The sequence below is a fragment of the Arctopsyche grandis genome, chromosome 4 (assembly GCF_051622035.1).
Source record: "Arctopsyche grandis isolate Sample6627 chromosome 4, ASM5162203v2, whole genome shotgun sequence".
Classification (NCBI taxonomy): Eukaryota; Metazoa; Arthropoda; class Insecta; order Trichoptera; family Hydropsychidae; genus Arctopsyche; species Arctopsyche grandis.
Genome location: NC_135358.1, coordinates 21,719,301 through 21,791,389, shown reverse-complemented (window position 1 = coordinate 21,791,389; position 72,089 = coordinate 21,719,301). Strand labels below are relative to the sequence as shown.

General features: G+C 32.4%; 1 protein-coding gene across 1 annotated transcript; it reads left to right on the top strand.

The window, feature by feature from the left end:
* The first annotated feature begins 28,635 nt into the window (after positions 1–28,635).
* On the top strand, positions 28,636–30,635 carry LOC143910872 (protein charybde-like). Its single transcript, XM_077429480.1, has 3 exons — positions 28,636–29,298; positions 29,483–29,834; positions 29,922–30,635. The coding sequence occupies exons 1-3, from the start codon at positions 29,253–29,255 to the stop codon at positions 30,007–30,009; spliced, it is 486 nt and encodes a 161-aa protein (XP_077285606.1). The 5' UTR covers positions 28,636–29,252; the 3' UTR covers positions 30,010–30,635.
* Positions 30,636–72,089: the final 41,454 nt, after the last annotated feature.

The following is a 72,089-nucleotide window of genomic DNA, read 5'->3' as shown; positions in this document are numbered from 1 at the left end:
TAGGTATAAATTTGAATTGCATTTTCATATATTCATACTACTGAGTGCACTTATGTATACGCTTGCTCGCATTTAAACCCTCCCATTACAAACCTACTGCGAATATACATACATACATATGTATGTACGTACATTTGGAATTCGCAAATGTTAAAACCACTGGATTCGCTTTTGTAATATATAAATATATGCATGTGTATACATACACAAATTCACTGATACGTGCAGTCCTGCACTGCACAAAACCGAGAACAAAGGACACTTTATTTTTACGATCCAGGACCGGACAAAGGCGACGCGTGAGGGCGCTTATTAATAACGCAATAATAATAATATCGAAGAAAGTGGCTCAGGAGAGTCGTTGCTTGCATTTTCGTTGACGAGAAAGTAGAACTTGTGATAGATTCGATGCGGGGGGTCGTCTGAGGGTTCAATCGATATATGTAATTTAATATCACACAGCAAAACTGACCAGGGTGTATGTATGTATGTATTTTTATTGCACCGTTTCTTTCAACCCCTAACAGATCCGCCCCGCATTTGGCGAAAGTAGAATGGAAAGAAAAGGGATTTCTCTATCACGTAGTACGTGTCCCGTAAACTAACTCGGTCCATACACAATTGCCATTTATTTAAATCTCTCCCTTTGCCTCCCCTTTTTTTCCTCCACGATTCCAGCATCTTCTTCCACTACCCTTCTTTGTGTTCGGTCATTCGACAAAAAAATAAATAAAAATGGCAAAGGATACCAAACCAAGTCATTTGACTAACACTCCCATTTTTCTTATTCATTTTACCAACTTTTTTGCTTATTATTCTATTTAATGTCCATTCCTACATTTGTGAAAATATTTGTTTTTTTACAAGGCTATTAGTTTACTTTTTACAGAATTAGGGCGAAATCAGGCCAATCGATCACTGTCAAGCAAGGATACAATTTTACCGAAAATGGTCCAAAGGGTCGTTTTGGTATAGATCACTGTCAAGTAAGGATAAATACTACCATAAAATTTCAATGACATAGGTCGAATGTGTCATTTTGAAAGGACTATACCATGCACGCGTGCCATGAACGTCACATTTTTTTCTATATGTTTAAAACTATCTAAAAAAAAACCACGTGCCACATTTACCGCTGTCTGATTTCGCCCTTAATTGCATTCGTATTTCTTGTCGAATAAAAATATATTTAATCCACTTATATGTACTTATAATTTGAGAATTGTCATTAAATTAATGAAATTTGAAACATTACATTAAATATATAATGGATAAATAAATAAATAAAATATGTAGAAACTTTTGGTGTTCTGAAAAAATATTGTAATAATAATAATAACTTTTTATTCCAGATATAAATAATATATACATAATAAAAATGATTGATAAAATAAATAAATATGCATAATATGTATAATGATATAATAATAATATATGTAAATATAATAATAATATTAAATAATAAAAATAATTAATAAATCAATTGAAAGTCAATTTATGGCGGCCGGTGAAGTAGTTCCATCCACCGAATATACAGTGATGAGCGGAAATGAGAAAACGCACCAGCAAGAACATTAATTGACGATAAAAATACACGAAAACGTAGGGAGGCCGCTCTCATCCTGAGAATGGCCTCAAAGTGAGACACGTGTTCATTCCTGTACATTCTACAAACATCTGTGACGCGCTACAACCCCTTGGTAGCCCGAAGAGAGCACGGTAGCAGTTGCTGTATTGTACCTTTATCCTCTGCATTGTCCCCTGCTAGTATTTCGTACATAGTTTTAATCCTGTATGTTTCTGTTTTTAACAAATAAATAAATAAATTACTGTTAATACATGAAAATAGTTTATCATAGTCAAAATTATATCAATTTCTAGAATACATACATACATACATATACAGTATAGTTTTTGTTGTTAAAAATTCCATTAATCCAAAATTCGATATATCACTCGGACGTTGCCACGTTACGAGTAATATTAATATTGAAACTAAAAAAAAATGATTCTTTAAAGTTAATTTTGAAAATTAATAGTTTAATTTAAGTTTTATTGAAAATAATAATTTTAATTAACATAAAATATTATACGATTAATTATCAACATCCGACTAACTTTTGTGTGACCAAATTAGTGAAATCGGTCCGAGTGCACTCGTATCGAATTAATCCGGTTTTTTATGGTGACGAATTTGGACGGTTTTGGGGACATGTCCAAATAATCGGCAAGATATTTGATACTATTGAACAAATAAAATTATTGAATCTTCTTCTTCCGCGTTTGCTCAATGCTGAGCGTCGTGGTCATTGATGTTTATCTGCATTTGATGGACGATTCTCCTCCACTTCTTCCAGTTCTGTGCGAAGTTGAAGGCATGATCCCGTCAGTTCTTTGATTTGATATGAGTTATGACTCATAACTTATGAGTCATGACTAGAGGTAGGATAGTCACAGTGCTATCCATTGTTCGGCAAACCTTTAACAATGCATTTACAACCTTTGAACAATACACGGCCCCCTCAGGCTCCGGTGACTAGTCATGACTAGTCACCGGAGCCTGAGGGGGCCGTGTATTGTTCAAACGTTGTAAATGCATTGTTAAATGTTTGCCGAACAATGGATAGCACTGTGACTATCCTACCTCTAGTCATGACCATTTCTTGGGAGACCGTCCTCTCGCTCGCCTTCCCTCCAGCGTTCTGGTGACTACCAGCCTCTTCAGACTCTCAAAATTATTCCAGAAAATATGGCCAAAGTAGGAAAAAACCATTGTCCTATATGTTGTGAACTATGGTTCGTCTTGCGGTTCATGGGCTGCGCAGCATCCGTCTCCAACACCATATTATTGAATTAATGAATTATATTTCTTTTATATTGTATGTACATAATCAGGGCCGGCTCAAAGGTGCAGCAGACTAGGTACGTGCCTAAGGCGCCATAAACAAGGGGTGCTGCGAGGCGCCCCATTTTTCTTTTTTTAATTATTAAATTGAAAAAATAAAAAATGAATTTCGCTTTCTTTGAACTTATAAAACATTCTACATATGTATATTTAACTTTTTCTTTTTCTACTCGAAGTAACAATACTGATTGTAAAATATTATAATTTACGAAGAAAGTTGACTGTCAAATATCAACGACTCACGAATAAAATTTGTACAGAAAACAGCAAACTGTCGTCGATACAAATGGTAATTTGGAAACATATGTATGTATGCATATATGTATACATATACATAGATCAGGGATGAATTTGCTTCAAGGAATTAAATATATATCTTAACCAATCATATTCGAAAGAAGAAATGTCACTCTATAAAATTCTTAAATTCATTGTTGAAGATAAATTAATATCTTCATTATCGAATTTATTCATAGTTATCCGTATTTTATTATAATATATTTTCTTCATATTTATACACAAAACGTGCCTGTTTTGAATAAAGAAATTTAAATTAAATATTTTGCTGAAACCAATCTGCTTAGGGGTGCCATATACCTTCGGGCCGGGCCTGTATATAATAGAAATATATTTTAATCAATTGCAAAAAAATATATGTCAGGCTAAATGAATTATTAATTGTAATCGTGTTTTGGAGATGATTTTAATTTTCAAGGCCTCATTATGACAAAAACTAAATTATAAAATTTGAACTGTTCAAAGTTAGCACATTTTATTAAAGAGCAAACAGCACATTATTTACCTCACGCGATAAGCGATCAGATATCAAACATATTTATCTAAAGTTGGATATATGTACATACACACATTCGACTTTTCATACGTACCTACAATTTTGAGGAAATTACTTCATGCAATATTAAATCCTTTTCTAATGAAAGTGGTATTATTCCACTATCATTCAAACGGATTGTATGGGTAAATGTAAACCGGCAGTGCTTTTATGCATTTAATAGTCGAATTATTCGGATACACCCCATCCCTCTCTCTCTCTCTCTCTCTCTCTCTCTCTCTACCCCCTACCAACTAGTTCCGGTTGCATCGTCTTTGTTTGTAGGGTTATGGAGCATTACGTAATATGCACGTGTGTGTGTGTGTACAGTGTGTAAGTGCATTCGAAGTCCTTATCGCCTGAACCACAACAAGGGCGGGAACAGCCCTCTACTAGGGTTGATCTAGGTGTGTATGTGTTTGTAGGGGTGGGCTGTTGCTAGGCGGCTCTGAAGCCGCTCGCCTCGCCACAGCCAGAGTGTTCCAATTACATTCGTTCTTTGTGTGTGAATAAATAAATTTTCGGTTTACATTTTGATTTATGTCCAAGATAAATAGTTATAAAGAATGCTATTAGTATTAGGGAAATAATTGGTGTGTGCTGGGTATTATATTTACCGCTGTATTAACAAATAGCTCGCACGAAGAAGGGCGAATGTATGTAATATACAGATGCAGTATTAAGAATTATATTAACTATTTCTAATAAATCTTTGTTATACATATGTATACATTAAATGCTTAATTTATATTTGAAATTTTTGCATATTGATTATAGCTTAAGATGACCGAAAAAAGACATACAATACAAATACACACTTTTAAAGGCACGCAAGAAGAGTGCACATGTGTAGGATAATTATTGCACGAAGTGACGTTAGCACACAAAGACGTGAGTACATTCAGAAGGCTGCAAACTGAGATGTTATCAATTTATAATTGACTTTTTATATATCTTGGATTTTAATTGTTCGTACGTAATTTGGTTTTAAATTGTGCTAAAATTTTATATGAGTATGGTTTTTATCAAATGAAACCAGCTGTGTTTTGATACATAAAACGTGGATCCAACGTTATATCTGGTAATAGTTGGCTCATGCTACAAATTTAGACTGTTAGAATGGATAAAAGTATTTTATATAAATATGCTACAGTCCAAGTGTTCAATCCGCTTCGTTCGTGAACACCCTAGTTTGTTCATACACGAACTATAGTTTTAATTTAAGTACCAATAGTCAACGGCAATCTTCAAATAGACTTACCAGGCGTCGCATAAAACTTAAAGAACTTATAAAACTGTCAAAACTTTGAGCTGTTAAAATCTTTGAGATGTCAAAATGCTAAGTATTTAAAAGGAATCCCATGGAATAACGTTGCTATATGTGATAATATTAAAAACATTTCAACCCAGGGTAGGGATAGAGAATGAAGAATATATCAAACGATTGAGATTACTGAAATTTATGCCTAATAGTTCATAATGGTCCAAATTTAAATAAATAAATAAAAGCTATTTGTTTATTTCTAGTCACCGGTCCTTAAATATACTTGAAGTTTCGTATATGAAAAGTTATGTCACAAATGAAAACATCGAAGAATGGCGACAAAACTACAAGCCTTGCAAACAAAGGTAGGTTGAAAATTTTATATATTTCACAGATAAAAAGATTCCTTTTAAAAACATTTTAAAAATCGTTGAATTTTCCTTATATTCCCCTGGATCTAATGCTCCAACTTAACAATTATTTATATTAGGGAAAATATGTGGACCAATGAAAAAACCCAATTAAAAATAGACATTAGAAGCATGCAGTTATATCGAATGCAACTTTGAAATGACTTGTTTATGTACAATTTTTGATTTTATTAAAGCACAAACTACGATATTAAAAAAGATCTATAAAACTATCAAAATCAATGTCTTTTAAATTTCAATAATCTGTAGTAAATATATTGTTTAAAATTCTAAATTTTTTATGCTAATATTTTAAAATTAATGTTATAATTAAAGCATTTTTTACTAGCCACTTCTTACTTCAATTTCGATTTTTTCGTCTGACGAAATTTGGGTTATTATTTAAGTTATAAAACGATTCTTTGTATGTTCTTAATTTTCTCCAAAAAAATATGGTCACCGTAACTATATTGATGTTAAAAAAATTAAGATTTTTACCGAATAGAACGTGAAAACATTGAAAACATCCAGAAATGCAATAAATTAAAAAAAATACGTAAACATGCAATGCGCAAAAAACAATTATTGCCATATTGATTTTATTCAAATTCGTTGATTATAATCATATTAATCAATCGTGACCGAAACAGGATGTTGAAAATATATGTAAAATATTAATTCAATTCTGTTTATGAATTCGAATTTAGAACACATTGAATCTGGCCTGATGGAAGCGAGCGCACACCATCACAGTCACGTACACCCGATGCACTGTGGGATTGCATTTGTGTTGGTGCACTTCATTCACTGTTGCCAAGCGGGCTCCCGGTGGATTTGCATGGCAACACGGTGTGGGGGTGGGGTGTTTGCACCGTGGAAATTTTGAAGGGCAGGGGGTTGCGGGAGTTTTCCCTCCCGCTCACCCACCCACAATCCGGTTCACTCTTTTGTCCCATAAAAGCGTTCACAGGTCACTATAAATTAAATAGCGTTTATGCGCTCCGTCGGCGTGCACATTAGCATGCACATTGTGCGCTATCACGCCACTTTTGTGCAATTGCACATGCATGCGGATATTATATTAAGCACTGGGTCAATTCTGGAAGATCCATTGATCCGATTTGTTCAGGTTTATAATCGTCTTTTTGTATCGTAGTGTGGGAGGTCGAAGCTGACGTACGAGTACATACATATGTATGTAAGTACGTGCATACATATGTATGTACCTATACACATGTGGTATAATATAATGGCTTCACTTGGATGATGCAATATAATAATGAATTGCAGTTTTTAAATTGCAACAATAGGTTGTAATTTAGCACATTTATGTAGGTAAGTATGCTAGCATAATATCCATATTTTTAATTCAATTGAGACTTGACCTTGTTTGTTGAGTTCTGGTTTTGACATTTGAAATTTTTAATTCTTGCTTCTAGCTCTAGCGCGTTATAGATATGATTTTGGAAAAGTACAGGTGCTTTTTATTATTAAATTCAGAAGGAAAAGTTGCAATCTCAACAAGTAAAGAAACATTACGGTCTCCGTTGCGAGCCCGAATGTGAAACGCCCGAAAACGCAAATATCGGAAGGCAAATATCGAAAATCGAAAGATCTTAAGTCGAAAGATCAAAAAAAAGGGTGCATGGTAAACGGTACATACTCACTTAATTTGCGCGAGCAGGATACAACAGGAACAAGAGGAACAGGCTTTTCCTCCCGTATTAATGTGCGCGCGCAGAATACGGGAGAAAAAGCCTGTTCCTCTTGTTCCTGTTGTATCCTGCTCGCGCAAATTAAGTGGGTATTACGTTTACCATGCACCCTTTTTTATTTTTCGAATTAAGATCTTTCGATTTTCGATCTTTGCCTTCCGATATTTGCGATTTCGGGCGTTTCACATTCGGGCCCGTGAGTTAGACCCGAATAAATGTTACTTTGTTTCAAAGTTTTTGACCTTTATCTTTTATTTTAAATGCAAAATTGATTTCGTTCATGATTTCAATCATTGTGAAGTCCTTCTTATTTGTTAAGTACAATCAAATGTCATTATATCGAACTTAAGAATCTATTGAGTCATTTCTAGAAGTATAGCTCGGTTGTTGCGTTAATGCTTACCATTGAGAGGTTCCCGGGCTCAAGCCCTAGGTCGCCCTCGGTTGAGAAGAATTCATTTGTAAGTATTTCTGTAGTGCTGCTGGTCAGACTTGGATATTTGTGACTCCAAGTCGATCGTTTCCTATCAGAGTTTGCTAATTTATCTGATTTCATTGCTGAAACGGTTCCTCGTCAAATTGGTAAAACCATCCTACCTACTATTTGTCAGCACTATTTGAATATGATTTCAAATTTATATTTTTTACATTTTTACACGTACAAGTTGTAAAAAGGTATCAGAGGCAGCCTGTAATGGCATAATGAGAAAATACAAATATTTAAAAAGAAAATTTCGTAAATTCAGTTTTTGTTAAAACATAACTTGACTGAATGTATTAAATGTCATTAAACAAATGAACTGACTAAGAGTTCTGCTGGTACTATTATTGTATTTCCACATTCGACGTTTCAATTCCTAGAAGATTATACTTAGTGGATCCACCAAGTTCACTGAAACGAGCTACTATAAAAAGACATCACCTCCTTGCTCATCAATCCCAGAACAACCCAGATTGCGCACGCTTTATTACTAATTTTCAACCCAACAAAAAACCCAATGTTGCGACAAAGCGTCCCTTTGATCCATCGTCGCGTATGACCGCTAGGACATTTCATCACACCCTTTAGCCAGAATATTCTGTAAATTGAAGTACCTACAACGGCTTATACATGTGTGTGTCAGTCACACTATGGCCACAACGGAGGGGCATTTGACGTTAGGGTCGGGTCGTAAAGGGCCAGGCCGAATATTGCGCAAGCTCGAGCTTTTTTCGGGTCGAACGAGAGGGGAGGAAAGCTCTCTTTGTTCTCTTGGAGTCCACACGTGAGCTGGTGTACCTATGTGTGTGCTTCGATTGATCCGCGAGAGGCAATCAAACACAGTTGGCTCTTTTTTATGTGTAGTACCCGTGTAGGTACCTGGACCGAATGCGACGCGGTCCATCCATCCGGTTCTCTTTGTTCGTTTCTACTCTATATGCATTTTCGCTCTTTCGCTTCCATTGTTCTGTGTTTGAGGCTTTCGAAACTGTCGCTAATCGATGCACTCGATAATATTCTGGGTCGGATCCGAAATGGTGAAATGGTCTATCAACAAGAACGGGTTTTGATTCTGGTACATACTTGGGCTTTTGGGGGGACTTCATGGGGTGGTATCATAATATGTATGTATATGCGACGTCGTAGTTGGTCTCTTTGAATAGGAATCTAAAGGTATTGGGCTCCCATTAAAGATTTATTAAATTTTAATGAAGGATATGATTTAAATGTTGGAATCTTCCTTTATTCTTTTGTTATAATTTTACGTATTGGGTCAATTTCCGTAGGAAGTAGTTGAGAATTGATCTAAAAATTTATTAAATTTTTCTTTAATATTTAATATTTTCATTGTACCTACTTGTAATGTATTAATGTAATATGAGTAATTTTGGACTGTTTATGTGTATGTACGTAGATCTTATTGAGTAACTAAAAATAAATATCATTATGAAGTTAAACAGAAGCCTCGAGATTTCTCATGGTGCTGGAAATAGTGTGAAGGGTCAACTTTCGAAATGTGTGTAAACATGTATGTATATGAAAATCCAAGGTTTTTACCCTCTTCATTGGGTTAGCTCAGCTACTTTTGTCGAATGATTGAAAGAAATATCATACATATTTATGTATGTATGTAGATAAGGCGATTAAGAAGTGATTTTTTTTAAATATTATTGTTGTCTTCTAAAGTACTACTTAGTTTAGGTGATAAGGTATATAATTTTCCTCTTTTACATACACATACATATGTATGTATAAAAAATAATTACATTAGTGCAATATATGGTTAATACTCGTGAAAAATTAATAGAGGCAATGCATAAAATATTCAGAGTATACATAATATATAATACATCATTCAAGGTATAAAAGCATCCTTACAGTAACTTGTATGTATTGTATTTATTAGGGTGCACGCACGATTTGACCGTACGATAACCGGAAATCACCGGTTTGGAAAGAAAGTGCACAACCGGATCAGTGCAGTTTTTCATCTCCCTTATCTCTCTTCCCCGACGGGGTCGGCGAATGCAATCTTTCTTCTCCGCTGCACACACAATAATAATAATCGTTGTCTATTTCCGGCGATATACCCATTTATAACGAATGCATTTTGCTTGTTTACTTCGCCTTCTGTACTGACTTCTATCTCGAAATGAATTTCGAACTACTGCCGTCTGTTTTGTTTTGAAAAATCCTTTGGTGATTAATTTTAATTTTTAACAGCACTCAATCTTATACTGGTAAATGTCCGTAAACTTGAAGTGAATATAATTAGACGAAATTTTTGGCACAAATCTCTTTCAGATTTATAGTTTTTTTTTTTGTTGAAAACGATGACGACAATAGTGAATTACGTAAATGCAGTCATTGATACAATTTTTGCATTGTAAAGTGCATTGCCCATTATCAAGAATGTGTGATTCGCATTGAGGCACGTATTTATTTGCCTTTTGCGTACACGTCAGACTGGTTTACGTACGTTAATCCTCGGACAATTTTATATTAATTGACGCAATTAATTAGTGTGAAATGTCTGCGACAGTATCGGTATATGGTATTCTTGTATCGTTTGATTGATAGCTTTCAATCGTTGGACTAAACCCTGTGAATGCCTATTTCGCCTCTCGGTATTCACGAACTCATACAAAATATCTATGTATAATATTGCACATGATAGAAATATTCAATGTTTATACAGCAGATTGAAAATCTAGTTCTACAGCAATTGCTCGATTGCAAAACAAAGCGTATCAAAGGTGTTATGAAGTAATATATAATAAAAAAATTAAATTGTCAACATGTACTAATAAAACATATAATATAACACAAAGTACTCACAGTTCACCTTCTGCCGATAACAGACAAACAGGCGGTCGTTGTCGTTATCAGTAGGTATACTGCACTTATTTTTCTAGACATATGTACGCCACGAGTAATATTGGTATAGCAATTGTATTTGCGCTATATGTACATGATTCACTATCAATGAGTTCTTTGAAAAACGTTCGCCATTCCAATGACACCTCGAACGATTGTGTTGACACTGAAAAATCCACACGCAAACTGTTCATCTATCGTCCAGATAAGATGGTACATATTTGCACAGTATTTTTTAAAGTAAATTATCTTTAAAATGTGGGACATATGTATATGTATATCTTAAATATGTATATATGTATATCTTAATATACATATGTATATCTTAAAGTGTCGGGTCATTTCTTACTCTCGTTCTCGTTCTCCTATTAAATATCCGTATAAATTTCATGATTCTCTTCTTCAGAGAGAATTATTTATATCTGATCTGGGAATAGTCTTCGAAAATAGTTGGAGTTTCAACATTCACATTGAGAATATCTGTGATAGGGCAACAAAAATCCTTGGATTCGTAATCCGTAATTCGTCCGAACTAGGGCTCACTGCCATTCGTCTCTTACATATATTGTACATTAGTTCGCAGTGTGCTCGAGTTTGGCTCCATTATATGGTCTCCCTATCAACTTCGTTACTCTCTAATGTTGGAACGAGTCCAAAGGAAATTCCTTAGATTTTTATATCTGAAGACATTTGGATTTTATCCATATCTGTTCCCTAGTGCCTTTGTCTTGGGATCTTTGGGTTTCAACTCCCTGGCAAAGAGAAGAGATTTATTTCTTGGGAAACATTTCGTAAAATTACTTAGAGGAGAGATTCACAATCCCACTATCCTGGAGAAACTAAAATTCTGGGCCCCGGAAAATCGTAGAGTTTTAAGAAAACATGATATATTTTTACCAATTAGGGCTAAATCAAACGTGCTCATGAACTCCCCCCTCTCGAGAGCTGTTCGACTCCTTAACTTACTGGCACATTACTTGGACCTATTCGATGCCAGTTATGTTGAGTTGGTGGAACACATCCTAAATAGCACGATATAAATTTTTCAATCTTATTTCTTTGTTTTTATTTTGTGTACATATTTTTTACTTGATTTTTATTATTTTTTTATGATGTTTTTTTTTTATTTATGATTTTTATTATTTTCTTATGTTTTTTTTTTATTTATGATTTTTATTATTTTTTTTATGATGTTTTTTTTGTAATTTTTATGATTTTTATTATTTGTATTAAAATCACATTGACGCTTTGGGGCAACCTGTCAAGTCTCTGTGGTATTGATTTTTTAAAATAAAATAAAATAAAAATAAAATAAAATATGTATTTTGAGTTCATATGTATATAGGGGACGCGACAATTGGTGCAAGTCCAAAAGGTTCAACGACAAAATGTACCCGAAAATTAGTGCACTGACAAAATGTACCCGCGACAAAATGTTCACGTGGCAAAATGTCCACGGAAATAATGTTCAAGCGACAAAATGTTCAAAAATCCTAAATTTTCCTATTTTAAAGGAAAAAGTAACTTTTTATTGTATTATGTTTATCGATGTATATGGTACTTTTTATCGTATAGATCGCGGGCGTTATTAAATTAGTATAAATGACAGGTGTTATTTATACTAATTTAATAACGCCCAACGCTTAAAAAGTTTTTTTTTTTCAAATTTAAATAAGTAAATATTGGATACGACTAAAAACCCCTAACATTTAAACTAATTCAATGACATCTTAAAATGATATTCAATGAGTCACAATGACATTCGCTTAAAATGTAATTGTTCAATTTAAATAAGAATATGTTGGTGCGGTTGAGAACACCTGTAATTTATACTTATTTAATAACATCCGCGATCTATACGATAAAAAGTACCATATACATCGATAAATGTAATACAATAAAAAGTTACTTTTTCCATTAAAATAGGAAAATTTAGGATTTTTGAACATTTTGTCGCTTGAACATTATTTCCGTGGACATTTTGTCGCGGGTACATTTTGTCAGTGCACTAATTTTCGGGTACATTTTGTCGTTGAACCTTTTGGACTTGCACCAATTGTCGTGTAACCATGTATATAATATATTCCCGTCGAAAACTTCTCAACGTGAACTTATGAATTTGATGATTTTTAAACGAGTCTTAGCACAAAGAAGTTGAAAAACGTCTTAATTGCCACAAACGCCACTTCCTCGTAAGATAAAATGCCCGCTTTAATAGTTCAACGTCTGCGTCAACTCTTAAATAAATTACAGTTAAACTTGACGACGCTTTGTTTCCTCTTTTGCAGATGAAACTGTTTGTTCTTGACTAGTTGGAAAAGGTTTTTATTGTTTCATTTAATTTGCAACAACGGGTCCTTTGCCTCGGGCTACAATGCTACGGTTTTAAAAGTTTTATATAAAAAATAGACCCTTGGATATTAATATTTAATTTGTTGTCCTCCCCGAACTATATTGCCAGATCAATATACCTATGTATACTTATACGATTATGAATAGATTTTTAGTTTTTTAGCGTCAGTCAGTAAAATTTTCCAAGACAATACTGACGTTCGGTTGTCCGCTATTAAATATTTATGTTTCCATCTATCTAATTGATAAATCATATTTAATGCTTATATGTATAGTCAAATTTAAATGAGTCAAAAATATACTATGTGCAAAAATGGTTAGTAATTAGGTATTAATTAAGCGGGTCTATGAACTGCAAATCGAAGTATGTAGAAGTAAAATTTATCAACGTTTTGGATCAAGAATTGAGTCTTGTCAAATAGCTGTTGTTTTGAATCGATTAAACTGACGTGTGTTTCCACGTTAGTGTCAATACACGTTGACGTATTGCCCAACTCCAATAAACACGCCAGAGCAGATCGGCCAGCGGTAAATATAATATTACATACTTATACGCATGTTGTGCTGTGCTGCCAATTTTATTGATTTTATGACTCCGTTTACGAGAAAACACTGTCTTATCTAGAGATTTATGAGACATTCGTCACGTAGAATGTACTGTCTCAATATTGTGATGTTTCTCACATTGATCGCAAAACAACATTGGCCAGTTTTGGCATCGGTGTTGTATTGTAATCGTACGATCGATTGCTATGGTGGTTTAAGTCTTGATTCGATATTGATTTCGAGTTTTTCCAGGGTGGTTTTTCCGGGTACGCAACGTCTGTCACGTATGCTTTTCTCTTGTGTGTGTTTATTCGCGTGTGTTGACGAACGAGAATAGTCGTTTACTCCGAAAAGCTGAACTTGAAGTTTCCTCTAGGAAAAATATGCTATTTCCGCGTTACCTTGGGCACGCACTTTAAGTCAATATGTTTACAGCTTGGTTACCCTATAATATAGCCGAATCTATTGCGTATGAAATCATAAAGAAATTTTGAGCTACATATTCATGCCAAATAACGTCAAATATTTCGTACGGATACTAAGCGCAAACGTACGTGTGAAAAATGTTAAAGCTTCCCAGAATATTTAATATGTATATAGCAAAACTGTAAAGATTCACTTTTTTATATATGTATTCATACCAAAAATGAATCATTTATTAGTATGTATACATGTTTTAAGAACCTTTGGGAAATGAATCCGTATGTAGTTTCCATTATATTATTCATAATTTATATATTTTGAAAAAAAACTAAGATGCGCCCTGCCCTGACTTGGCCAACCTGGCCAATGAGCGCATTCACTCAATTTTTTACTATCTACTAATAATACGCGCGTACCCCTTTAAATTATATTACATTTTATTTATATCTAATAAATAATCCATATAATTATTGATTATTTACTACCTATGTACATATAAACAATATATTACAACAATATAAATAATTATGGTTTAATTTTAAGTAGATGGCGCTAAATGCTCGTGGCACTATTTTCCAAGAGGAAATATTGGTAACAAACTTCATACATACATTGTGATCGGTTTTTTCTTGATTCGTTATTATATTCGTACATTGTGTTGGCACCCTAACACGGCGAAGCCCTAGAAGGCAAAGGCTCAGGGGGGCACCGAGGGCGAAACCCTAGAAGGCAAAGGCTCAGGGGGGCATCGAGGGCGAAGCCCTAGAAGGCAAAGGCTCAGGGGGGCACCGGGGGCGAAGCCCTAGATTTTTAATTTTTTTTTTTTGATTTTTTTTTAAATTAAATTTTATATTTTTTTTAGTAAAATGTTTACTATTTATTAGATTATCTAAGTTTAAGCGGTTTATATTATAAATACTGAGCAAAGCCGGGTAATACAGCTAGTATAATAATAAAAACAAAAAAATAATAAATATAAATAAAACAATGAATGACAATGAATCAACCACATATTTGTTTATTCATCTTAGCCCTAAAATTATTAATATACATAGTTAGAGAATAAATCAGGGTAATTATCTGTACCATCGTAATGACGGCTTATCCGCGAAATTGTACCATTAAATGAATTATTGTAAAAATTTGGTGGATAAAAAAGATTTGGACATGTGAACCGAGTATTGATATTAAAATTAATGTCTAAAATTATATAATAAATTTATTTTTATTTATCCACGTATTATTTCCTTTCCGAAACTAGTGCGACACTAAGATTGTTTGAGTGAGTCTTTATGTGCATACATACATACGAGTATGTAGCATTAATGGCAGATCTAAATTTTTTTATTATATTTCAATCAATTAATTCTTAAATACTAGACAACAATCGTTATGTGAAATGGCATATAAATAACAATTGATATACGACAATAATACCATCAAATCGATCACAATATTATTGTATTATACATATGTACATATGTATATGTGATGGTATTATTGTCAACTTGATCAATTTGTTTACATTATAGAATATTAAAAAAAACAAGATTGCTGTTTATCCAATGCGACAAGGTGCTAAGCTTTCTTGCCGTATTTTTCATGGAAAATTTTTCCACGAAAAATTGGTAAACAAGTCATATCGCGATTTGCTGATTGCGAGGTAATATTTTTCACTTATCAAAAGCGTCAAGGTGAGCAGACGGTGGGTTTATAATCTAAAAATCTTGTCAAACAAGTTTTTTCAATTGCTCCGATAAGATAGGCTAGCTCGCCCAAAGACGGCAGACAGTATGGTTTTCTGGAAAATTCTCGAGCGAAAAATTTAAAAATGCTAAAGAGTGCAATAACTCGACCTAACTTGCATCTCAGTTGACGAACGTGTATTTTCGCCACTTTGTCTCACGGGTATTTTTAAATCTTGGCTATAGGAGCATACGTGCAACGTGGCACATCTCTCTGCCACCGCTAGAGGAAGCTGAACGAATAGCAATAGCAAATCATTGGCACTCGTCGTAATATATTTTATATTACTAATAACAAACACTTCATGGCACAGCTGTGGAGTAAACACGCCATATTGCATCAGCTTTTTGCCACGTCTTCGTACAAGTACATGTTAACTATTTTACCTATACGTGCATGCCAAATTTGTTTAGTTTACATGTGAAATTATTAGTGCGAGCATCAACTTGGTACATAGGGAATGAGGATTTAGAGATAATAAGCTCGGCGCCGTGCTCAATTAATCTTCAAACAAGTCTAGACTAATATAATAAAAGAGTATAAGTTACATCACTTTAAATAAAATTTACTTTTATTTTTTAAGTTTTCATTGATTTTTGCTATAAACGATTTTGATTGTTGGCTCAAGTTTTATTATTTAATAATTTAATGGTTTGATTTCTGTTCTTTTATCAGAAATCATTTGTCTTTTTACAACCCTCTTCTTACTTTAGAAACGATTTGGTCGTGTGACGAAGTTTGAGTTCTTATCGTTTTCAAACTTTGCCATTTTGATGTTTTACTTTTACATAGAAGTGATTTTTGTATGAATCCTTGGGATTTAATATGCGTTACTAATAAGATGATTATTGTGTATTAAATGTTGATTACTTAGTTTTGTATTTTTGAATGCACAAAAAACCATAAAAAAATACCAATATCGATAAAAAGTCAGAAGGTCACTGAAAAAAAAAAAACAAAATGCATTTAAATCGAATCGGATTAATTTTTCGATAGTGTTTCTTTGAAAACAACAACGATAAAAATTCAATTTATTTTAAATATAAATTCAGAAGAGATTTTTAAGGCCGGATCGCATTATGTTGCTCGTAAATAGTTTATTTCTAAAAAATACAACCTTTTTGTCATATTGTTATATCATATAATATAATGTTTTACGATGTTGGTCAAGTGAGTTTTGCGGACGGCATAAAATCGGCGAAAACCGCTTTTGAATCCAGTTTTTTTCGCGTTATCAAACCCCAAGGAATAAACCGTCATGCCTGAATTGTAGTGTCGTAAAAGTGACCATAAAATCGAATTTTCTAATCTAGTTTCAACTGAGTGCTTTTAATGCTCACTGTTTATATGCCCTCACCAGGTATTGCTTTATTGTAATTCGGCGTGCATACAACATACGTTTTTATTACACGCATTTATATGGACAAACAAACGCTTCTAGAATATTTGACAGACCATACGTTAAAGTACATGTACATTTTTTTGAACAATCGTGCTGTGTAGAAGTATTTTCAGCGGATGAAATCATACTACATACATACATACATATGTATGCACATTAATAATTGTGTGCCTATCTGAAAGTGTACCGTTGTGAAAATAATATTTATTCTCCTTATCGTCGCTTTAATTCAACTTAAAAGATTAATCCATTTCTGATGTTTTATTACATGTAAGTGAAATTTATGGTTTTGTTTTCGAATTTCTCTCAGTGGTCGTTTGTCATTTTTTTATCACCACTTATACACACTGGCGGCATTAAAACGCTTTAAATCATCTCTAGCGATAGTTCATAATCACATTTTCTATATATAACTTGCTTTTTTACTAAAAAAAAATCAATACCCACTATTACATCATACAAATTTTCACACCGTGCATTGAAATTGCATATGACTTGAGAAATCGATTTCATGCTTCTTTCCAAGCGTGCTGAAGAATATTATTGTAGTGCTTCTAGTGTAATTAAAGCCACTTTATAGTAAAGGTAAGAATATGTACTAACAATTTCATTGGACAGAAACTTTATGATTAATATAGTTGGAAGTAATTACATAATTAATTTATGCCAATGTATGGATTTCTTCGTTCATAAATTTAATCAATTCAACCGAGTCAAGGCCTTGTTTAATAGTCATATTTTTGTCAAACGATTTCATCATCTTTTTACTCCACTATCGTCTTGTATTGCATTGTACCTATATATCATTGTTGAACTTTGTTTACATCATTTACTTGTCAATTAGTTGTATCTTTGCACGTTGTCATTTCAAAAGGTACTGCACAATACAATACACTTGTTCATCTCCAAGGATGTTTCGTCATCTTTTTCTGAGAATGGGGTGGAGTTTCGTCATGCTTTTGTACGCATTGGAAAGGGCAGGTAGCTTTTTTTTGTCTGCTGATGAATAGCACTACACTTTCTGGGTTTGCTGAGTAGACTTTGTAACGATAATCATAATCAAATCGAATTGTGTAGTTTCTTATCGGTTCAATTCCGCTATTTATACACGATGCTGACCTCGGATTTGACTCTTTGAGAGGCATTATCACCTCCACACAGCAGATCCAGTTTGCTGCCGCTGTGACCTCAGACTTGGCTAGTTCAGATGGATGGACGAGACCGGTTTTCGTCCGGGTGGATCGAAGAAAGTGGATTAAAAATCGAACGGTTCTTTGCAAACGGTGCCACCATTGCAATTTAAACAGTCAAAACTGAATATTAAAGGACCCAATTTTAAATTGCATCTGAAGTACGAGCATCAGTAATACATATGTATATTAACGAAAAAAAAATTAACGTTCCATTTATACACATATGGGAAAACGGCGATTGGGCTAAATCGTGGCAAAGTTCCAATCGTACCATTTTGGATATATCATCTGGTACTTTGCCACAGTGCCCTATACATAAATGAACCATTTTTGCTTACGGAGATGATGCAATGCTTATCTCGCGATCCCTCACCGGTTGACTTCCTTGAGTTGGCAGCAATATCGATCTTTAGGATACGTTCGCCGTATACTGTACGTGTGTTTTTTGTGTTGGCTTCGAGCAAATTAGCATTTTAGATAAGCGTTTATTTATAAGAACAGGTTTCGAAGCGAGGCTGGGTCGCTGCAACACAAAATAATAAAAATAAAACAAGAACGAGAGCGGAGAAGAGGCGGACCACGTGCTGCTGCTGGGATACGCCAAATTGCCGGTTATCAGGCAATTCTCGTTTCTCTTCTTATACGTGTTGTGTGGGTCATTTCTGTTGTTTAAATTTTGCCAACCTTCAACTTAAATTATGATGATTGTGGCGTTCTGCTGGAAAGTTGGTGCGTTTTTTTTAAACCTAACTCAACACACACACCAGAGAGAAATCTTCGAAGAATTATCTGGAGCCGAAATCTGCCGTGGAATATTCATCTCAAATTGCTCGAGGAGTATGTTGAGATGTTAAATGACAGGTTTAAATTTATCCCGAGTGCATCACAAAGCGCTACGAACGGGTAAACATCATCAAAAACAGGAACAGAATTATATCCATGCATGTGGTACATATGCACTTATGACGATAGCGCATTATCGTATACTTCTTTGTCTTGTTTTATGACTAAACGTTTGTTTGTCGTTATAGACCTTGCACCTTTCTGGACGCAAAAAAGAGTAAAAATCCGATCCAATGATCATCGTTTTGTTCTTTTTATGGATCATAAAAAGTTTACAGATATGAAATACAATAAATTATACTCATACACAGCAATAAAAACAAATTAGTGAATTATAGACAATCACGTATAAGTGCTGGACAAAGATAACATTGTGTTGAAAGAATTATTTTTTTATTTTGAATCTTCGACTATCAATCAATAGATAGATACCCGTTTGAAATTGCATAAGCCATTTAAATTTTCTTTTTATAATTCTCTAATAAATAAGTCGATTGTGTTGTGTGAATATTAAGAGAAAATAACTAACGAATTAAGTTAAAATATAATATAATGCAACTTCTGTGTATTATATTAATCAATAGAAATTTACAATTAAATGTTTAAAATACGCAATTATGTACATATGTAGTTCTAAAATATGATAGAATACTTTGTGTTTTTATAAAAAAAATATAACACGATAAAACATGTCTATGCAATGCATTTGCATGTTGATTTTAACTTACATATGTCCAATAGATTTTGAAACCTAATAGTAAATACTTTTTTATTTGATTATATTTTCAATTCACACTACAAATTACAAAAAGCGTCCATTGTAGCGAAAGTGGTTTTTGATTAAATTAGAGAACAGTTTATATGGGTTTTAGGAGCAAACAAAAAATTTGCATTATTTGATTATGGAACGCGTCGTGTTGCTGCAAATATCTGAAGGGGAGATTGATGAAATTGTTGCATACTGTAAATTGCACTTTTTATGCTAGGGGGAACACGCTCAGGATACAATGCCGAGTTTTTTCATTTATTATATTTAAATATCAAACACGATACGTAATCCGTTTCTAGAATGTACAATATGTACGTTGCAGCTATAATTACGCTGTGTAGAGTTCGTTGTATCGAGTGGCATTGGCTCTAAAATTACGCAGACGAAGCAATAAACAAATTGTCATAATGCGTATGGCTAATTAGTTTATAAGCATATATATTAATACCTTTATTGTTTCATGTACTTCCTTGAGCTTCCAAAATCTGAATAACAGTGGATAGGCTGGTCAAGTATAGATAAGAAAACACTGACGCGATCTATGTATGAACGTGTGTCGTGTAGCGTCAATTATGACGAGTTGTATGTTCTGTTTGGCACGTAGGCCAGAGACTACTCCAATACAAGGGCGGCAATGGGTCGGGAAAAAATAACAACGATTGGTAAACATATTTTCTTATTCATATTTCAATGCCTTTAAAATACTTTCTGTTTACAAAAAAAAAATGTATTTCCAATTGATTAATATCGAATGTATGAGGAAATATATTTTAAAGTGATCGAAAAAACGTTTGAAAGGTAAATTTGTATAATATTTGAGTATTACGTCCACTGAAATGTAATAAAAATAATAGGGTTTCAGAAAAGTCATGTTCCCACTACGGCAAGCGCGCCAAAAACGTCACGCGGGAGAATTTCATTGGCACGCGACTATTTTCAAACAAAAATCTGCTACATAAAAAACGGAATTAAGATTAAATGTTATATATGTAAATATGTATATATGAAATACTATAATATTATAGCAAATATTTTGGACAAACTGAGTCAGCAACATCAATGTTTATAATAAAAAATTACCACTTACACGAAAACCATGTGAAATGCATAAGAGGTATGTAAAAAGTGCCTCTTTTTATATTGAAAAGAGATAAATAATAATTAGTCACCGGAGCCTGAGGGGGCCGTGTATTGTTCAAAGGTTGTAAATGCATTGTTAAAGGTTTGCCGAACAATGGATAGCACTGTGACTAGGATCCTACCTCTAATAATAATTGACAACGCTATAAATTGGGTATATAAATAATAAATAATAAATAATTTACATTTAAATTATAAATATACCATACATTGTATTTTTCTGATTTGAAATACATGTGGTATATGCATTAAAATTTAAGCAATATTGGAGCTTTCTTTAAAAAAAATTTGTCTGCGGCGTACTCTGTGATTTATAAAGTTAATACTTAATCGATGTATTATTTTAGTTTACAAAATAGTTAAAAATAATTGAGGGGGTTCCTGTGAGGATATCTTAAAGAGCTTATTTTGCAGAGATAGTCGCGAAAATGCGCTGAAACGGGTTCCCATTGTTAATTTCTATTGTTAACCTTTTTTTTTGATCTCTAGAGGGCAAAAAAAAAATTTAACAATAGAAATTGACAAAAGAAACCCATTTATTTCGAGCTAGCGCATCCTACCGCTGCTCACTGCTTATTACTAGTCACCGGACCCAGAAGGTGCCGCGTATTGTTCAAAAGTTGTAAATGCATTGTTAAAGGTTTACCGAACCTCTTTTACAAAGGATTTACAACAATGGAACAATGAGTGGCCCCTTGGCTATCCTATCTCTAGTAATATACATCGAATGCTTTCTCTGATCGCCAACCTTTTTAACACCGCGAAGAGATCAAGTTTATTAATCCATACAACATAGTGAACACACAATTTAAATATATTTTTCTTTATACAAGTGCATATTTTTCATTGACCGGGTGACAAATTTGAACAATGAAAACAATACTCATTAGGATTATCATAATTTCAATTTCCAAAACGGGCAATTTACCAATTAACGTGTCAAAAAGTTTATCGCCAGTCTGAAACAATACTTGACGGTTATTGCGTCATATTATCGCAAAATTGTTACATCCATTTCTAATTAATTATTTAATCGCGACACGGTTGAAATATTTCATTTACGCATTTCTTTCGTACACGTTTATTATATGAAATGGCCGTAGTAGATAATATGTGGCATTGTTATAAAGTCGGGTTCATACTCACCCGGTCGGGAATATTTCGCGATTTTATGGACTGCCCTTTGTTGATCTTGTGTGGACACGACATTAGAGGGAAAGGTGATTGTGATAAATTGCTATACATACTAAAACACGATACACACCATTGTTCGCTTTGCTGCAGTGATCCATCTTTGTTCCACTTCGTATTTGATCCGATCGTATACTTTTTCAATGACTGATGGAGATGTTTTCGAAGTACTTACACCAATTTGAATGTATAAATATTACGATACATACATAATATTCTCGTTGAAAATGATTCATTGTCTTTTTTTTTCATGTTGGTACATGATTGATATTTTCTTCAGGTCGGTACTATGTATTTGTAATGCATGACGATGTATTATATATAGCTTTAAATTGCAATATGTAATTACAAAAAAATGAGTGAGTGAATGCTGCTGTTGTAGAGTGAAAAATCGACAGCTGAATTTTGACTGGATAAAAAAAATGTAATAAGTTTTTTCTCTCAATCGATTATTAATTGAAATCTGCTATTTACCTATATAATAAATATATGGCAACTGCTGCGAAAAGGTCTTATAAGCTATCATTTATTTGATACGCTTTCTTCGAAATTGTACGTTATGTGTTAGTGCATAGCGTTTTGTACGTATGGAACTTTCTCTAATCGTTCCAAATGATAATAATATAATCGCACGTTGGGAAAAGTGGCGACAAATTTCCGAAAAGCCATACGGGAAAATCACGCAAGATGATTTTCGATTCTGCTGAGAGCGTGTCCAAACACACGTGCTAAACACGCAAAATTTTGACGCGTGTCTATTCTGCTTTAGCGTTTTTCAACGGACACGCGCGGATAGTTTATTATTATGTAAAATGTTTTGCAAGAGGGAATCAAAACGTTTGTCATTTCGATGCTCTTTTATAGCCCATTAGTCGGATCATTAAAAATGCTAAATGTCAAGACGTCGAAAAACTCAAAAAAGGCACAATTGACATTATATTTTATATACATTAGCGTGCGAAAACAATAAAGAAATAAAAATGAAATCACCATTTGATTCGTTTAAATATAAATATATAAATTCGACACATATGAAATATTTCAATATACCTATTGTAAATGTATAGGATAGTATTATAAAAAATAATAATTGTCTTACTAAAACATGAATGTTAATGATTTAAATTTTTGAGGGTTATTTTTATGAAAATTAAAAAAATATATATTATGATAAAATCTCACTAGATCCGAATAAAAATATGGGCATTTGCTGGATGAATTGGGTAACTACTTTATATTTTTCACAAAATTATTATAATTTATGAAAATGTATTGATTGTACATACGTAATTACACTGAACAACAGAAAAAAATTAACGGTATAGACTATTCAATCTTTACAAAATTTGACCCATTAAATTCGAATATGATAATGATTTTTGTTCCTTATTATTTTTCTCGTTTATGAGATATGAGCGTTTAAAATAATGTGCAATTTTTACAGATATTTGGCTTTTTTAGTCTTTAACTGAAAATCTAGTATTGCTGTGACAAAAGTGAGTATTGGAATTAACATTCGCATATTTTTCTATTGATCGTGATTTTTTATTGCTTTAAAATACGTATAATTAATTTTCTAGGGAATTTTAAAAGTCAATAAAATATACTTTTTTCTTACACATTACATTTTAAAGCAATAAAATATACTTTTTTCTTACACATTACATTTTAAAGCAATAAAAATTTCATTAATTAATTAAAAAAAAAAATCCGAATATTGATTCCAATATTTACTTTTCCCACAGCAATACTAAATTTTGAGTTAATGATTACAAAACCAGAAAAAAATTGTTTTTTTTAATGCTTATATTTCATAAACGAGAAGAAACCAACAAAAATCATTATAATATTCGAGTTTAGTGGGTCAAATTTAATAAAGATTGATTAGTCTCCGCTCCGGTAAAAAATGGGATATTTTTTGTTGCTCAGTTTTATTGGCAGCCAATTAATGGACATCTAATATTGGTGTTAAATTAATTAAAAAAAAAATAGTGCATGTGTCAAGGTTGATATTTGAAGAAGAGAACGTTGTTGGTTATATTTTTTAGCTTTTAGATATTATTTAATTTATATAATGTGTTACCAGTACGGCTCATTGGCAACTTGCCCCGTCCCAAAAATATTACCGCTTTGGTCAAAATTCGACCCTTAATGGTGAATATACTTTACGCCTACTACTATAGTTTTATTCAAATTTGACGTATTCATAATAATATTAAATCAATTGCCGCAAACGAGTAATCCAATGAAGATACGCGTTGACAAATTAGTTGTTTTCATTACCAACCGACCATCGTCGTTAATTATGTTCGCGCAGTTATGAGTATGACCCTTAAGATTGATGCACTCGCAACCATGGCCGTTATTGCATCAGACCTTGGAAACGAACGTGAACGCTTTTGGCCCTCGAGTTTCATCGAAACTGTCGCTATCTCTCGTCGACATCTTGGCTAAAACCAATGCCAAAATCGACCCAGTCATGAAACGGCACACGTGGACTATTCGTACCGGTATGAACGAATTTTTCATCGTTACATGCATAATATAAAAGTCGATCGAAGTTTAATCGGTTCATTTGTTCGGCAAGAGGCCGAAAGTGCTTCCGATAATGATGATGGTGATATAATGGCACAATTTTAGCTAATTAATGTGAGATTGGGGATCGTCGATGTTGCCGGCCGGTTTATTTTAGAAACTCGTTGATGAGCTGACGTGTCGTACGGCGGCCACTTTCATTAGAAAATTTTTTTTGGAATGCATTATTAAAAATATAAATATAAGTATCTTGTTTTTTGTGAAAAAGAACTAGACGTAAAATTCAAAATTTATCGATGACATAAAATGTATCTTCGAATATACTATCTGATGACCTTCGAAGCTTGAAATATGTATATTCGGGAAGTGTTCAAAATATCTTGCGATTAGTGGCAAATAAAAATAATTGTAAAGACATAAATACTCATAAGTTAAATTAAATAAAAAAAAATGTTGAAACATTTACCTTTGAAATAAGTTTGTGAAGTTAAACTCGTGGGTTTCTAGAACGTTCTGTAGCCGTTGTGATGAACTTGGCCTCTCGTGGTTGTCGGTTCTAGAACGGTGATATTCAGTGGCTTTCAAGCTTTATTTGTTTTATTTCTTGAAAGTAAGTTTGAAATGCTTTGAAAAGAGATGGAATTAATGTATGTGAGATTCGTGACACATTTACGATTGAATAACAAATGCACAATCTCGCTGTATGTCAAGAAAGAAAATTATGCAATAAGTGCAATGTTTGAAAGAATCGAGTTATTCCAGTCTGGACTTCATTGTGCGTTTGAGATGATTCTTCTCTTCTTTTTTTTTTGGAACAGGTTCTCTGATTTACCTTTTGTCCTTACCCTTGACGCTTTTTATATTCTTTTCAAAAGGATTGACCATCTTTTCAATTCCTTTTTTATGCTTATTTGTGGACCTTTTAAAGACGTCCTTTTGTGCAAGTTACTTTTCATCGATATTATGTGGGAATGTGTATAGGTTAGTGTGTTCTAATCTGACTCGATTGTATTGAACAAATAAAACGTAGACTTTTATTACGATACCGAAAGAATTGCATCAGAAAAAGTGTACGTATTTTTCTTACGAATACGTGCGATAATATACCAAAGTGAGGGTTAATAGAGATAATGTTTAAATTATACACGTCAATTTATATCTGTTATTTTTAATGTGTGTACTGTTTATTCGCGTCACTAGCTAAAAAACCGCAGATTACCGTATGACGAAAATTCTGGATTTGGAAGAGAGAACTTTTGGAATAAGATACTCAAAATGTCTTGCTGTGAATAATGATTATATCAGTGTGATCAATTTATGCGAATATAATCACATTTATTTAGACTGAATGCTAAATTTATTCCAGTACATGTAATACTGTTCATCACACTTATACGAGTAGCCCTTTATTAGGTTATTTAATTTAAACTGATTCAAACGTGTACTAAAAATCATTATGATTACAAAATGAATTCATTAGAAAGTATTGTACGTATAAAAATGTATAAAAAGGGCGAGTATCAAAATGTTACAGTTTTTAGAAAGATCTTGTAGGTGTGTTTTTAAGTAAATGTATGTAATATTGTATGTTTGATGGTAAAATTTTGATATTTGTTTACTTAATATTTGAAGGTAATAAAATTCATATCAGTTTTTTATGTGTAAATTATATATGGTAGGTATATATTTATATGATGAACAATAGATATAATTATCAAAATTATTTTACGTAGTTTTTTGTTAAATATTTAAATATATTTTTTGTCTTATATTTTTGCAGATGTGTGTGTTATGTGCGATGTTTACTCAATATTTTTTCTGTAATACAAAGATAGGTGATGAACAAATAAAAAATATTTTTATCAAAAAATTTCAATTTATTGAAACCAATCATATTTATACATATTTACATATTATACATTTTAATTTTAGTCAGTAATAAAATTTTAGTACAACAGCAAATACATAAAAGGTTGTAGTTATTGGATCCAGTAGGTTTCTGCAAGTTAAAACTTGTCAGCGCAAATTCAGCTAACAAGTCAGCTCGCAAAAATAGAACGAACGGCACACGACAGATTCACTTAGCTCATTATTTTTGCACGGAAAAAGGTCACGAAGGTATTCAACTACTTAAATCATTCATTGGATTAGTGCACGATGGAGAAGGCTTGCAAAAAATCTGAAGTAACTTATCGCTACACGACAAATTTATCAAGCTGAAGAAATGAATCAGAATCGAAAAATAGAATTACAATCAATCGGATCGGATCAAATGTCAGATAACGCATAATTACATGATTATAGTTTATTTTTTCCAATTGCACGGCAACAAACTGTCGAATTGATAGCATGATGCAACACCGGCGAAAAAATGACACGTAAACCCAACTAATTTCAGTCGTTACGACTAAAAAATAAAAAAAAGCATAAAAATTGCGGTTTGCGACTTCTTTTGAAGCGGCAAATGAAAAGAAATGGACTTATTTTTATGCGTCAAATACTAGTAACCGAACGTTATGTAAAAATCAGGGCTGTAGACTAGGAATCGGAGTCGTCGTTTAAAATTCCGCATTGACTTTTTTATCTTAATAGTTTAAATGAGTATTAAATTGCTAACCAAGAGTGACTCATCGATGTTCATTGTATGCAGATATGAGTTTTTGACACGGTGTTTTTATCTTATGTTTAGGTCAAATTTAGAAGAGGTATATTTGACAAATCTTTAACGCAAAACGTGTACATTTTATTTCTATATATGCATTCATAAATAAAAAAAATATTTAAAGAAAAAAGTTTATAATTTATATCACTATATACGCGGCAATCTGTATTAGTATTACAGATATATTTGAAAATTAGCTCAATGTGACAAAATAGGAAAAAGCTGGAAAGATAAAAGTCGGGAGTTTTGTTTTTTTATTAACGACTCCAGCCCTGGTAAAAATGTCAAAAAATCAATGACCGGCCAAGTTATTACAACGAGAACGTGTTATAAACGACAATATTATTTAACGTTTATGTGTCATTTCGAGTCTTTCGAGACCGGTTTTTTAGAAGTTCGTGACTGACGGCTACTTCACAATAGGGTGGAAAATACTTGTAAGGACATCGATAATGTTTTCTTCCTTTTTATTTGTCTTTTTAACGAGTCCTTTGTTTCCGCTTCCGCGTTCGCTTTCGATTGAAGAAGAGCAACTAACTGACAAAAATAACAGCAAAATGCTAATTTTCGTATGAAACATTTTCAAGGACACGCATAAAATTCGTCCTTATGATCCAAATTAACAATTCATCAGTCGAATAATGAAGTTAAACTACTATTACAGCAATAAATGGATCATAGTGAAGAGTACACAATTTCGAAAAGTACAGAAATACACAGTATTTACTTACTGCATAGAAAATGATCATTAGGTCAGTAGCTATTAAAATAGACATAAGATGCATTGTGAATATAATATATAGTAAAAATAAAAAGGATTTAATGGACAGAAATGTACAGTACAAGTGTAAAAAAAAATGCATACAGATCATTCTCACTTTCAAACTGCACATCAATGTCACTTTCAAAATATAGTGTTTTAATTAAAGCTATTTGATATATACATATATTAAATGTATAGGAAACAATTTGTTTGAATTGTGAGATAAAATCAAAAGCACTGTATGTATATTATTTCTGAAACACTTTCAAAAAGCAGTGAATATAATGTAATGTAGCACTGAATTTACCTTGTCGCATCTGTACATTAGCAGATAGTATGCAAAGGTACATCGCGACACACAGAATATGCGTGATTCGTAGTACGGCAGGAACAAAGGGGTTCGATGTAAAATCACAGAGGTGCGGCGCACAGATCACTAGGTTTCGGGAAGGTACAGATGGATCGCAAGCATGTATGTAATGTGTGGATGATATGATATGATATGATTGTGATATAATTATAATATAATAATAATAATGATGTGATTGGTGGGTGGGTGGGTGCGGTGTTGTCGGCAGTATTCGATAGTAACGATCCGACGAGCAGCACCGGCACCGGTACAGCTCCTCACCCCACGGGGAACAAAGGGAAGTGAGCCGAACGGCACGAAACGCGAATCGCGACCGCATCCGAGCGAGCCGAAGCGCTCCGAGGCGAGGCGAGCGCGGCCGAGCGCCGACGGACGAGCACGAGCTCGCAGTCGAGTGCCGTAGGGGGGGGAGCGCGAGCATATAAGCGAGGACTTGAGCTCTGTTGCATCAGTCTGGCCTGGCTTTAGCCGTAGTACGGGTGAGCGAGTTGCGCACACGCAGCACCGCTTCACACACACATACACGACCCGCACGCTTCTGGCCCGGCCGGCTTTTTCGTGCACGCACAGATTGAAAGACAAGTACAGAAAGAACCGTCACACACGGTTCTTACAAAACAGAACTGATTCATACAGAAAAAAAAAAAATAGTGCGCGATACTCTCAACAGTACAAAAAAGTATACAATTGTGATATTTTAATTTTATAAATTTTATTAAGAAGAGAGAAGAGTGTTTCGTTTTCGTTTTCGCCGTGAAAACTCGTAAAGTTTTCGCCCTGAAGGACAGTCGCAATACGTTAAAGTGTTCAAGTTGCAAGAAGACGTCGACAACATGGAAGTGTTGCCGGTACATCAATACAACTTCGGAAGCGATAAAGGTGAATATTTTATTAATTTTTTAAATACATACAGTAGTTTCTAGAGAAGCGGTGAAAGTATCTGTGCGCTAGTAACTACGTGCGGTTGGCCGCTTAGCAACAGCACTCGTTGCCGTCGTTCGTGCCTTGAAAAGCATCACTCCACTTCATTTCTGACTGGTTTTTTTTGTTGTTGTCTTATTAGGAAATGTGTGGAGTTTGGGTAGTAGTCCATCTGCGGCTGAGATAGCACAGCTTTCGCGCCGATTGGAATCAGAGTTGAGGGCAGCCAAGAGCGAGTTGTCCTGCGCCGAAGTGCTCCTGCCTGCTTCCCTTTTGGCGAGGGTGGCCCAGGATGCACTTACCTTGGCTGACTGCGAACCCTGTGGAGCTCGCGGTTGCACCTTGTTCATCCAGCTGGAAGGACAGACTCCTCAGGAGCATCGTCGCATCGCAACAGTCAAATTGGACGATTCGACGGTGTCTACTTTCGAGTTGCACCTCGCACTCAAACACGACTCGGGGAGCTGGCCCAATTTGCTGCTGCAATTCTTCAAGTAAGTTCGACTTTCAAACTCGTGTTGTTTTCTGGTTTGATTTGAATTGTGTATTAATTAGTATGTTTTTTTTTTCTTGTTGTGCAGAAATTTGGCGCGCGGCGGCACCATAGTCATCAGCCCTCAGTACACGCTGACCAAAAAGAAGCTGTACCGGTCGTACCAGCAAGATTAGACGAGTGAGCGAGGCTCCCTCCTGCTATATAAAAAGAAAACTGTGATCATTCGTCGTCGTCGTCGTCGTAGTCGTCGTCGCATCCATCAAAAATCATCATCGAAATCATCCAAGAAAAGAGAAAAACGAGAGCCATCTTATGCATCAATGTGCCTGTTGCCATCACCGATGGAAGGAAGTACAGAAATAATCTTTTTTTCTGCAGAACAAGTAATTGCTAACAAGGCCATCCGAAGAGAAGTACATCTCGCCATTTCGTCGCAACCCTTTTTGTACGATTTTAAAGATAATTATTTTTATACTTTTAATTCGAGCGGTCGGTTCCATTCATACTGGAATCCACTTGCGATTTCAACTTCAAACCGCAGATTTTTATTATTACAATATAAAATGAATTGATCTCTTAATATTTACAGTTAAAACAGTTGTATAGTTTTTTTTAATTTGATTTGTCGCAATTTTATAAAGTCTCTTTATTTCCTTCGGACAGAGTTTCTCAAAAATTCTGCATTTTTACATTATTTTCAAGCACTTTTTTCTGAGGGGGTCGCGGGGCGAAGTCACGCGATCCTCCCCCTCTCTTCATCGTCGCCTTTCATTATTATAAAATCATCTCTATCGATATATACTTTTTTATATTTAACCCCCCCGGCGATTTATAAATTCAAACTATAAATTCGCCCTGTGATAGACGATAATATATATTATTGTATTTATATTTTTATTGTTTCGTTTGTTGGAAGAATGCGTTTTTTTTTGAAAGAATTTTCTCGTGGCGTGAAAGATTTTCTCTTATTGTTTTCCCCCATTTTTTCTGTATTTTCGACATCCATTCTGGAAGTCCCTTGTACGAACATTTTTTTTTGACGACAAAGACACGTATTAAATTAAACAAAAAACCCATCGAAGTTGATGTATGAATGAGATATGAAACGATTTTTTTTATTATTTTTAGTATGTCATATATATTATATAATAAGAAAAAAGCACAGCGTGATATGTAATCTTAACGTAGTTTTGTAAGAAATTGGAGCTTCGGACATCCGAAGCATCCGATTGTTTAGCTTTACAAGATTTATTATGAGGAAAAAATCCACATATGGATTTTATTATATAATATATGTATATATATATGTTATTATGTACGTATAAAAACGTGGTTTTGTCCCGGTTGTACTGCAAACGAATTATTACATATACATATATGTATATATGATATAAAGATGGAATTTTTATATAACAAAACGCAGCCAGAAAATCGCGTTGAGTCAATCTGATGATTTTTAATTGATTTTTTAATTAATATTTAATTACGAAACGAATAAATTCGATGAAAGAAAGAAAACCCGACCAGCCGGATATGCTCCCCTGTAATTTTTCCCGGAACTTGCGCGGTAACTAAGCTTTTATTTTGTGATCTTGTAAATATATATCTATTGTGTCGTATGTATATTTTGTATAACTGATCAGATCTCGATCGGGCTGGGGTTATTTTTTACGTGTTTTTTTTTTAAATAGTACATATGTACGTCGAACAAGGACTTCTCTCGAGTTATTAAAAAAATGTATCAGGATTTTCCACTGATCTCAGCTTACGCCGTTTCCCCGGATCTCGACGGGTAGTCGTCAGAACCGGGCGATGGGCGTAAATTTTCCGCGACTTCTGAGGTACTTACTCGAGAGATTGTCCCTCTTTATTATTATGAATATAATTATTATATGATATATGCGTATATATCGATCTTGTTTTATCGAATCGTCAAAGTATTTGTGTTATATTTGTAATGTGTAAAAAAAATCAGATTTATTATTATTATATTATTACGATAAAAGATTTTTAAACGATACGAAGGTGGAGAAAAAATGGAAGTAAAAGTTTTTATTGCCTACTTACTTGTAAATGTGCGAATTTATCGAGAGAGCCTATGTATTATTGATTAATTAATTATTAATATGTGTAATAATTGTTAACGAGTAGGTTTTTTTTTCGTTGATTAGTGGGATGGGGCGGGTATTGTTTCCTTGCAACTTTTTGAGGGCTTTGTCCTGGGAGTCTTCGGTCCCTTCGTGTTATCCACATTGTGAGGGCCGCAGACTCTGGACTCTTATGTTTCTTGGTCTCTTCGTTCAAGGAAGGAATATTTGCGTCAATTGGCTGGTTTCAGTTTTTAAATTCTCGTGGAGTATAAACGTGGCTGCTTGTTAAACTGAGGCGTTTTTACAAATAAGGATTTCTATAAGGCGAAAAACGGATTATTTGTTTTTTGTATTTGACTAGTTTGTACATTTTTTGTGATACTACTTTTATGTGAAAAAATTTAAATATTAAAAAAAAATGTGAAAGCTACATATTGATGGATAAGCAGGAGATTTGGTTTATATTATAAATTTATATACATATATTTGAAAAAAAGATTCTATTTAAAAAATATTTGCAATAAAATTGTTTTTATTCAATTTTTATTTTGTGTATGTGAACCGTTCATATATTCTTTTTAATAGCCTGTCCGGATTTTAAATTATTAATTACATTTGTATTTCTTTTTTTTTTGTAATTTTTTAAAGTAACAAATATCCAAAGAAGAGCTCCCTTTCGAGTTCTTTTCGATCTCAATTAACAAAATACAAATTAATTTTAGTGCTTTTTGTTTGTTCTCGAGTCAGTAGGCGAGTCATTTTTTTTAATTGAAAAAAAAATATCATTTCTGGCGAGCATTTTGTCGCTCATCCGCTAACACTGTGGTAACAATATTATTAGATAAACATATATTGATAATAATTCTATATATTATAAATAACAATTGTACATCACGAAACGTTTAAATGTTAAAAGTTTTTACTCTGTATAAATTTTCAATGAATCTTCTAAGTGTTGGTAGGGTCCAGTGTAACGCACAATACATCACATAATCAAAACGAAAAAAAACTTGTTTTCTCTCTCTCTTTTTGTCTCTGTCTAAATTCACATTTTATTCCACAGAATGTTAATTAAAATCACAGAAATATTCAGAAAATTCGAGAGAAAGATTTTGGGTTTTTTTTAATGCTCTACATATTTCTTCAAAAATATATATAATAAAATATACGTATTAGATGAAAACAAAAAAAAAAAAATATCACAAAAACAAATTATATTCTTAGATATACATATAAACTATTAAAAAATGACTGTCCTTAATGAGAAAAAAAATACAAAATAAATATATGGAAAATTTTAATTTTTTTTTCTTTCTGTGTTTTTGAGTAAGTAGTTATGTGTCAGAATTTTGTGCAACACGTGTCCACTGTATCCCGTCCTTGGGTGTTTTTTGAACTACAAATATCTTGAAATAATCCACCTGTACACAGATCTCATAAAAAAACTCGTACAAAATCATCAAAAACTACCCAAAAACGCATATTCAGTGATACGCGTGCGAACATTACAAACAAAATAAAAATAATTAGATTAGTTCGTGATCATTATTATAAACATAACAAATTATAAATATTAGTATTTTTATGTACAAGTTATTAAGTATATAAGAAGCCCTTGTGTGATAGTACGTGTTTTAATTATTTAGCAATTAAAGGCGTACAAAATAATAAAGAAAAAAAAAAAATATATATGTATGTGAAGAGTTGAGTTGGTGAAATTTATAAGCGGCTTCTAGTTCGATGGAGTAGTTCTACATCTGCGATTTTGATGGGTTCCTCTGTCGAACAAGGCGTCGTAAAAACCTGATAAAATTGTGTATATCTCAGCTTTTTGTACTTTTGTCATTAATTATATGATATATAACTATACATAAATATGTGTATATATATATATATATATATATATATATATATATATATATATATATATATATATATATATATATATATATATATATATATATATATAAATATATATATATATATTGTATGAAAAAAATTATAATGTAAACACATACGCCGTATTACGTGTATATGAAAGAAAAATAATAAAAAAACGGCGAAAAGAAAAATAATAAAACGATGTTAAAAAAAATTACGAAACTCATGAAAATACCAAAAAATGTATAAAATTGAAAAAAACCTATGTATGTTCGTTAATACATGTTTATATATGACAAAAATGATCAATTGTCATTTGACGAATATGAAAAAAAATATATGAATATTACGAAAAAAACCAAGCTTTTATTTTTCACCGTTTATTTTCCCTTTAATATTTACAACAATATATGTACATACGTATATATAAAAGTACTACATTCATACAATTTAATACAAAAAATAACTACTTAGATAAATACATACATATGTAAGAGAATTCACAAGTAGACATAAGATCAACTACATACATACATATGATACACAAGTTGTACATAAGATCAACTATGATAAATTTGTCAAAATGATATTTTCCGACACTGAATTATTAAAAAACTATGAGGCTGCTACGATAGGGTTACCCTACCAATTTATGCATGCATGTACATATGTAGGTATATCAAGGGTGCTCTCACCTTTTATTACGGGGGTGTACAGTGTTGAGTTTAATTTTAGAAAAAGTAGGGTTGTTTATTTTAATAAACCCCCAAATTCGATTGAACAGGTGTGGAAAGTTAGCGATATTTATATAGCTAACGAGTTGAATATGTGACATAGCCAATTACGTATTTTTGTTATCATATAATTAATGCATTAAATTTATAGTTATATACCTAAACCTGCTGTATTATATATTACATGATTGTAAAATGCACAAGGTGTAGTATAGTATATGCGGCAACTAAATCCATTTAATCTATTTAAATCAATAGTGATAAAAACTATACTAAGTAATTAATTTATGTATTAATTCGGATAAAATTTGCCAAATTAAATTTCATTATATAATATACCTATACATTTTATGAGAGAAAACGAATATTGCAAGTTGGTTTAACGTATTAAATCCATTTAAATATCATCTGGTTAGACTTATCTATTTAAATCAATAGTGATAAAAACTATAATAAATAATTAATGTACATATATAATAATTCGGATAAAATTTGCCGAATTTCATTAAATAATATGTGAGTGATGAGAGAAAACGAGTCTCGAGATATTGCAAGTTGGTACCTTGTTCCACCAACTTCAATATCTCAAGACTCGTTTTCCCAACTTTTTTGGTGTACGTATTTTGTCGTCGAGTTTGTATACAAAACACATATACGAAAAAAAAAAACGTAGTGAAATAGGTACTTATTTTACGAGATTTAACTATTATAAAAATATGGTAAGAGTTAATTTTTAAACGTTTTTTTTTAATATTTGAAAGGTAAGGAAAATTAATAGCTTAAAAAACTTATTGGTGCTGGCTGTAAATAAAAGGCGCTCCATTCTAAGTATTCTGTTTATTTGATATTTTTATTGTATATTCTATTATTAATGTATTTTTATCGGTATATATTTTTTTCTTTTTCTCTTCTCTATTATCCTTTCGCCCATTGTGGCGTATTAGAGATACCTGTAATGCCACAATGGTCCAAACTTAAATAAATAAATAATATTTTTGTGTACAATATGCAAAATCCTGTTTAAACAGATGACAAGTTGAGAAAACGAGCCTCGAGATATTGCAAGTTGGTACATCGAAGCGCACCGGATGAATATTAAGGTTGAATTATGTATAAACCTTTATTGGCAATAAAACCATTAAAGTAACATAAAATTTCATTAGTTTATTCACGATCACGCTCCTCTCGGATTATATGTATTATTTTAGGTGTTTTCTTTTAGCTTTTAAGTGTTTTTTGTGCTCAAATTTTGACTAGATAGTTTTGTGGCATATTTTTAATCACTTGGCGTAATTATTGTGTACATCCACTGTAATTTTTTGGTCCAGTTCCATTGTCGACCGCCAGAACTAGTTACGCACTACATATGTAAGTAGCAACCAGATTCCACTTCTTTTCACGCATTGTCTTCGAATAGAGTAATGGAATAATTAATTCCATCGTTGTCGGTGCACCGCTATTGTTGGTTACTCCTGCCGTGGGAGGGCAACCATAACTGCATTTTTTCCCTCTTTTCTTATTTTCACCATCTGATTCTGTTTGATATGCTTTCGGTGCGCGTAATTACACAGCCGTTTCTCAGTTTCTCACAAAAATGATTCTGAACACTGCACAAGTTTAACATTCGAGTGTGAAAAAGCACCGTTTGCCTTTTTAGTATAACATGTAATTTGTTTACTGTTTCACTTGTGAACTGTCATATCCACTCCTCACAAAGAACTCGAGTTAAGAAATAAATAATGAAAAAAATCTTTGAGTACTTTATAACTCGCACCGTATAAGGAAACTTGATTGCACTCTGTAATATTGATTTGAATTTATAATTTAAATATGTACATAGGTATCTAATGTACTACTCAATAGTATAATATTTTCAACGATTTAATTCATCATCGAAATTGCAATAGCTTAACATTTATATTGCGTGTTCTATAATATACATATATATACATATAAAATATATACAAGGTTTGAAAATGAGATATGTAGGCGACAATACGATTACATACATACATACATACATATATTCAAGTAAATATAGTGGTTCTCAAATATGTGTTCAATTGATTCTTCATAGTGGTGTTCAAATTTAATAAAACGTAAACTTTATCAATTGAAGACCCGTTTATATTATCCGGCATTGCACGTCAATAGTTCGGAACAGCACTGCACGGAAAAGACTATTTCTATTCATAATATACAGCGCCGTTCGTTTACAGCTTGTTTTGGACTAGTGCAAGGCAAAATCGGCTTACATATACATTACAGAGTGTGACAATTTGGCGCAATGTTGAATCGTCGAATCAATTTTGTCACAATATAACGTCTCTGAGAATATTCGTATGCGCAAGACAGAATTTTTATTAGTACGGGTGCACTCGCTACTATGACGTTACGTCATGCGTGAATATTTACACAGCGGCCAAGTTCAACCGTTCTGCTTGATACGTTTCGGTGAAGTTTTCTGTTGTATAATATGAATAGATCGTGTCGGTTATTGTTGTAACGGATACGCCACGTATATATTACGGAATATATGAATGTGTCCATATATAATGTATCAAAGAATAATTTTCGTCCTGTTTACGTGCAGTTGCCGGTCTATGATGTACTAGTATAAATGAAACTTTACTCGTAGACATGTATAAACAAATGTATTCATATTCTATTGTATATAATTGCAGATTGTTTAAAATTTTGATTTTATAATGCAGATGAATTCTTGGCTTTTCTGGTAAACTAAATAATTTCCTCATTCATTAATTTATTAAACAAAACAAAATTTACTTAATGCGTAGTAAAGGTAATTTTACTGAGCGTGTTTTTTTGTATGAAAACATGGTTTATCATTTTTGAATAATACATACATACATATGTAGTTATGACTTGTATTAGACATATATTTATTTATTATTCATTGATTGACTTAAAATGGGGTTTGAGATTTTGATAAAATTATATATTTTGTTGAAATTACAAATTTATTAAGGTATAAAGAAAAAGAAGTCAAGGAGATACAATCTCGCCCAAGTTATTCAATGCGGTGCTTGAGGGAGTTTTCAGGAACTTGGAATGGGACACAGCCGGAGTAAGCATCAACGGTCGCTTCTTGAGTCACCTTCGGTTCGCAGACGATATAGTTTTAATAGCTCGAGATTCAGCTGAACTACTTAACAGACTAACACAGCTGGACAGGGAAAGTAGAAAAGTAGGATTACAAATTAACGTAGATAAGACCAAACTAATGTTCAATAGTTACTGCATGCCTAATAGCATCCCATTAGATGATAAACCAGTAGAAAATCAAAAATGCCACTGCCTGAAGAAAAAGATCTTCGACCAATGCGCTTTACCAGTGATGACGTATGGATGTGAAACTTGGACACTGAACGCCAAGATGCTACACAAAATCCAATGCACTCAAAGAAGTATGGAACGCTGTATGCTTGGCACAACGAGGAAAGACAGGAAGCGGAACACGTGGGTGAGAAGCATGACAAGGGTAGTGGACATAGTGGATAGAGTAAAGAGATTGAAATGGCAATGGGTTGGCCACGTGGCTAGAAGAATGGACGAAAGGTGGACAAAAGAAGTGCTTGAATAGTACCCGAGAAATTGCAAAAGGGTAAAAGGAAGACCGCAGGGAAGTGTCCAAAAAACCCTGAGTATAAAGTATAAAGGCCAAATAATGCTTTTATACGTTTGCTAAAAATGTACATATTATTTGCGGGGGCCCCGGGCCCCCTTCGATAGCCGGGCCCGGGCTATTTGCACACCCTTTCCCCCCCCTCTCGTCGGCCCCATCAAACTATACAACATAAAATAGTGTGTTGATTTTAGGATTAATTTATTTGGCCAATTTAACAGTGTGCTATATGTATGTACATAAGTAGATATCTAATCGCGATCGCCACGTATGTATGTATATATTGGATTGCATGGCAACGTTTTTAGAAACGATCGTTATAGGACACGTTGGGCAACTTTCACGTCACATTCCTAGCAATGGAAATACGTTGTATGATATCATCATCATCGTACGATATACATTTTTTTCGCCGTTGTCCAATTATTATCTTTCGTAGCGATAATTTCACCGGGCGCGTTCGTATCAGCACTGTTGCCATGCCGTCGCTGCCGCACATTTCACATCCCATTCCGTGTTAATGATGATGATGATGATGTTAATGATGATATGCCCTCACCTATTCGACTATAGAGACAATTTATCTTGCACTCTTACTAGCTCTGGGGCAGAGGCGCGTCTTCGGAGAGCAGCTGCGCGTAAAAATCTTTTAACACCACTGGGTCATCAATCTGGACGAGATAGTTTTTTTTTTAATTATGGAATATCACCGGAACTGAGTTTGGGAAAATTTATGTTTCAGAAGAAACTGTGAAATTATTCAGTTAATTGGTATGATATGTGAAGACAATATTTTCCAGGAAAATCTCGTTGCCATGTGAGCCAGTTTAGTATGTATGCAATTCATGGAAAATATGCGTGTATTTTTGGACCGTATAGACATAGTATGTCGAATCAAATTTGCGTACAAATACACCGAAACTAACTATATTGTAATAATTATTCTAAGACTTGTATTTTTGTTGCAAAAATATATTGCAAATATCTATTTATGTTATATACTGTTGCGAATTGACACAAACTAGTACAATATAATCGATTGAAATACATATATAATAAATAAATAGGTACCTGTGTTGATATAAAAAAATAATATTGCTATGCGCAATATCTAAATATGTGTATATGAATTATTTATATGAAATTTTTATATATAAAAAATACGTGTGTATTTTTTGCATGGTAACAAAATTTATGTGTAAAATTTTGTTTTTAGATAATAAATTGTTTTGATAAAAAGCTATCGATTTTCACACTTGCGAAAAATATTAAAAATTATCATTCTGTTGTGTGAATTATTGATTGTACGAATAATATGTTGCTTCCTAAGATAAGATTTATAAGATTAGTAATTATTCCGAAGATTAGATTAAATTTATATTTTTAATTAATGCGAGTTGACTCACTGAACACTCCCTCATGTAATATTTTCATTTAATTTTATTGCATTAACAAATATAAATGTAATATACACGATTTTGCAGGTAGAGTGTACCATCAAGTTATTATATTGCAGCAGTGCCAAAAGTTTTATATGGGTATACGTTATGTAAATGGTGGATATAAACTTTAGTTGTGGCTATAAAAATATACATAAAAAACATGCATATAAAATATTCATAGATAATGTTTATTTGACCAAAAATGGGTACGCGGATAGAAACGGACGCCTTAATGGATATCGAATGTGTTTCTTGTGAAAACAACCGAAAATTTATTATAAAAATGTCTTCTGTGAAGTTTTGTAAACACATTTAGCATTTTATTTGGGAAATAATATAAAATTATCAAGTTGAATCGTTTATACACAAAGAATATTAAAAAAACACAAATGTAGGTTTGATTTAAAAAAAAAATCGCGAATGAATTACTAATTCAAAAACGTGAATGGATTCAATACGTGAAAAGTTTGGTATCTCAATAAATTTCATAAAAATAAAATTTCAATAACAAATTTCGGTGCAAAGTGCGACAACTGTATTGAAATAATACGACCATACTGCCAGTGTTTAAACTCATCTGATGAGCAATCCATTGAATATTTCAAAGATCTATAATTCAGAAGTTAAATTCGACAGTATGTTCATTTTTTACATACCTCCTTTACGTTTCACTTACGATTACAATCCAGGAAAAAGTTTGCCTCTTATTCTTCATAACTTTTTCTTCATTTTGAAATATTAAATAGTTCGATCGGGAATATTGGATCGAAATGGCTTACGAGCAATGCACGGCGCGGCCTGGCGTATTGACTCGTCACCGTCGATCTAATATTTGGACTTGTTGCGTTGCAATGAATCAAGTATTCCTGGATTTGGAAATTGGGTCTAGTAGTCTCCATTTGTTTACCGTGTCGATAATTTATTAACGATGTTTGATCAACGGAAGAAAGTGTATTAAACAGTGTGCCAGCGACTGGTAAATATTTGCACAGTGAATAAACATCGACGATAACGACGCGAGATCTTTATTCAGTAAGTGTTCTCGTTATAATATGCACGCACACACAAATTTGCGCATTTTTTTAATTTCTTAAATTATTTTATCGTATTTCTCGTTCTGTTTGCTATGACTTCATGCCTTATTCGATTCGATTGCAGATGGGAAATTTCGCGTTCGAATAAGTCTACATGGTACCGTAAAAATAAAACACTCCAACTTATATATGTACATACATACATACATACATACATAAAATAATTGAATCAACATGATTTACCTGTATTTGAGTATTATTTATTTAATATATGTATACTATAGGTATATACATATGTATTTATATTAAATAAATATAGTATATATGTATTATACCTATGTACCTATATATATGTATATACATATGTATATACACATATTAAATATACATATATATGTATATACATATATACATATATTCAATATACATATATATGTATATACATATATACATATATTCAATATACATATATATGTATATACATATATACATATATTCAAAAACGAAAATGAGTGTGTCTGTTTATGGAAAAGTCGTATTAATATTGGGTACCATTTATCGGCCCGGCAAAATAACCATAATTCCAGAAAATTTAGGTATTTATCACGACATAATATGCAAATGACCATCTCTAAAAAATTTCACCCTGCAAATAAAAAGAGTGCCCCTCTCTAAAATAGCTCGCACGACCCAATCGGGGTTCAAATCAAACGTCAAATGGGTTGCCAGTAACAATAATAAAATATAACAAAAATAAATACCGACCCTAACAACCTAATCTTAAGTGAATAAAACCAACCCTAACCTTAAGTAAATAAGTATTTTTTTTCAGTATTTAAATACAAAGATCATGATTTATATGAATATTAAATGGCCAGTATCCATCGTTCAGTATACAAGTGGTCAGTATAAATAATAAAAGTTCAGTATTTATATTAAATGGTCAGTATTTAAAAATAAATGGTCAGTATTAATGTTAAATGGCAAGTTTTATTTTGACCAATGGCCAGTTATTTTTTGATTTATATCAACACAAGATTGGAACGATCTTGATAGACTGATTCCATCCAACGGGCATTGCTATTTGTTTGTTTATATTATTTATACTGACATTTAATAGTATAATACTGACCATGTTAGTTTGTAATAAAATATTGTCCAAAAACTGATTCTATGTACATACATATATGTTTCAGTCCAAGTTTTCACTCCGGTTCGTTCATGAACAAACTAGTTTGTTCATACACGACAGATTGGTTTCAGTTTAAGTGCTAACGGTCAAAGCTACATACATATGTACCTATATTTTTAAAACATGCTCACAAGATGTCGCATGAAACTTTTAGCTGTCAAAACTTTTAAGCTGCCAAAACCTTTGAGATGTCGAAACGGCAAATATTGAAAAGGAATCCCATGGAAACCACATTACAATGTTGCTATAAAAAATTCTTTGAAAAAAATTGACAAAATTTTGTTGTCATATTGCGCCCGGAAAATTGTCAAATTTTAAAAATAATTATATAAGATAATAACATAATAATATTTGTATTCACTAACCTTTGTTTGAATAAAATTCATGAAATTTTATATACAACAATCAAGAAATAGTGAGCGTAAAAAGAGTTTGCAGACATTCGTATATATGTATGTACATATGTACATACATATGTATATATGAAAGCGACAGTCCTAGATAGATACGTATGTATGTATACAAACACACCTGATCCTTTGTGTATAAGGATTAGTTAGCACGTGCTTTTCAATGCACATACACATTTGTATACTTTTAGATGATTATTATACGCGAAATGAAATGGCAAACTGAAATTAGCGGCTAATGTGTACGGCCTATACTGCTCTACCCGAGGCTAATAGTAACGCATGCTAATGCGAATTCGTCGGTCACGAATATTTTTAGAAGACAAAATACATATTCAGCTGTTGCATTTTTTCATATTATTTTTGAAGCGAGTGGCAATTTTCATTTTTAGCGTCGATTAGCACAAGAAGAAAAAAATACTTCTTTATGCGGTGTTTACACGCGCCATTAGTCACCAAATCGTCGGCTCTTCGTCTTCTACGGCCTCTTATTTATTGTGTTTAAGGGCTAAAATTAATTTAATTCTATTACTTACTAGCAAATAGGATTCTACTTACATTTGACAACTGCTTTTTATTCAAAAAAATGCTAATTAATTTTCGAGATGATTTTTTACGGCTAAACGCGAATGCTACAACAATATGGCTATCTCTATGCGGATGTAACAACGAGGTTTTATTTATTTTTTACACTCTGTCAGTTTGCAGTTTACGAGCAGAAAGATCTGCTGGATAAGTTGTTGAGATGTAGTCACAATTTAAACGGTTGTGATTTTTACACTCGATGCTATATACATACATTTACGGGTATTGCAGCTAAAGAGCAATGTCTTATCTAGTGCAGTGTATGCGTTACAAATATCCAAAAGGTGTCATTGAATTACGAACGAAAAAAGGAAGATATGTAGGTGTAAATTTCAAATAGCCACGTTTAAATGTTCGAACAATGCAAATTAATTTAACAACAAGTGCTAACGAATTTCAGGACGTGTCAAGATCTTGCCACCGTTATCGGTGGATTCTTTTTTGTTTGCACAAACGTTTTGTTGACAGCTGTTTTATTTTGTTAATTTTATTTTTGTTGCGTTTCGTTGCATTTATCATACATTAACAATAGCGATGGCGCCTATATAAACGATGAACCACTTGTTCTTTTGTTTGTTGAATAAACGTGTCGAATACTTGTAAATGTATGTCTAATAGTAGAAAATACACGAAAATAGGTAAGTCGACAGTAGTAAATAAATGGTTTTGGAAAAGGATTCAGTTTCAAAATATCTTATTTATTGTGTCATATTCATTTATTATTTTTTAAATGTAATTTATTATACATATATAAAATACGCTATTATGTTTATCTGTGTATCTGCGATAACGCTCGCCATCCTATAATAGTCGTTTCGATTCGTCGAAAAACACAAAATGTACGAATTTAATAATAAAAGAAAAAACTTCTATATATACTGTTTACTACCGATGTTTCCTCTAGAGAAATAAGTCTCTGAGCATTTAGCGCCATCTATTGAAAATTTATTTAATTTTTATTGGTGTTATATGTAGGTAGGTAGGCAGTTTTTACCACTTTTATTTGAATTTGAAAATATCGTATTTGAAAATAAGTCGACCGCGTGCGGGGTCGAACGCAGGACTGAACCATTTTTCTATTTAATAACTCAATATACCAACATCCATGCGATGATATTTCATCGGGTACAACACTAGTTTATACGAAACTGTTATCTAACAAAAAAATTGTTTTCAAACTAAAATCTCTCAAAAATATGTTCATATATGTATAATATATAATCAAAGCAATTTACGATTGGCAAAAGAAATGAAAATATTTATAGTAAAATTTGTTATTCAAATTCTTCACATTCTGTTTTTTCTTTTCTTTTTAGCTCATATTATCCATATATTTATATATATTTATATGAGTCATGAAAGGATCTGTATCTAAACGAATTACATACATACATATAATATTGTATAATATTGTATTTGATCACGTGAAAAAAAAAGCACGTAGTGTTTTTTGAACTCATATCGGGTTCAAATAAAACGGGAGTTTTTCTAATAATAATAGCAAAACAATTTTAAATCGTGAGAACTGATCAATACGCGCACATGCCTTGTGTATTTAATTCGAATACAATTTTCCTAAGTGCATACATACATATTGTACTCTTGAATCTATTTTCCGCACGGCAAATGTCAACGGGTATGATTTTAACACACGTAATTTCAGTTAGAAAGCGTCGGGCTATTATAATCGCGTCTAATGATCCAATTATATCGAGTGTACATAGATACAACTGTGTACATTGTACACTGAAGAAATCGTGTCTGTGATCAGATGAAAACTTGACTCAAGAGCGTGGAGACAGAGAAAATTGTGGGTTACGTTTGTGATGTGAAAGAAATTGTGCGGTTTTCTTTGTCGTTAGTTAATTGGATGGATTTTCATCGTGAAAAATATTTCTCGATACATGTTTGTATAAACAGTGTTTATATATCTCATAAACTCTTTACTGTAAAAACCAATAAAAACCTTGTAAAAAAAGTAAAAATGAACGCCGGCACATTCGATCACATTCGTCTCGGCGAGTTTTCCCGTTCGGCGCGCATCGCAATAACATGAGACGAATTTTCCGCGCGTCGACTTTTCCGTAACGTAAAAATTTTAACCAGAAAATAGATGAGTTCAGGACGGAAACGATCTAGTGGCTCGTATCGGGATTAATTCAAGTTTTCCCTCGTGTTCATACATTTAAATATGTCGTGGCTCTTCTTTGACGTGACTGCTTTGAATCAAACTCGTTGTTCACGTTCCGTTGCGGTTTGGATAAACGCTTGAATAATAATTCTAAAACTTAAATATGAATTCATATTCTCACATCAATTTGTATACATAACAGGCAAAAGATTAGTTTGATTTCAGATATTGTATTGGAATTTTTTGCCACGAAAGTCATTGCAATCACCTACATACATATGTATGCACATGTATAGGCACATGCGAGAATCTACATACATATGTATGTACTTGTATAGGCACATGCGAGAACCTACATACATATGTATGTATGTATGTAGGTCTCGGTCGTTTCTTATCCGAGTTTGCCAATTTTTCTGATTTTCATTGAAACGATTCCTGCAAAATTGATTTTCCCTTCTCATTTCTCTCGCAAAATCTTGAGTTATTGTGTTATATCTCAGGTTTCGCCAGGTTTCTCTCCATAGATGTCTCTGTGGATGTGAAATTAAATTAAAATTATGAAATTAAAGTATAGGGCACCGAAAAGATGTTAAAGCGTTTTATATTTAATAACAGTAATAATTTAGCCTCTAAAGGCGTACTTGTATGAAAAAAGAAGAATAAGTAAATATCATATATGTATTTTACTTGATCCAAATTATTTATATGTAATTAATATATTTTTGAATTAAAAAAATGTAAATATAGTGCATGTGTGTGTACCTTGTTGTATGTATATTGTATTTATATACTTATACAACAAGGTCCATATATGTGTGATATACACAGGGCCGACGAGAGGCAGGGGGGGGGAGACTGGGTAAAGTTTCAGGGCCCGGACTACTCGAGGGGCCCCGTGTCGAGCCGTCCGAATTACCGATATTGATATTTTATGTTATTCTTCATAAAAATATATGTCGGTATTTATTTAATTCTAAATGTTTATTATTTTCGAACCACGCATTCTTTGTGTCCATGTGAAATCGTACCTGTTATATCACACTTTCTTATTCAATTATTTTAAAACAACAACCAACATATGTATAGGTATTTCTAATAGTTCTAATAGATTTTTCGTATATTAAAAATATATTCCAGCCCAGGATTCCTCTCGGTGGCCCTGAATACACATATATACATATTGTACGGTTCCAAAAATGGTTTTTTTACACCATTTTTTTTCTACGATATGTATTTTATAAAAGTAAATAAATAGAAAAGCAGTAATAATTGGTCTTAGGCGTTGGCTGGGTGTGTGTCAAATAACAATATACCGCTACAAAGCAGGAGAGCAAAAAAGCATGTTTGACAATAGTGAACCATTTTTTGTGCCAAAAGTATCGTCACAACGCCAATATTTGGTAAAAACAATGAAATATTCAAGTATCAATATCTAATCAAATTAATCTATTATATATTTAACAACAATGTATGCATATTTATATCTATATACATAATATCTGAATTCGATTTATGAAGAATAAATGTATTACAACAAAAATCGAATCAATAAATGTGCTGGAGAGGTGATATGCATACCATATTTTGATATGCTAAACAGAAGTTGTCGAACTTTTCAAAGGAGCCTCATGGATAGCGCGATAGACATTTAGTATCGTATAGGTGACGGCAGACCAACCTTTTTGTAGTTGCGATCTATCAATATGCAGGGGGGAAATTATGATATTTTATAAAACGTTTTTAAATATTGAACATTTATTTAACATTTCAGTAGACAAAAAATCAATTAAAATATGATCATATTAAAAATATTAAAGAAAAAATGAAGTCGAGATTATATGCAAGGAATTGTAAACATCAATCAAAATGTTCCTCACAAAGAATTTTGAACATCGGATTTTATAATGTCCATATCAGAAAATGAATAATTTGATTGTGTTTCAAATAATTTCTGGTTACATTTGTCAACATTTATACATTTTAAGAATGTATAAGAATGAAATCGACTAGTTGGGTAGCCCTGGTATTGGTGTTAAAGTGTCATAGAAGTTTACGCTTTAAAAATTTAACACTCAAAAATACAAAGTGTTCCTCGAAAATTGTGCCTTGTGGTCATCCCATTATTCGATCCCATTATCCCTACATACCAAGACTGGCCACGATCTGTTCCAATATTGCGTCCCACACGTTGACACCGAAATACGTTAATGTAAAATACTCCCATAATACAGTCTGTACTACTGGCGAAAGCCGTACACATAATTGAAGCAACGGTTATAGTCATTTTACGGTGCGGCTTAGATAGAGGTTTTGCACACAATTTAGATTCGAATCAGTACCAGTACCAGATAGTGCGCACGGTGCGTACCATGACACACAATTATCTACATATATATGTACATACATTTGAATGTAATGAGTAGTATAAAAGTTGGGGTCGAAACGGACCCCGTGTAGTGTCAAAGGGGGTTATGCATTTCTTCTTCCGGATACACGGCCGGTTGATTTGCGATCCTCATTACACAAAACCCCGGTTTCGAATGCCATTAATTAAATTAAACAACAAAGGATTATTTGCGCCATGGGAGCATCGGACCACTGGCGCAATTAGTGCGCTCTAAGCTTATTCAATTGTGTCCCAGTTCAAATTCAAATCACTATAACTGTAAATACGTATTGGATTGTCGCGCGCCCTGACCGTATGGTAGCCCTTTCAATGACGGATCTGAAGTCGGTTTACTTTGTTTCGGATTATGGTCAAGTCCATCTGTAAAAAGAGGATCTTAACCAACACAAAAACCGATGGATAGATAGAAAAAATAATAATTCGATACTCATATGTACCAAGCAACCGAGAGAAATCCCTGGTCCTGAAATATTCATATATTTATAAATATTTTCGGGCCCGAAATAGTTCTGATATATTTTTAATATGTGAAAAATTGATTAAATTATTACCATTACTATTATTGTACATATTTGTATGTACAATATAGTATGTAACAGTGAAATTATAATTTGACTAGTGAAAATTATAATGTCACTGACTCAGTTAGTGAGTACGGATGTAACAATAGAATTATACATTCACTTCTTAATATCAATGAAATATAATAATCACAATTCAATAAATTGAAAAATCTTAACAAAGTAGAGTATTTTAATAACTTACGCTTTATCGATTATTAAAACTAGTTTTTAGAATATTTTGAAATAAGTGAACTCAAAATGTTAAATGAAAAAAGTCTTATATTTTACGATAAGGTGTGTGTTGCATTCAGTTTGGTGTGAATGTAAAAGCGTCATTTGCGTCGTCGTAATCAGAAACTTTATTTTTATAGTACGTAATATCAATTGAATCGGAAAGCATTCTATAAAATAATCATAAGTTGGTATTTTACTATCATTCAACTGTGAAAAATTATGATTTCACTAATAGGTAATTTCCGTAGTGAAAATATAACTATGTATACCCAGTGAATGTGTTATTAGATATGAATTCACTAAAATGTCAGTGTATTTATGACTTCAATGCTGTTATAATTTATATATGTACATCTAAAATTCGTACTAGCAATTTCGTTCTTTATCACTGTTTTTCCAGAAAGGGCATCTCCAATCAAAGTACTTGCTTCAATTGAAAGCAAGTCATACTAATACCTCAATTAGTCACATAGAAGTTTTTTTCTTCTTAAATATTGTAAACCATAGATATATTATACGAGAAGTTTAATTTCAATTGGTTGTATGGAAAATGGCTATTTATCATTGATCACAATCACAAAATAAGCTCATTATAATCTTCTTTACTCATTTCGATTCTCAATAATAGAACATGCTTTTTTATATGTTTGTATATAAAATTACATAATAAAAATCCTTGGTCTTCATAATTACATATACTCTTTTAATATGTACGTATGTACATATATGAAAATATTCCATGGTAAGTCTTTGGTCGGAAAATGTCACATTTCAAAGTGAATATTTAAAAAAATGCTCACGGTAAACACGGCGCTGGTGAATGTTTGATGAAATTGAATTTTGAATTTTAAATGAAAGCTCAGGTGCTCGATACAAGTCGACGATCTTTCCAACCTACTATACTAGTCGTATCACAGAATCTCAAATGCACACTTCGATCCGAAACAAGAAGCCTGAAGATTGTTACCATTTTATCAAGTGACGAGCCACCTGAGTCCACTATCACATTCGCGTCTGTATACTTTCTCGTAAAGATGACACAAATTTACCCAAATGAAAACCGAGTGACGTCATTCGAGTCACCGTCGAAAATAGAGCAGATTGTGAATATTTCACCGTGTGAAAATTGAAATTTAAATTGATTCGACAATTGGCCATTGTGAATCAAATGTCACTTTCGTTGATAGCAAATGCTGTTTTCGCTAGTGCTGTTGCCGATGCGTTCTCGTGTTTATAGCCCAAGTGCAATGAACTGCATTCGAAGCCAGCACTGCATGCATCAAGAAGTATGCAAGACCTAGGCCAAATCACCTGATGTTGACTGAACTGTGGCCTTTGTCGGCCGATTTGGCCTATCGACAGCTTAATTTTTTATTATATTGATGCGTGACGAATATTATAGGTATCATATTATTTTTATATTAAAGACATTTTCATCTTCAATTTTCAAAACCAAATTTTTCGCAGCGAAAAGGTTAATTTAAGGCTTAGGTTAATTTTGGGTTTCTATATGTACGAACACCAAGATGCTACATAAAATCCAATGCACTCAAAGAAGTATGGAGCGCTGTATGCTTGGCATAACGAGGAAAGACAGAAAGCGGAACACGTGGGTGAGAAGTATGACAAGAGTAGTGGACATAGTGGATAGAGTGAAGAGATTGAAATGGCAATGGGCGGGTCACGTAGCTAGGAGGATGGACGAAAGGTGGACAAAAGAAGTGCTTGAATGGTACCCGAGAGAATGCAAAAGGGTAAAAGGAAGACCGCAAGGAAGATGGGTGAACGAAATTAGGAAAATGTGCGGGGTGAGATGGATGAGTGTTGCGCAAAACAGAGACGGGTGGAAGCGTGTTGGAAAGGCCTTCATCCAGCAGTGGATGGCGAGTGGGTGTAAATGATGATGATGATGATGATATGTACATACATACTATGCACTATCTTTCTAATTTAAGATGCCACAGTATATATTAAATATCATTTTAACGTTTTCACTATCTCAATTTCCGCCAAACTCATCTATCTGAGATCCGTATTATAATTTATATTTATTTTAATCTAAGCCACATATATTTATATACTTATACATTTTCAGAATATCTCGATATCTTACCCCCAAGGGAAACATATATGTAAATATATTTCTGCAACTATCTTATAAACCGGTATATATCTTAATTACTTTGTATAAATATTGCTGTTATCTCTGTGAAACTTCATTATATTTGTACTTCGAAAAAGTCTTTATATTATTATAAATATACAATATATGCTAGAATACAGCCATATGTTTTAAGAAAAAGAAGTCTTTAAAAAGTCCCATACTAAGTTAAACCATGTGCCGTGGAGACAAATACCACATGTAACGACCGCAAATGATTCAAAGTCAAATATTAAGTATGCAAAGCGGCACACGTCATCTGGGGCGAGTGTCACACCACACTCCATAGGAAAAACAACGATGAAAGAGAGAAAGATTTTTATTCCACCACTTTATTTTTTCACGTCAGCTTCTTGGTGTGCGGCCAAATATTTCCGACACCTACCCTGATTCATTCGACTTGTTTAAACCCGGAAAATTGGGTAAACCTTTTAAGGCGTCCGCGATCCAACACTTTCTTTTCATCGGGCGAAAGTCAAGCGTTCAATCAACACTCCCCGCAGAGTTTCAGGTGGGTGTATACATATAAGTAGGGCGAGGAAGATCTCTCGAAAACAAACCTCAATTGACTTGCTCTCTGGTTTCTGGCTTTTTTCAACCGGAAAAATGTGAGCGAAAATGTGTGCGCCGACCTACGTGATGTACGAGCTCGTCGTGTAAATAAATTATAGATGCTCGTATATCATCCCCTTGTGCGCGAACCACACCTGAGAAGAGCTATACATACACTACTTATTATATTATGTTGCCATAAATACGTGCTAGTGTATTCTTGAATTAGATATTATCAACATGAATTTGAAATATTCAAAATAGCATTTATTTGTATGCTGCTAAAGTTGCTTAGTTACGCGACGACTACAACTACGTATGTTCTGTATTGTATCGGTCTCTTGTTATTCAAATTAAACAGCCGATATTCGAGTCGTTTTAAAGTGTTTGTGTTTATTTAAATCAAAATCGTTAATGGTGTGCTTTAAATTTCGATAAAAAATGTAGCTTACTTTAAATTCAAGTACAGTGATAAATTGGTGTCTGAATAAAGTAACGAAATTTTCACTAAGAAAAATTGTTGAAATATTTTCATTTGTTTCTTCGTAAATAAAATTATATTCTCGTTTAAAAATCGTGTGTATCAAGTGAATATGTCTATTATAGTATTGTTTGAGTTTTTTTTTAATTTTTAAATGCTTTTTATTATTACTAAATTATGTTTACAATACATCTTATATCTATTTTAATAGCTACTGATCTACCGATCATTTTCTATTTAACAATTTTAAATTAATTTTGTTAGTAATCATAGTATTATATTATTATAATATAATGTTAATATATACAGCGTTATAGGAAAAAGAGCTCAAAAACCTATTTAAAATTCTTATAAATGCTCATAATACATCTCATACATAATATTAATTATTGTTTGAGTTTGTGTTGTGCGAATGTGGAAGTTTTGAGGTGCAGTTTGGTGCTGGTTTGGTAGGATTAGTAGGGGTCGGAAGATGATGAAGACGTAGAAGACAACATTTATGTAAGCAATTTTGAGATATTTTTAACAAATATATGTATATATGTGTATCATTCGTTTTCTCATGTATCATTATTATCATCATTTACAACCATTTACCATCCGCTGCTGGACGAGTTCCTGTTTTATGCAACTCTCATTCATCTCCCCTCACACATTTTTATAATTTCATATACCCAACTTCCATGCAGCATTCTTTTCTCGGGTACCATTCTTCTAGCTAGCAAACTACGTGTATCAACTACCCTTGTATTCCGTTTCCTATCTCTCCTTGTTATGCCTAACATACATACATCGTTTTACATATGTTTCTTTGACTTTTTGAAACATTTTGGTGTTCAATATTCAAGTTTTACATCCGCATGTCATCATTGGCATTGATCGAAGATCTTTTTCTTCGAACAAAGTAAAATTTTTAATTTAAAAACGGTGCTCATTCACCCAAACGCACCCCCATCCAAATGCAGGCATCTTTTTGATGGGTGAAATTACATAAAATATGTGCTTTTTGCGTGTTAAACTGGTAGATGCTAAAAAGTGGAAGTTAGATACCTAAAAAAATTTAATCTCATATACATATATATATTATATGTATTGCCCTTTTGCAATCGAATATCGTATCTATGTATATTACATACCTTGTGGAGCTTAATATGTATGTTGTGTGCTGATTTGCTCGTGCGAATTTTTCGCCGAAGTAAAAATGATTTAAAGTCAAAATATGAATGTTGAATGAAGCGTACAAACATTTGGGAAAATTCTCTTCGAGCATTAGCTAAATGAAAATATGGGAAAAAGTTAGGTTTGTCAGTGTTGAGCGGCGCGCGCGTGGGCTGTAAAAACCGGCCCGGAAAATTTCCGACATTGTGGAAAATTCGTCCGGCCATAGCGAACCTTAGCTCGTGAAATGAAAATGAAAGTGTTTTCCATTCTTCGCAGTGGCGGCGCGTGCAAGTGACAGCCTTCACCGTTCGCAGTTACGCTCGTACAAACACGGATGGGCTCGAAAGTTCTGCCAATTTATTTTATAAACCGACAGTGAAACAATTTTTGAATACAAAAAAACTTGGGAATGGAAAAAAGTAACAAATTATAGCTGTATACATATATCTACATATATATGAAAATACATATGTACATAGATACATTGATTTAATTTATTATCTCTTAAATTGCACATGAAAAATTTTGTCATATTATGGTTACATTTTATGAATATTTTTTTTCTTCAAAAAGCTTATAATAGACTTCAAAGTACTATTTAAAAAAAATAATAATATTACAATTCACATTCAAGTCAGAAATTTATCGGGTAAATTTTCCTCGTTTATGCAGTATTATGCATAAATTTATCGTTTATGCTGGACACCAGCGCCTTGTCCATACAAACGTATTACACTTCTCCCTTCCTCAATTATGGTACTAGAGAAATTAGTTTTTAATATGCTATGGATATCCACAATTGGCATGCATCTGTGCTTTTATTTTTTTGATTAGTTATTTTTTATAGGAGCTAGGAGCCGCCAAACATCTATAAAATGGCCTCTTTTTTACACCCACGAAAAGAGTCCAGCGTGTTTATTTAACGGTCGATTTAAAAAAAAAAATACGCGCCCAGTTGCATAGAAAATATCTTTCTCATACCGATGATGAAGTTTTTTTTTTAAATTAGTCCGGTTTCGGAGGAGAAAATTGGAGAATACGAAACCACGATTTTGTCGATTTAAAATACGTATTATCTGGTCGAAGCGCAACTGTCGCATTCACGAAATATATATATTGTCGCATTTATTCAATATATATGTATATATATCGAAAAAAGGAACGGCAACAAAATTAAGGTTTCGGGTGTACAGCCCTCTATATAAAGTATATAAACTTACTTATAGTACATAGATATTATTTAATTATTTTACGATTTTACTAGGCAAACTTTTTAATGTGCAAATTGATCGAGTAATAACTGTCAATAGAATTATATTTAATTTACATTGCATAAAACATTAAACAATACTTACATAGGTGACCATTTTGAAGAAAATAAAGAAAATATAAAGAATGGTATCATAACTCAAAAAATGCTTTAAAAGTTTATAACATTTACTATAAAATATTAGCATAAAAATTTGAAACATTATTGAAATTTAAATAACATTAATTTTTATATTTGAACTTAATTAAATTCAAAAGATTGTATACGGCTCATTTCGAAGTTGCATTTGGTTGAAATGCGTGCTTCTAATGCATCTATTTTTAATTTGGCTTTTTCCATTGGAGACAGGTTTTTTCATTTTCTATTGGAGACATAAGAAAAATTCAATGATTTTTTAAATGTTTTCGAAAGGAACTTTTCATCTGTGAAATATTCAAACTTTCAATCCCCCAATGTTGGCAGGGCTTGTTATTTTGTTGTCATTCTTCGATCCTTTCATTTGTGACAAAACTTATGTAACTAGAAATAAACAAAGAGTTTTCCTTAATCTTCGTCCAAAGAGGGATCTCTCGTAATAGGACCCATTAAAATATAATACTTCCATTTCCACGAAACATATGTACGTCCTAGCTATTGAAATAATCAATACTGGTTCGATAAAATTCATGAATTGCATCGTTAAATATTTCGGCGTTAGTATTTTCAGCGATATTCAATTTTCCAAAATAAAGGACAAAAGGCCAATTTTAGAAAATACATAATTCTAAAGGACAGAGCATTGAAATGAGGGACTGTCTTTTTAAATAAAAAAACGAATGGTCAGCGTATGTACATATGTATATCATAGGTATAAACTCGTCGACATATATTTATATATGTGTACAAGTGCACGAGTAAATAATTTTAACGATGATGGGTAAGTATGTAAATAAATACGATTTATTTGTACTGCGAGCTCGCAGTAAAGGTTACCAAGGGTTACCTTCACACTCGAGTGAAAAAATCAATAGCATACACTATCAAAAATTATTAATTAATTTATTTAATGTCTTATAGTATGTATTTTACACGTCGCGTCAATAGAAAATAACGCACAGGAGGCATTGTACTCTGCGGATGTGTAGTTTTTGGCACATTTCAGACGTGGGACACACCCGATGGATCTTCGCCAAATGTTTTCCAACTAGTATGTCCAACGAAAGTCGAATTATCTAGAACGGCTTAGATGTCACGTCCCATTCAAACTTGATTTCACACTTGGACGATCGAAAAGAGTACGTTGGCGCACTCGAGAAGTGCATGTATGTACATATGTATATATCTATGTGTGTATGTAGGTGTGGGAAATGTGTTAATTTCCCAGTGTGTCATTCGGGGTTTATATTATACTAGTGTTTTTACCCGGCTTCGCTCGGCATTTGTAATAAAGACCGCTTAAACATGGCAAATCTAATAGTAAACTTTTTATTAAATTTATTTGAATAGTTTTTTTTTATTTAAATTTATTTGCATATTCATTTGTTCGACGACGTCTCGAATTTACGAACCAACAATAGTTACATATACATATAGTTACAAAGTCTCTTTCGAAATTATATGTATATTAAATGACGTGTAAGTACATGACGTCTATAGCAGTCATTCGCGTGGATAGGTATTTCTAGATTTTTTTATATGCATATGTACATCGTTAAACAAACTCGTTTTAAAATGATTTAATTTTAGATAATTTTCATTCACATTCTTGTTTTGATCTGAATAATTTGGAGTATTCTATACGTTTTCAGTATTTCACGTACATGTATAATTCAAGTAAATCTTCAATATGCACTCAATTTAAACTAAAGAAAAAAAACCTCTACAAAACTAATGTAGTTAAGCCGAAACGATTTTAAACCGCTTCATAATCTTGCATCAAATTAAAAAAAACGTTATTTAAATTATATTAAAAAATATATAATCGTGTTTCATACATTTTTAACGAACGGTGTTAATTAAATCAGAGTTAAATGTCCGATAATTAAATCAGAGTTAAACGCTCCAAATTAGCGTAAACCGTTCAGTCACTATTCTACTAACTAAAAAGTCTATTTGAATAAACTTTCATATTATGTAATTTTCTACCGTACGTCAAACGGAATATGTGTTTAAATTTTTTTCTGCAAATTTTATCGTACATTATGCACTTCTGGTTCTTTATGTTGTTTGATATCGTTATCGGGATATATGAAATGAATGTATGTAGTTAATTTGTCAGTCCCCATAATTGTACTCGTATTTTATTTTAAATTAAATTTTAATTGGTTCGGTTTTTTTACAAACTTTTAATTAGTTTCACTCTGTTATTATTGCTGTGACTATTTTGAGTCGCAATCTCTGTATTTATTACGATGTTAATGACAATAACGTCATCTGTCTCTGAAATGTTTTAAACGATGACGTTTTGACGTTTGATTAATTTCAATGCAATAAATATTGAACGATATGATATGTATGTGTGTGAATGAACGTTTGATTTGGCTTTTTTTATCATTGATAAGGTAAGGTTAATGTCTTGTATCGTTAGTTTTGAACTTGGCTCGTGTATACTTATTTCTGTGTAAATATTTAAATCCATACATTTTGTTGATATCTTAGCCGTGTAAACATTTAGAGAGAGAAAAAAAAAATTGGAAAATGGGTCAAGGCATACTATATGTATCTAGTGATCTAGCATAATGATTTTTGGAGGTTTACTATATTTTCTAATTTTATATGTATTTAATGTGTATAATTTTTAATATGTGCACGTTTTTGTACATTTTACACGTATATATATGTACATATGTAAATATTTATAAAATATCGTTGACATTGTATTCACTCTAAGAAGACGATGAGAGATGGTATGAAGAAGAAAATTTTAATATTAAGTTAGCCTACTTTAAGAAACGGTATTTATTATCTTTTACTTATCTTCATTCCTTCAGGTCATGGATATTAACTTAAAGACTACAAAATGAGATGTTTAATTTCAAGCTTGATATAGAAAGAATTGTTGATATTGATAATTATTCTGTGGCTTAAATTTATTATAAAAAAATGATTACACTCAACTGCTTATAATAATATATCGCGTTAAATTCTGCCGTATGAAACAAAGAAGTCCAATGAAACTCGCTATTCAAATCCGAAACCTATTAAAAGCGTTAAAACAACTGCAATTAATAATTCAGAACACACGGGGAATGGGAGTTATTTCACGTTAATAAAGAACTTTGGACTTAATTGCCAAAATGTGAAAACTTTGCAAATTGATCATTTTGGCCACTCGCCCATAATAATTTATAAAAGCGCTTGCGCAATTTCCCGCCGCGACCTTGACTCGGAAAATCATGGCGTCCTTCGCGCATTACGCATGCAAATTGCCGCGTCGCCAAGGGGTTAACCCGTTGACCGCAATCGAACCCCTTCCCCGACGGTGTAATTAGACCCAAACTGCACTGACAGTCTAGTTCAATAATTCGACTTGGGTATACAATTGCCGTTAGAGTGTGAGAAAATTTGGTAAATATTTTCACATCGTTTTCCGTCCCCTTCTCCTCTTCATCCCTTTCTTTTCTAAATCGAGGACACTTCAAAACCCTTCCGTTGGGATTATTATATTTGTTGGGTCGGAGACGACGAAGAACTCAATTATCGACGGAACGAACGAACCGTTAAATTATTATTATGATTGTATGTACGTAGTATGCCGGGATTCAATTAACACTCGATCGATTTTGAGACATAACCGCGAATTTTATAATTAAATATTATCTATGTATATATTTTGCATGAATAATCGTTTGTTGTTTCTCTACATACATACATACAATGATGGATTTGAATAAATGAAGATGAATTTTTACACTTCGTTTTATTAAAAAAACTTATTTGTGATAAAATTTAGTTAAATATTTTATTTAAAATTAAAATTTAATAAATTAAATTTTTTTTAAATAACTTTTTTGAAAATTTTACTTGACTTATTACGTGGTTTCATTTTTTTAGTAGGCGTATATCTTTCAATGATTTACAATATGTAATATTCCAGGTATAGTTAAAATAATTTATTCAATATTGGGCACATAGTTCATAGTTGTTTTACCCGGCTTCGCTCAGTATTTGTAATATAAACAGCTTAAACATGGCGAATCTAATTGTAAATATTCATTTGTTTTTTTATTAAATTTATTTGAATCGAAAAAAAAATATATCGAATCGAAACCATATCGATTCGTCGACATTTTTTCGATGTTACCAACTAACCTTACATACATACATAGTTATGAAAGTATAATAAGTAAGTTAGATAATAATATATACGTAGGTACGTAATAAAATATTTTAATTTGAAATTGCATTCAAAAATAGATTTTCCGTCGAACGATGTTCATAAAACAATTTCGGAATTGAAACTATCACATAATAATAAAAGCTTAATTGAAAAATAAATCTATTAACACGTTTATTGTTTTTATTTCGTGGAATCGATGTTGAATATATTCTATTGTTTTTATTTTTTTTATGTCAATTGTATTTGAAATATATTTTTTTAAATTTCCACTGCATTTTTCATTCAAAATGAAAACACACTAAAAAATAAGACATTCTTTTCAGCTATTGAGGCGCATGTAGACGTCACAGTTTGGATTCGTTGCCAAGTGGTAACCTAGCCACTGCGGAGGGTCGAATTCTTTCTTCGAGAGTTATTTTTGATGGGCATTTGTCTTTTTTTTATTGGGATGTTGAAATGGCGTTGCCCTTAACCCTTTCAGAGATGTATATCATAATTAGATATATTCAAAATTTACGTATTTCATAAACAATTCTATAGAAAATAATTCAAAATTCGATAATTTTTAGTCGATAGTTACATTAGAAAAACCAGATATCTTATTAAATTAAATATTTTTGTGGTAACTTTGAGTCAGGAAACGGAAAAGCCGAATTCAATTTGCGAGTGAACACAATCGGAAAAGTCGACTCGTTGTAATATTAAATATAGTACGTCGGAAATACCATGCAATGAATACAATATCGAACGTGTGAATTTTTAAAATTGGTTCGATTCAACGGGATGAAATTTTAGATTTGAAAAGTTGCTAATGTCTTAGTAGCTTGAATTTATGTTTTAATAAATGAAGTATTGAAATGATCCAGTTCCTCCATAACTGAAATTTTAAATTGAGATCAGAATGTTTCAGATTTTGTTGTAAGTTTTTGTGCAATTTTTTGAAATATTCCTAGAATACATAAAAATTGGGTTGTTTACAGCATATTATCAAATATTTCATAAGAATTTAATCTGTTTCATCATTTCATCATTGTATAGGATAATTTCGACCGTAAAAGATTTGTCAATTTAATTAATTACATGTTATTCAATATATATGTTGTATATTGATTTAAAATATGTATATCGTACTATCCAGTTGAACCGATTCAGAAAACAATATTATAATTCAGGATGACATAACATATTATGAATTTAGTCTGAATTGTATAACGTTTATAATACATTATGCGTTGTGCGTACTTGCAATGATGTTGTATTTAATTACTTATTTGAGATGAAATATGGAGGGAAAAACGTGTGTAGTGTTGGCTTATGGTTGTTTTGGCACGCAGTTCGGAGATGCTAGTGACCGCAGGTGGGACGGAAATAGTCGTATGCGGTCAAAAAACCTGGAAATGTTGCGCAATGCTCTACCATTTTGTTGGAATCGATTCTGAAATTCCCCCAAATTTAATTAAACTCGTAGATGTTATGGTGGCTATTATTATTAGTATATGTGTTTTATAAATTTGCGAGAGTCGACGTGAGATCTCGAGTCTGCGTTAATTTTATCGACTAAACGGAAAATGTCCGACGGCGTGAGAAAAGCCGCTTTGATGTTTAATTAGATGTTGTTGGCAAGAAAAACTCTCCATTGGGGAAAATTATATAATATACAGCCGGAAGTAACGCGATAGTAGGGAGCCGAGCCCCGTACGCACGTTTTATGCGATTTTCCACGAAGCGCGAGCGCGGGTCAATACACGTGCTGAATTTTCCGACGAATTTTACAAGGAGAATTCGCGTAGTAAGTGACGATTAAATCGTCACATAATATGATTTAAACTGTGCAACACGTTTAATTACACTTAAGTAATGTAATTTTGATGATCTACTGTTGACACTTCCCCTCCCATTTTGAATTTGATAAGTTACGTAGCGAAATTTAACTACGAAATTGACAAAAATAAGAAACGTTTTTTTTATATTCTATTTTTATATATGCTTTTATAAAAAAATAAACTTATTTTTCTCAGTATTGGGTGTATTGAAATTGTTTTATTACGTATACATGTCTAAAAACAGCTTGGGATCTTGTTTTTATAATAAATTTACATGTTTTTATTTGCAAGACTTTAATATACCGTAGACTTATGAGAATTTCATTTTTATTATTTGATAAATTTTATCTAATATATGCACTATGATTGTTTTTCAAGTGTGTATTTTTTAATATGTTTATATAAGTGCATTTGAAATTAAAAATATAAAGACATCAGTGTCATTTCCGTACGCCTTTGCTACTTTTTGTATATTCCATTAAGCAATTTATTTAGATTATGAGAAAATACTTTAGTCATTTTCTTTTTTGATAGATGGATCGCTTTAAATCGACTGAGTTTTAGCTAACAGGTGGTGCAAAACTTAGCTCGAATTCGCCGAGCGTAATTGCCTTAATTAAAATGGTCGATCAATTTCGTCAGACAGGAAAATATTGAAGATGAAAAACGATACGAAATTTATATTCGGTGCAAAGAGTGGAATCGTTATATTCTTACACTATTATTTTTGATAATTTTAAACACGCTTAGATATACGCATAAAATTGTATTCCGGTATTGTTGTTGCCTGTGAGTGAAATGCGATGCTTTCCAATTTATTTTTGGGGTTATTCGCATTTCGCGTAAAATGTAATTTTATATGAAGACTAAAACAATATAAATAGGTATTATAATACACAGACCAATTTTATATAATGCATTTGCAGATTAAGCAAATTTCATTGTTTTCATATCACATATAAAAGTTTTATTGTTAAATTCAAGTAATATATTTATGGGATTCTTGAATTTTTATAGTAAGGTTTTATAATAAATATTAGTAGTAAATATATCTAACTATATTAAAAGTTGGTATTTTGTTATAGCAAGAAAATATTTTTCGTTTTCTGCGCTGTAAACATCTCTTTGTAAACGAAAAAGTTGCCTTGTATCAAGGTTACGTTAAATAAAAAATTTCGACGATTTCCAAAGAAGTACCTTAATTTTTTTCAATTTAATGTAGGTACTTAACAACGGCACAATTCATTTTTTTTCACTACATACATATGTATGTATGTATGTATGTATGTAGGTTCATCACGGAAAAGTCCATATTTGAATCTACATATAGCATCAGCCGAATATTTAAGAAGTAAAAATTCATAAAGGTAGAAAAGAATAAAAATCAATATACAATAGTCAATGTAACTATTCTATGTTGAACTAATGAGTACATTGGTAGACTATTTTTATTTTAAATTATGTATGTAAAGTGTTGTTTGTCATAAAAGTACTGGACGAAGTACATATGTGGATGGGGTTCATTTTGTATACGTTCATTTTATCGACGAATAGCACTCGGGATTATCAAAGAATTATTATTATATCGTGTCGAATCGTAAAAACTGAATTTAATGGTCGGCCGAACGGCCCTTAATATCGATTTAATAATATTTTCAGCTGGAAAAATATAACACTCTTTATATATGTACGTACGTACATATTAAGTCTAGAATTTGACTACTTTTAATAGGTATTAAAAAGATTTACAGCCATCGAAAATTATGGCCGCGACAAAGCCCCTTTCGCCAAAAACTACGAACTGGGCCACTCTGGCGAATTTTCTTTATGGTCGCGTAATAATAACTTTGACAGGACATAAATATACATATACACGTTATAATGTAAAATATATGAGAGAAGGAAAGTTGTTTGGTGTTCCCCGTCCTACGAGTAGCTTCCACCGAATGACTTTTCAGACTTGTATACAATTTCTCGCCTTTGTTACCCCGGTAGCAATAAAGATGCAAATTAATATTGTTCCCGTTTTATTTATGGAAGATGTTATAACTCTTGTTGGCCTCTATTCGAGATGATAACATGTAATAGGGGCTGAGCCACGTTTGTACAGCAAAATTACATTTTTCAGAATGCAAAATCTTTAATAAGAACAGTAACTGAGTTGACGTGGGCTTATTTTCTCGGGATATTTATAATATTTTAATATTGACACTAAATATAAAGAATTTCATAGAATTTAGTACGAACATATATAAAGGTCAAAATAAATTGTATTTGATTTTATTTTGTGACTGTCTACATATATAGTTATTGGTTCGTCATTTGTATGTTGTTAAAAAAAGTGATTTAATCATTTTTAATACTACTTAGTATGGTAAAATTTATGATTCTTTGAGTGCTACATTGTGGTTCTCTCTCGCTGTTGTAGGGTGAACGGTTAATTGGAAAATATGGAAAAAGTTGTTATTAAAAAAAAAAAACTATCGTATATGAGCGTCCCGCATTATTTACACTGCAAACATGCTCATGCGGGGATAACGTGTGATAAATGACCGGCCCGGTATAATTCCGGTAAAATAGACGGTATAAATCGTCCGTACGTTCCTTTTTCCTGCTGCCGTTGGATTTTTTATTATTTTTCCGGAATGATAAAATTTTCCGAAAATGTTCTTCTTTTGCATGCCGACCGGAAGCCGGGGATTGTATTCGCGGCACTCCGCCTAGTAGCGTCGCTTTTTATTTTTCCTTCAAAAAATTGTCATCGCACCATAAATCAAAACATCCCTCGTGCGTTTCCATTTTCCATATGAATGAAAAAACAGTAGTGACGTAGGTGTGCAGGAGGGGGGGGGGGGGGGTGGAGGAGAATTTAAAAATTCTGTTATCTCGCACGCGTGGAAATTTATCACCGTTTTCACGTTGAAGGGTGAGGGTCATACTCTAACAAAGTTATTATTCGAGGGTGTTTTATGTTTTCTCAGTTAAAGTTTCATAAAGTGTTTCCTTGTTAATACTAATTGATGCATTGACTGAGGAAAAAGTCACTTGCTTTATATTTTTATAACCATGTAAAAAGTTTACTATGTTAAAGCAGTGTACACATTGTATGTACATATTATTACATACTATATAATTTAGAATGATATTGTCCAAATTTCATATTAAAATCATTTCATAGTAAAATAATTTCATAATAAAATCATTTATAAAATGAAATCCGTACAAAATACTTAGTACATATATTTATATTTTTGAAAAATTTATATTTACCATTGTGTTTTTAGGGGATTGCCCAAAGGCAACACCTATAGTAAACTTTGTACATACATACATACATACGTACTATCATATATATAAAGACGGTAATCTGTGTTTGTGTGTGTGGGTGTGTGTGTGGGTGTGTGTGTGTGTGTGTGTGTGTGTGTGTGTGTGTGTGTGTCCTAACTCTCGCCGAACATAATGAACGAATCGATAAAAATCGATTAATTCATTTTTTGACGAGACGACTTTGTCGCCACTCGAACCGATCACCCCCAAATAGCCTGAATATGGGTCTAAATTGAGCTAATGGTCTCGGACATCACGCCAAATCCAATTTTTTATTTCGCCTTTTTTTTTTAAACATTAATTGAAATATTCCTTCTCGCTATATAAAAAAACGTAATTTTAATAATTTCATTTAGCGAGGTTTTGAACCATTTTTTTATGTATTTATTTTCAATTAAATTATAATTATAATTTAAATTATTTATATTTTGACGATATTCGAGAAAACAATTGATTTCATTCACCGCGGGCGCCGGGAATCGAACCTCGGACCCTCCGATCCAAACGCATTGGCGCTCACGAGCTCGCGTCGCATGCCATATGCTCGCCCAGAATACGTGTTGTAAATACAGATCATATGTATAAGCACGTAATTTGTTATGTGTAATAATAATATTCAACGTTACGAGGTCAATGACCGTTTGTGTATAATCGGAAAATATTACATTTTGTTAACGTTAACTTTAAAAATTGAAAATTATTACAAATAAAGAATTGAAAACTATCTATGAGAGTCTACGAAAATAACGGTTCCGGTTCCGGATTTTTTTTTTCGGGCTATTCACTAGTGTATGTATATCAGTGGTGGCCACGAGAGCAGTAAACCCGTGAACAGGCGTGAATTTTTCTTTTCGACTAATAAATTGATATTGTTTCTTATTATTTTGAAAGGATAAAAATGAAAAGAAAAAAAAGGTTCACGCTCAAAATATAAACTCAAAAGTGATGGCCACACGCTTAAAAATGACTCGTGTGACCATGACTTTACTGTTTATTATTGATCTATATATGTATATATGTATATATATATATATATATATATATATATATATATATATATATATATATATATATATATATATATTTATTTATTTATTTAAAGTTTGGACCGTTGTAGCATTACAGGAATTCCTAATGCGCCACAATGGTCAAAAATATAACAGAAAAGACAAGAAACAAAATAATAAATTAGACATAACAAAAACAAAACATATATATACACAAACAACTAAAAATAATAATAATAGACATTCATTTATATATACATATGTATATATATATATATATATATATATATATATATATATATATATATATATACGTATGTATATACGTATGTATATATATATATATATATATATATATATATATATATATATATATACATATGTATATATAAATGAATGTCTATTTGTCTGTCTGTCTCGTATTGGCTCCTAAACCACTCAACCGATTACGATGGAACTTTCAAGATTAGTTGTATGCATGTCCGGAAAGCTTATTATAAAAAAAATCACCCAAAAAGCGAACGTAAACGGGAAAAACGGGAATGAGTGGCATTGTATCGCAATAATTTCAAATGTTTTCGCGTCCCAATCTGCATTGTAAGGGTAAAATAAACAAAGAATTGAATAATTTCAAATGTGTTCGCTGCCTGCATTATTCCGACAAACGGGAACGAGAACGAGAACGGGAACGCAACGGGAACGAGAACGGGAAGTGCATGCGTTATTGAGGCATTACAACGCATGCCGGGTTCAGCCAGTTTAAAATAAAATTCAAATAATGGTGACAAATAACCTATTTAGTCTATTTGGTAGTAACCGTAACAACAAATTTTCCTATCAGTGGCAACTTCTGATAGGAAACGATCGACCTGTAGTCACATATATCCAAAGTCTGTCCAGCAACACTGGATCAGAGTTCAAGCCCGTGATCCCTCAGTTGTTAGCATTAAACGCTAGCCACTGAGCTATGTTGCAGACAATTGGCAAGTACATAATGCATAGAAAAAAGTAAAATCTAACAAAGCAAATTACTTTTTGAATTCAGTCCATAAAGCCTTATTGCCATTTGAACATCGACGTTGGTTTAGTTAACGTTTTCATTGCGGAAAATTGGATTTTCTTCATTGTAAAAAGTCCGTCCGTAAAAGCTCAAAGTATCGTTCGATAAGAGAAAAGTTATTTTTAAAAAGCAACTTTCCCGTATAAAAGAGGTAACTTTACACGTGATTGAATTTTAAGCGGTATTCATACAAAAAGTTCACAACTAAATCGTAAATCAAACTTTTCATTTTTTTAAATCAAACGTAATTAAAAATCCATCCCTTAAAACATATGTATGTATACAAGGAATGGTATAATATAAGGCCCTTTCGCTACCAAATACCATATCAACTAACGCTTTCACTTCTATCAATTGACCGGAAGTCAGGGACGAGATTAAGCCGGTCTCCATTAGGGAAGGTCGAACGGGCGGGTCCGGGAAAACCCTTCGCATCCCGATCGGCAGCTGTATCGATCGAGCGCGCAGTTTTCACGAGCGATTTATCCCCGCTCGCGCTTTTCCGCCTCTCTCTCTCTTCGCGTAGAAAACTTGGCGAAAATTGGCCACGATGAAAAAAAAAACTCGATTTTTCGACGTAATTTTCCGACGACATGCGAGCGCGCGCTTGCTCAGTAAATTTACATTTTTATTGTCGCTCCTCCCTTCTCTCTCTACTTCTTCTGCAACCCCCTCATTGTCTATCTCACAATTTAACATTTTTTATTGTGCGTATGTAAGGGAGGTAATAGTGTGCGTAAACTTTGTAATTTCCAGACGAGTTAAACATAAATTCAAATATCGATCTACGCGTTTGATACGGCGTTAAATACATATTCAAAATATATCTCCGTATTTATAAAATTAATTAGGGTTGATCGGGGAAAAAAAGTAATATTTTTTTTAATTTGGGATTTTTTCTAATTTAGCTCCTACAAACATTTACAATACAACAAATGCATTGTAAATGTAGTATATAGTAAATCACATATTCAGGGACACATAAGTTTATTTAGTTATTATTATTTCAATTTATTTCAAGTGTACCTTATCCGGAGGCAATTGTAACAGAAGCAGGGGCAATTGGCAACGAGTTGTTATTATAGACATACTACGAGCCTATTCTAATAATATAGTAACACTAAAAATTTCAGGAACATAAATTATAATGTAAACGACATGAAAACACAATTTGATGAGTTTTTATTAATTTGTTTTTGTTTTCTTTGTTTTATAGTAAATTTGCAATTGTTTTTTCCTTGTCATCAAATTCAGCCTGTACAAGTGTATAGCATACATCTTTGATGTGTTTGCAGTGGCGTAGCTACCATTGCGCAGAGTGATGCAAAGCATCACGGCCCACGCTCGACAAGGGCCCAAATTTTTAAACTAAAAAATATTATTATCCATTTAAATATATTGAATATTGAAACAGAACAGAACAGAAAATGACGAAACAGTTTCTCACGTATTCCAACAAAAGTCAAGTAAGTATGGATCATATTTGATGCTACATACATATGTATAAGCTAAGCTACGTATGACACATTTAGTTATACGGTCAATTACAAATGAGGCGTGTAACCGCTCGAGTACGAAAATATTGCAGAAATGAGATCTTACTTTAGACGAAGTGTTAAATAATATAAATTAGAATGTTAGTAAATTACGAAATTCATTCGAAGAAATAAAATCAGAAGCGAAAAAAATGGCCAGGAAGTAGGGCTTAAATGATGATTTTGAAAATAAACGTCAAAATATCATTAAACGTCTTTCTGATGAGTTAGCATCCGATTACAGATTCAACAGTGAACAAGTATTCAGAGTAAATGTATTTTATAACATTATTGACAAGGTAACCGTTCAACTTAAAAGTCGCTTTCAAGGAATGCAGTTAGTGAAAAATTATTTCAGTTTTCTTGAACTTCGCAATATTATGAATTCATCAGAAGAAAATATTTTAGAAAATTATTTAAAATTAACGAAAAAATATCCAGAAGTTTTCTCAGATCAATTTGATGACCAGATCATTCAAGTTATTTCATTATTGAAAAACGATTTCACTGAAAACACGACCATCAAACAATTTTCACAATTACTTTCACAAAATACAGTTGTTCAGAAAGTGAATTTTCGGAAGTTTATGTTATTTTTGACTTAACTCTAATTACAGTGGCGAGTGTTGAAGGATCTTTCAGTAACTTAAAAATGATTGAAAACTACAAAAGAAACTCTTGCATTGTTGGCCATTGAACATAAATAAGCTGCAAAATTAGAAGTTAAAAATTTAATTAGTTAATTAGTGAAGCAGGAAAGAAAAAATATTAAAATTTGTAAGCTTATTTCTAATTTTTTTTTCTATTTTTATATGAATATTTATTATGTAAAATATATACACAAAACTTATTTCATTTCGTATTTAAAAAAATATATTACGCAATTTTTGCATCAGGGCCCAAAATTTCTAGCTACGCCACTGTGTGTATGCATATAATATATTACAGTTTTCATATTTTTTTTCACCGATTTTTACTGTTCAATCTATGTAGGTGGTACTTTCAGAAATGGCTTGATAATTACCAATAAAAATGTTTAGCTAGATGTGCTGGGCTGTGGTACACATATTCTTTAGTAATTTCATGGTGTGGAGCTTCTGGTTCTGTTTCTGTAGTGTCTGTTTTAACATAGTAACAGTTACAATTGTCCCCAATCTACCATGCTCGATAATGCTACTTTTTGAAAAAATATAGCATATACTCGTACATACATATATGTATATGTAGATGCCTTTACTCAAAAAGTCTTACTTTTCATAAATATACGTCAAACGTCAAACTTTAGTTTTGGCGTCTAAAAAGCGATAAACTGGCACGATAAATGACAATTATCCAGCGATGTCACCAGACGAATTATTGGCGGGTTGGAACTTATTTAGAGGTCTCAATTTCGTAGGTGTAGTATGTCAGGAAACGAAATATCACGACTTTTACTATCGTCCCCTGTTTCGTTTGTCTCTGGTCTACCCTATGTATAAATTTTAAACTTTTTAAAATTGTAATCCCTTTTGCTTTAAAATCATATATTCATAATTCACATACATATGTATATTATGGATTATTAATAACGTTATAGAGTTAAAGATTGGGCCTGGAATCGTAACGCTTATTTTGTTATACAAATGTACATATATGCTAAGTTATAGCCGCATATATTTTCGACTCGCATACGATTTATAATTAATCATATTACAATATAAAATAAAAATAGGTAAGCTCAGTTTCATGTAAATCACCAGTAGGTCGGAAATACGTCACACAATTATAATACTGAATTATTGTTAGGCACATTCAGTTCGTTCGACGTTTTCTTCTTGCGTAAGGAAACACTAAAAATTAGTGTGTCGCATAAATTTTAAGGGAAAGTTGCGTTGCGGACCAACCCTAAGGGGACCTAATCACGCTACTAAAAATATGCGACGTTGAATTTTGTCGTCGGAACCACTTTCATTTTCATACCACGGGAAAGGAAGAAGGAAGGGTGGTTTGATCGTGACATAGGGTAATTATTGCGCTAAGTGGGGTGGTAAATAATTAAAAATACAACGGGACCCCCCGTCGGCCAGATTACCGAAATTTATTGCAACTTGGGACCATTCTAGCCACATTGTACGTATATTGAGAATGCATGTATCATTTGCCAATAATAGTAACATGAACGATGTACTTAATAATAATGGATCACTTCCTCGGCATACTTTGCTTCGCTTCGTCTGTCTTTTGTCGTTTTAAAATAAGCTTAAACTTAAGCTCGTTTTATTTTCCGTATGAATGCAAAATATAAGCTTTCGATGATTTTCAAAATAAAAGATTATTTCAGTGCGTTATTTCAAATTGAGAATCAACCAGTTTTCCTGCTCCATCCTGTAGTGGATATTTCGAGGAAAAGCGGCGCGGTTTGCCCCCGGGAAATGTGCCGTGTAATTTTACCCCGGATTGTTAATTAATGTTGGGGTCCCCGTAGTTACAATTAAAGACAGAAGAGAGACGCGGAAAGAAGACGCACTTAAAGGAGACACCACTCGGAAAAGCTTTCAATTCTTAAAGCTCGATAGCCTCGAGCTTCGCCATTTTGTATAGAAGATACATGCTTTATACGTACATTGCGCCGAGCAAAAAATCATATTTTATACATGCAGAACATCCAGAGATTCCATATTTAAATAATACCGAGTAAAAAATCATAAATCAGAATACGTACGAATGTATGTATATATTCTTATGTTATTATGTATGTATATGCCGACTATCGTACGACATCATTGATTTTGATATTACTATAATGAGGATTCATATTATTGAATGGCTTTTGTACTTTAGACAAAGAACCATTATTAAAATAATATTTTTTCGGTTATATCTAACATGTATCGACTAAAAGCTGTAAAAAATACAATTTAAATAAAAAAGTATTCCGTTTTCATTTTGAACATTGAACTATTTAATTTTGAGATAAATTAGTATATTTTATTATAATTTTTGATGTTATTCTAATTAATTATAAAATATTAGAAGTTATTTCTCTCTTGCTAATTTTGATTTTATTTTATCGTAGTTTTTATATACTAAGGTACTTATTTCATTTCACTTCATAAGATTTGTATCTTTTTTTTTATTTAGAATGTAATGCGATAAATCTAAATGTATTTCGGTAGCGATAGATTTAATTTTATCTGGCATTTTAATTTTTTTAATGAGGGATTGCTCTGGAAAATTCCGCTTCAATTATTTGCCACGTCGCTTTTCATTAATTTTCATCGAGTCGATTTCCACGCCGCGGAAAATACCGTTACACAGCGAGATGTTTGTTAGCTAACTGGACCGTGAACTAGCTTCCTTTTTTATTTTTATTGCTATTATCAATTTGAAGGAATATGATGAGTCTACGGAAAATTGCGGAAAAAAGTGCGAGGAAAACTGTTTTGATCAAATATTGCGGCAATTCAGTAATGATCATCGCTGTGATGTGATGTGTATATCATTGGAAATTGCAAGTAGTGTGAGACATATAGTAATATGCAAAGAGGACTTTTATTTCATAACGTATTAAATTAATTCGTGTTTTTTTTTATTATTATTTTTAATAATTTTTATATGAACATTTTTGTAGAATTAATATTGAGAGAGATATAAAGAATAAAAGAAAAATTTTCTATACATGTACATATGTATATATATAAATACATGTATTTATATATATATATATATATATATATATATATATATATATATATATATATATATATATATATATATATATATACATATATACATATATACATATATATTCTATATTATATATAAAATAATTTAAAATTCGACTGTTGAATGATATACTCTTCATATACAGTAATTATATTTCACCGGAATGAAACACGATATATTCGAAGAAATGTGGACCACTAAACGTGCGCTAGAATAGAATTTCACAATTTAAAATAAGCTAGCAATTTTCCCCGAGTTTTCCGCGAGTTTTCCACGCTCTAGTTACGACGCGTTGCCACGTGTCCAATACGACACACGCGGTCAAGTTGAAGATCCCCAGCAGATGTCCATCTGTCAGAGCTTTCAAAATAGTTTTTTCGCAATACATTCTCAGAAAAGTTTATGGAAAAATACCATAAACTAAAAATTTCGCAATGAAAATCCACGACCGAACTGTAAATATGAAAGGAACATCACATACCCGAACACACGATTAATATTCGTGTCGACGTTTGTAATTTGCACAGCGGGGCGTTCATCAATATTCTCGCGATGCATACAAATTGCATATGCAGTGCAGCATATTGGAGATGTGCAGGGGCGTGCCGGGTCGAGCGAGACGCAGCCCCAGGGCGCCTCTTCTTCCATCTCTCCTCTCCTCTCCCGTGTCCGACTGACCGGATATTAACTTCACAGTTCATCTTTATCCCATTTACAATTGCATACATGTATGGACACGTTTATAAGTTGTTACGCGAATGGTTTGGAAATACAAATGTGTGTTTAATGTTGAAAAGGTTTCAGTTTTTTTTTTATATTTACTTATAGCGTTAATTATGTATTTACATATGTATATGTATACATGTGGAATTTATTTAAAAAAATTGCTCGACAAGTACGTGTATTCGTCTCTTTATTTTATATAACCTTTATTACGCACCAATTATGTGAGCTTGTACTTGCGTCAGCTGATCACGTTTACCAAAATTGTAAGTGTCCTCATACACGATCCTTGTTTTGTATTTCACTAATAATTTTCAGTAGGATTTACTGTCAGAGTAATAATTATTTGCCATAAATGATTTGCTTTCATTTCAATGAATGGTGTAAGCAAATTTAGCTTTTCATTTTCTGACAGAAACACACAAATGTAATAAAAACATGTTCTTATTATATGAGCCGCTATAATTTAAAGTGACATAAGACCACTTTTCTTAATAATTCGAGAAAAAGCTGGAATAACATTTAATGTAATGTTTTACTTTTATCAATATTTAAAAATACTGGTGGCCTATGATACGTTTATTCTACTTTTCCGAGATTCTGGACATATCGAATTAAAAGAAGTGATAACAATTCGTGAATTAAGTAAACAGAAATGGTGATTTTGGAACTGAAAATTGGACTTCTACCTTGGCTCATATACATATATATGTATATACATACATATAGAATATATATTTTCTAAAATATTTTTAAACTTATATGTACATAAACTATG

Coding starts and splice junctions, on each gene's coding strand:
- LOC143910872 (XM_077429480.1), top strand. CDS start 29,253: ATGGAAGTGTTGCCGGTACATCAATACAACTTCGGAAGCGATAAAG. Junction 29,299..29,482: donor CAACTTCGGAAGCGATAAAG/GTGAATATTTTA, acceptor TTGTCTTATTAG/GAAATGTGTGGAGTTTGGGT. Junction 29,835..29,921: donor TTGCTGCTGCAATTCTTCAA/GTAAGTTCGACT, acceptor CTTGTTGTGCAG/AAATTTGGCGCGCGGCGGCA.